At 34.9% G+C, this 60,911-nt stretch overlaps 1 protein-coding gene across 3 annotated transcripts; it reads left to right on the top strand.

The window, feature by feature from the left end:
* Positions 1-29,124: 29,124 nt before the first annotated feature.
* On the top strand, positions 29,125-42,658 carry LOC142350995 (aquaporin AQPAe.a-like). 3 transcript variants are annotated; one of them, XM_075403036.1, is made up of 4 exons: positions 29,125-29,451; positions 30,605-30,981; positions 33,432-33,625; positions 42,293-42,658. In XM_075403036.1, the coding sequence occupies exons 2-4, from the start codon at positions 30,633-30,635 to the stop codon at positions 42,611-42,613; spliced, it is 864 nt and encodes a 287-aa protein (XP_075259151.1). In that variant the 5' UTR covers positions 29,125-29,451; positions 30,605-30,632; the 3' UTR covers positions 42,614-42,658. The 3 variants fall into 3 exon arrangements, with proteins under 3 accessions (XP_075259151.1, XP_075259149.1, XP_075259150.1); XM_075403034.1 differs by having other exon boundaries at positions 29,126-29,696; XM_075403035.1 differs by lacking the exon at positions 29,125-29,451 and having other exon boundaries at positions 29,946-30,981.
* Positions 42,659-60,911: the final 18,253 nt, after the last annotated feature.

Here is a 60,911-nt window from a genome sequence, read left to right as displayed (position 1 = left end):
ACCCAGGCTATTCAGGTCTTGTGAGTAAAAATTGCTCAGAAAACGAGGTAAACACAAAAGTTTCCGAGTTGGAAAAAGTTAAAAATGTTTCTCAAAAACAGTCGGAAGAAATCGAAAACCTTAAGAAGGTAACAAAAAATTTGAATGACCGATTGCGCGCTCAAGAGCGTTATACATGGAAGGATTCCATTACTATCGTAAACCCCTATTCAATGCGAGAAAACTTAGCGATGTGACTGCTGAAGCACTGAAATTTTTTCAAAGTTTTTTTGAAAATTCACATTCCCTTTGAGAACATAAAGGCTCACCAGGTACTGCCCAACACTGGAAACGCGATGCAATTGCCGTCGGTAATATGTAAATTCTTATATTTTGATGACAAAAACAACGTCTATTCCAAAAGATGGCACCTCAAAAAGAAAAACAATCCCATCAATAGAAAAACATCTATATCAACGAACCCCTCCCCGAGATTGAAGCCGGTATAGCCAACGAGGCTAAATAACGCGACATGATTGTGTCAACACACAACTGTGTAGTGTCAGTGCTGGTTGAGAACGGCATAAACAAACCAAAGTTTATGAGAGTTAACGAACTGGAGGATCTTAATAGAGTAAATGCGATTATTAACAAAATTGCAACAATGAAAAGCCGGACAGGCGATCAGAGGATAACATAACGTCTCCGCCCAAGAAAAAACAATTTGTCGATAACAACAAATAAAAAAAAAACAATGAAAAACAACTTTGAGCTCAATTCTTTGTGTTTGCTTTGACTGCCATGTTTTAATATGTAATACTTTGTAATATTGTCACAACGATGGAAGAGATGTTCGATGGGCCCTTAGGGATTTGTGTGTGTTTTTGTTTTTAATTTTTTTTGTTTTTTCTTTTCTATTCTAAAACGTTCAAAAACCAAAAACTGTTTCTTTCTTTTTTTGATTTCCTATTTATTATGTTTTTCAGGATGAGTTTTTCTCTGCTTGCGATTTCCGCGGGCCGTTCTCTGCCTAGCGACGAAATACGCGACTGGCAAAAGCAATGAATATGAGCAATAACTCGGCTATTGCAGTGGCTATTTGCGGTATCGGCGAATAAATACTTGCCTTTCTTTTTCCAGAGGGAAACCTAATTTATAATTTTTTAAAAAAAGAAGGGGGAGTTGAGAAAAAAACAAAAAGGAAAAGTAGGACCTATCAGCAAACTGAAAAAATATTCTTACGCAAAACTACAGCAAACCAAAATCAAGGCCAGTTGCAGTAACTAATTAACTTAGTTGTTTCTTTTTTACATTCTCCAAATTTAGATGATTTTGAATAAGCAAACTATTCTTCTACAGAACATACGTTCCCTTCAGAAAAACTTTGATCTATTAAACATTCATTTAGAAACTTTAAAATCTAAACCTACAGCCCTTTGCCTGACAGAAACTTGGCTTAAGAACCACTACGAAACGTCACCAGTCTCACTAAAAGAATACCAAAAACTATGCATTTGTGAGAGAAAGAAAAGAGGGGTTGGCGAAGGAATTTTTGTAGTGAACAATTTGGATTTTGTTGAAGTGAAAAGATAATATCACAACAATCTGCAGGCTCTTACAATAAAGATCAAAGCAGATAAGCAGCTTTATCTGATGATTACTTGTATATATATTCCGCCTAGAACACAAAACATTGTGAATTTTTAAAATTACTTAGATACCTTACTAATTGATCTTGAAGATAAGCATATACTATGCGGAGACTTTAACATTAACTTTTTGGTTAACAGTACAAACTTCCGGAAAATAGTCACTTTGCTGGCAGGAAACAACCTCTCTATAGTTCAAAACATTAAACCAACTCGGGAAACCTCGAGCACGAACTCAACACTGGTTGCGTTTTTTTTCAAACACTTTGTCTTCTGGCCACACTACTGATTCCGGCATTTGAGACCATCAGACAGTAACACTAACATTTGAACAATTTCTGGCAAACTCGACCAACAGGCACAAAAAAATTACAAGAAAATAGGTCAAATTAGAGAACCGTAAAATTGTTGAAGACCTCAACAATATCTTGATGGTCAAATTGAAAGTAATTAACTGTAAGGGTAGTGAATGGTCCCCCGATAAGGCTTTTGAAAAACTACATGAAATTTTGGATAAGGCTCTAGACGAAAATCTACCAATATTATATTCAACTAAAACTGGAGTACAAAAAACTTGCATAGATAACCAGGTGAAAAATGCTGCGGCAAAAAAAGTTCCTGAGAAAATTGTGTCTCCAAAACCCAGATAATAATCTTCTGCAAACTGATTACAAGGCTCAACGCAAATTTGTCAGAAATCTAATCAAACAAAAATTAAGACATTTTTACCATAATAAGTTCGAAAAAGAAGCAGCCAATAGCAAAAGAAGTTTCTTCAATCTCTTCAATGAAACATCGGGCAAAACAGTACCGGCTCACCACAATAAACAAATAGTAGAAGTAGAAAACATAGAAACCTTTAACACTTTTTCGTAAACATTGGAGAGGAGCTAGCAAAAACGTTTGATACAAAGCAGAGATATTACATCGGAACTAATACAAATACTAATACAAGTCCAATAACCAGTTCCAAAATCACAGATGCACTGCTTCCATCAAAGTTTAGTTTAGACTGCCACAACATAAAGTACTTTTTTCAAAAAAATTTTCACGGGCAGTTAGTCCACTACTTGAAACATTATATAATGAGTGTCTGTTGCACAGCTTATTTCCACAGTGCCTAAAAAAAGCCAAAATTTATGCCTTTTTTCAAAAGCGGTGATCGCAGCGAGCCCAAAAAATACAGACCAATCTCACTTCTTCCAGAAATTGGCAAACTGTTTGAAAAATTATATAAAAGAATTTATACGTTTTTCAGAAAAAACAACACATTTTCAAAAACTCAATTTGGCTTTCGAAGCAAATTAAGTATCGCTGACGCTATGGCTTCAATAACTGAAGAAATCAGAGCAAACTAGTTTAAATCAAAAAACTTAACTAAATGCGCTTTTTTTATCTAAAAAAAGCTTTTGATGCAGTGAACCATGAGCTACTGCTGAAAAGGTGCGAACACTAGGAACTCAAAGGAACGGTACTGAAAATGCTTGAATCCTATCTGAAAGACCAACTCCAATACATTAAAATAGCAAAAGTTGAATCTGAAAAGAAAAGCGTTAAATGTGGAGTCCAACAGGGATCAATTCTTGGTCCACTGCTTTTCATTATCTATCTAAACGACGTTCCAACTCTAAAATCAAAAGAAAGCACAACTACACTTTACGCTGACGATACAGTTGTTTTTCTAATAATAGTAGTATTGAGACCGTAGGAAAAAAACACGATGCCGCACTAGCCGCAGTTGCTGGCTGGTTTCATAAAAACAAGTTGAAAATTAACAAAACAAAAACAAAACACAAGGTGTTTGGAAAAGGACGCAATTTAAACCAGCACAGAACGACAATTGATTGATCAGAAATTCAACAGACCATTTCTTTTAGGTATCTAGGATTAATATTAGACAACCAGTTGAAAATCGAAGACAATATTAACTACGTCAAAGAGAAGCTTTTAAAGTTTTGTTCCCTTTTTTTACCGACTACGCCTTATTTTCACAAGAACACAGCTTCTAGGAATTTTCGAAATACATGTAAAACCAACAGTACAATACGGAAATATGATCTACGGACCTACTAAAGAAAATTTTTTAAAACAAATTAACATGTTAATTAAAAGAATTTTAGAAATTTCGTTTTGGAAACGTAAATACGAGTCAATCGAGCAAATACGAGTTCAAAATTTGATAAGCAACACCTCAGAGTTACATGTTTTTAAAATATTTAAATTAATAGTAAAACTAATGAAAAAGCAAACGCTAAGTGAAGTTTTTTCAACTATAATAGCGGACTCGGCCCTTAATGAGATCATGAAAAAGAGAAATAGTGGACTCTATGTAAAAATTAGCAGACAAAGAGTCGATAGTAATTCATTGAAATGCAGAGTTTTCGGGATGCTAAAAATGGAATTGAATTATAACAATCGCTTTATTGAAGTTGTAAGAACAATGAAAGAAGCAAACATAAAAGAATTTTGCCATACATTTTTGAATCTGTGTATAATTGGTAACCAGGACTTGCTAGACAGACTCTTTCACGCTCATTAGACCCAAATTGTTGATTGCTTTAACATTTTTTATTCATTAATTCAAAAAAATTGCACAACTCTTCCGTGAGGCGCATGAAAACAAACCAGATAGGTTTAAGGGCGACCTTGTAGTGTCGCAAATTGTAATCGATGGTATTTGTACAATGTATGTTTTTTCTTGGTACTATTTTGTGATAACGGCACTAAGAACAATTTATTATATATATCAACGCTGGTATTCATTAAATCCTTTCTCAGTATAATAACGTTCTCGAAAAATATGACAAAGAAAAATTTGGCCTATTTGCAGAGGAGACAGCCAATTAATATGCAATGTGCCACCCGTTGGCCCTAGTCGTAAGTCCACAACTAAAAAGTAAACAATTGAGAAACCCCAACGAAAACGGAATAAACAATTGATATTTGACTTCATTTAAAATTCCGCTAAAAACGCTCATTTGATAAAATTGATAAAATAAAATAGTTTAGAATCCGCTTACAATCTACAATTTACAGTAACGTGTCCATGTCCCAATTTGACAATTTGAAAGCAACCTTTATCTGTCTTTTGTTAGATTAGATTACTAGAATTGTTAGTTGTTATATAAGTTGTTGCTATAGATTGCAAGTTGAGATTAAATTATCGTGTCTAAAGTGTTTCTACGCAGATGAGCACACAAATGGGTTTTATTAAAACTCAGATATCTTTTTTAGGGAAAGAGCTGGTACATATTTTATAAAGGCTACTTAAAGTCAGTATTAATTTAGCTTCTTCTCTAATTTAGCTTTGTCAGTTGAACCAATCGGAGTAAAACTAAGTAATAAACAAATGAGGCTTTTTTGGAATTGACAATTCTCAAATGGATAATTGACTCCCCGTAACTACGTACATATCTATTAGTACTGCTATAGTAAATCGCCATTTTAATTTCATGCAATTTTAAAGTCATGCTCGATTTTCGAAATTTTCGAAGTTGCTTCTATGCACTTTTTGCGACAATACTCACTGTATAGTCTGAGGCCATTGTTTCATAATAGCCAGACCAGATTCAGCAAAAAATGATTAATGCCAAGTTCCGCATCGGAATGTGCTTATCTATACCCACTAAAAGTTCAGTAAACTTAATACGCCATGCCAGTAGTAAAGGAAAATGACTAGAACCTCAACGGGGGGGGGGGGGGACGGACAATTTTTGCAACGCACATCTACAACGGGGTGAGACACTTCGAAAGTGACTAGAACCTCAACGGGGGGGGGGGACGGACAATTCTCGCAACGCACATCTACAACGGGGTGGGACACTTCGAAAAATTTTATCGATTGCAAAAATTGTCCCCCATGTTTTTTGACCATAAATGGAAACTTTTTGATATATATATATATATATATATATATATATATATATATATATTACACACACAAACATACATACATACAAATATACATACATACATACAAAAGTTCCGCATCGGAATGTGCTTATCTATACCCACTAAAAGTTCAGTAAACTTATTACGCCATGCCAGTAGTAAAGGAAAGTGACTAGAACCTCAACGGGGGGGGGACGGACAATTTTTGCAACGCACATCTACAACGGGGTGAGACACTTCGAAAGTGACTAGAACCTCAACGGGGGGGGGACGGACAATTCTCGCAACGCACAACTACAACGGGGTGGGACACTTCGAAAAATTTTATCGATTGCAAAAATTGTCCCCCATGTTTTTTGACCATAAATGGAAACTTTTTGATATATATATATATATATATATATATATATATATATATTACACACACAAACATACATACATACAAATATACATACATACATACATACATCCATACATACATACATACATACATACATACATACATACATACATACATACATACATACATACATACATACATACATACATACATACAGATTTCAAGAAAAACAAGTTTTTACCTAAGTATGTACACAATTATGGTCATAAACACCTGTGTCCATAAATGCATACATAAATTGGTGACAACAACAGTAAAACAACTAACCTGTTAGTAGATGTATAAAATCATTAATGATATATTAATTGGAGAGTCATCAAGATCATGCCCAAACATGTTCAGGGTCACAAAACTTTCCAAAATAAATTGACCAATCGCAGTGCTTGATTTATTATTCAAGTTGACAACCAATCAGAATTGAAAGATTTACAAACAAAAACTCTAAACGCTCACGTTCAGTAAACAGTAAATAATGAAAACAATAGGAACAAAAGACATCAAGCTCATTCATGAGAAAGTTTTATCACTGAGAGGTAACATAAATTAGATCCAAAGAACCTCAACGTGGGGGGACGGACAATTTTTGCAACGCACATCTACAACGGGGTGGGACACTTCGAAAGTGACTAGAACCTCAACGGGGGGGGACGGACAATTATTGCAACGCACATCTACAACGGGGTGGGACACTTCAAAAAATTTTATCGATTGCAAAAATTGTCCCCCATTTCATGAGAAAGTTTTATCACTGAGAGGTAACATAAATTATACACACATATCTTATCGACAATTATATTTCGTAGCTGCTTGTTCTTTGTTAGATCCAGAAGTTGACGGAGAAATAGCACTTAAATTTAGACCCTATGGTGGTTTCATTGGAATTGATAATTCAAGACTAGATCCTTTATTGAAACGGAGCAAAGTGCTACGACTTCATGCTGCATTACATGACGCCGCTGGATTTATAAAAGATTGCCGAAACAAAGGCCCTGGATATGTTTACGCTTTCCGTTACTCACCAGTTAACAATTGTCTGTTTGGACACCTGACAGGAATATTATTCATTCTATCAGTGAAAATTTTTCATTCACAGTTGTTTCGTGAATTGGATTGCTAGAAAATTTTGGCAGCAAAACCACAAATATTATTGTCCTCGATCTCGAAGGTTTCAAACTCAAGTCACTTGGATTCATTATAAAAGAACTCAGTTTGTGTTCCAGTTACAACGATACAATATTTTTCAAACCGCCGCTTAAATTCGCTGATTTACCCACACACGATAGACAAACTGTTATTTGGCTGACCAATAACCTACACGGTCTTGGTTGGGACGAAGGTGATATACCTTACTGTGATTTGAAAACAATCTGTCTGAGTTTCAGTTTCCGATTCACACGAGATAATATCAGAAGATTAAGTTCCTTCCTGTTATCATCATTCAAACTTTCGTTCAACAAACGATCAATTATCAAATCACTGCGCGGAACGTAAAGCAAGAATATTTTCACAGTGGACACAAAGTGATGCACAGAGAAGACACGGCCACCTTAACAATTTATCTGTCAGACAACTTGAAGATATTCATTTGCTTGACTCCACTTGACGATCAGCCGATTGTAATATTCAACAGAGTTCAGGATCCCTCTCCACCAATACGGAATAATTTTTCAAGTGATCAACAGAACCGAACGAACTATCTCAACAATAAGCCAAACACAGCACAACAACCGCGTTACAACCCGCTTTATAGCGCAGCAGCAAAACGTTATTTTGCAACCATTACTCTTTCTCCCGACAAGCTAGACAGCTTGAGGGCTTTCCTGCCCGTGATCGATAATTTCTATCACTTCCAACTGTACGTAAAAAATAAACAGAGAGCTCGAGAACATCGGAATCAGTTCAATTATGGCTATGAACAAATTAAACCCGAAGCCTATGCAGTCCCCCAAAGAGCAGCGAATCCCACGTTGGAAGCAATGGGCGGACAAAAAAGTTCCTCAATTTAGATTGAAAAAATCACCACCAGAACGTGAGCTATCACTTAATGAGTTGCCGAATGAGTTGCGGTTATATGTCTTGGAGCACCCCGAAGTTGAAAAAGTTTTCAATCAACCATTGTTCGAGGAAAATGACTCATCAACAGTTTGTTATAAACTAGAGATAAAAAGTCATATTAAAGGTTTCAATTTATTTGAGTTCTGGTACATGAAACAGTTGCCCAGTGAATAATTCAAAAAATTAACATTTTATATCATTCTTGTTTCAATTCACTTTTCAATTGGTTTTTTTTCTCCAATGAATCAAAGAGACCAGGCTGACGCCGGTATCAGTAATTTAGTATTTGATGTGAACAACAAAGAGAGGCCCCCATGGCGTTGTTGTTCAAATTCAACAGTACCAAGGTCCGAAGTAATATTTTTTGTTCAAATTAGTATCATTGTCTTAATGATCATTCTTTGCTTCTCTATGCTCTTTCTATTATCAGAAAGCTGTGAAGAGAAATCAATTTGGATTGCTCTCTTATCGAGTTTAGTTGGTTACATTTTACCTAATCCCAAACTATGAACAAAATTATTCTTACACATGACAGGGTATTCATGTCTATTGTACGACCAAGTGGTTGTGGTAATACAGAACTCTTATTTCGAATGCTAAAAGGTTCGATCTTTTATCCACCTTTGAAAAAAAATTATTATTTTTACAAAGAGTTCCAACCACTTTTCAAAGATATGCAACGAGTTATACCAGGGATTGAGTTTCTAAAATACTCAGGCTTTGATATAACAAAAAATCTATTGCATTGTCTACTTATCTATGACGATCCATGTGAAGAAATCTTCAACGATAGAGAATTTGTAAAAATAGCTACCTCAGGACGTCATCGCAAATTACATGTTATATACGTCAAGCATAATTTGTTCCATCAAAGCAAATGGTCCAGAACCATTGATCTGAATACAACACACATAATATTATTCAAGTCGCTTCGTTACATTCAACAAATTGAATATCCTGGAAAACAGTTGAATTGTCTCCAACTGATAAAAGAAGCATACAAACTAGCAACTGCAGATCCCTTTGGAGAATTGATGATTGATCTCGACCCAAAAACCAGTCAGGGTTTACGTTTTTTATCGCAACTAATTGGACCGGATCCTTCTATGTTTTACATTTCGTCCCCTGAAGCAGTCATTACAACAATTACAAATGAAAAAGAAACATTTGCTTATGCTCAAGCAATGGGCAAATAAGAGGAATGAGAACACGGCTCAAATAGAAATATTACATCAGGTCGATTTCATTTGGTTCTTGAGTGACTGTGTGATGAACGTACTCTCTGGAGTTGTACCAATCAATAAAGTTGAATTGAAAAAATTCGAGAAACCACAACGTAAACTTGCAGACAGGCGAGTTGAAAAAAGTGAGAGAATCAAAATTTTTCGATCAGATTCTGGAATTCGTCTAATTAAAATGATTGCGTTACCTTGTATTGCTTTTCTGGAGCAAAATGCACACTGAAGAGTTTGTGCTAATTCACCGTCAAATGTATGCGAATGAACAACCTCAAATTGTCCAACTTCTCAACAATAAAAATGTCCGAGAGAAAGCAAAACAAATATCACTGTTGCAAAGAAGCAAGTCTCCACCAGCACCTTCTACCACGCAACAAGACACGCAACAGCAGACCGATAATATTTTGGAGAATGTCAAAGATGAGTTGAATGAGACTAGAGATAACAAAATTGATACAAAAATTTCAACTGAAATCAGGGAGTGAGTTTTGAGAGATATTAAACACCTTGACAAAAAAAGTTTGAAAAAGCGAGCATAATATTGGAAAAAATAGAAGAGTCAGAATCTCTATCGCTTGATCAGACATCAAGACTAGTGGCTAATAAGTCAAGCACGGGAATTCTTGTCGCAGATTTTCTTTACGATCTACAACAAACATCATCTAAGCTTTCACTTGAACATTACGAAGTCCTGACCTTTCTAGATATCAGTTCACAATTAACCTGTAATACATACGCAAAAAAATTTCTTGCCTTATCACTAAACGAAAAGTTACAGTTGTTTGAGGATGAACCAGAAAACGAAGAATCAGGAGTCTCGAGAGCAGAAGAATCAAAAGCTTCTGGCGACGATGAAGGAAGCTTTGAAGATGCAAAAGACGAAAACCAACCGTCTAGCTCGTGGACAAATTACTTCCTCTCACGTTAAACAATTGAACAAATTATACACAAAAGGTAGTGCAGCGTTTGGTAGCATAGCTAATTTGATGAAAGCCAGTGGTTTACCAAGATCCAAAGTGGTTCAATACCCTCAGTCGAAAGCCTCATACACAAAATACAGACAACTCAGAAAAACTTTTCCGAGACTAAAAGCTGTTGCATACAGAATAAACGAAATCTGGTCTGTCGATGTGGCGTATATGGATAAAATTGCCCAACACAACAACGGAGTCAAATATTTACTGGTGGCTGTTGATGCTTTATCGCGATACCTTAGTGTGCAACCAATGAAGGCTTTATATGCAAAAGACGCTGTTGAAGCGTTCAAAAAAATGATCAAACAGAAAAAACCAGAAAGAGTTTGGACAGACAAGCGATCCGAGTTTAAAGGTGAATTCAAAAAATTTTGTGAAAAAAAGGAGATTCATTTATATACAACCGAAAACGAAACCAAGTCGGCATTTGCTGAGAGGAATATTCGATCGCTCAAAAACATTATTCACAAATACCTGGAGGAAAATTGGACTTGGACTTATATTAAGCAATTGCCCCAGTTTGTAAATACTATAAACAGTTGTGTTAATCGTGTTACCCAACTTGCGCCTAAAAAATTTTTCAAAAAACATGAACCGTTTCTAATATCCCTAGCAATTAGCACAAAAAAGTACAAGCCAAAATACGAAGATGGAGACCTGGTTCGGATTGCAAAGCCAGACGAAACATTTAGGAAAGGTTATAAACAAAATTATACAGACGAAGTCTTCACAGTATTCAAGGTTGTCACCCTTAGTCCACCAACATACAACCTTACAGACGCAAACAACGTTATAATTGAAGGTAAATTTTATGAACCAGAATTAGTCCAAGTGAACGTCCTTCCTGTCGAAGACTAAACATGAGTATTAATAAAGAATTTACTATTGATTTGATATCGAATGCATCAATGGGAATTTTTACCAATAATACTATGGCCAAGTTTCGAAATCAACTCGCCCAACCATTACAGTTAGATGGAGATTGGCAAGTTGCCCTTGCTTCAATATCATTTCCATCAGACATCAACAATATAAACTCAGCCGAAATAGTTGCATATGTCAGTTCTGGCGCTGAACTTGATGCTTCACATAACCGCACTGGACAACTTCGAAGAATTCGCAAAGGTATATACAACAGTTCAGAAGAGCTTCTGGAAGAAAATTTTCGAATCGCTCAATTGAAAAACTTTGACTATGATTTTGACACTGTAACACAAAAGTTAGTTTTGAAATTTGGGCCTAACGAAGGTTTGTCATTTGAAGATGAAGAAGTCCCCAGTATTCTTGGTTTTAAAGGAATAAGAGATATTTCGAATCCTGGTTTTATTCACATTGGTTACAAGTCACAAAAAGCAGGCAACACTTTGAACAGACATGTTGGAGATTTTCCAGTTGATATCACTTGCGGATCACAGCTAATATTTGTATACATTGATATAATTGAACATCAAAACGTTGGTGATGTGAGAGCTCCGGTAATAAAAATCATTGAGTCTGAAAGACGTTTGAGAAACGGTAGCATAAACACAGTGACACCCATACACCATAAGTCTTACACAAATTTGGATTACAAGCCAATATTATCAAACAATATTCAGAACATCCAGGTAGAGCTGAGAAACGAAACTGGAAAACTAATTCCTTTTACTGGTACCGGAAAAGTTATAGTCAGTTTAAAATTTCAAAAAGTTTTTTGAAATGGAGGCATACTACAGCAATCAAGCATCTCAATCAATGCTGCATTTTTGCGGACACTACAGACAAAGAGGCAGCGGTTTTGGAGCCCTTGCTGCAGGTATTGGAAGAGTTGCTCTGCCATTAGCACGCAAATTTCTCTGGCCCGCAGCAAAAAAGATTGGTCATGATTTATTGGTTCAGATGGCACCGGAGTTAGTAGAAGTTGCAACCAAAAGAAAGTCAGCAAAACAAGCACTGAAAAGTACAGTAGCAAAAACAGCTCGCAAACAAATAGGTGGATCTCTTCAATCACGTATTGCATCAGGCCGTAAAATAATTAGACGAAAAAGGCGACAATACACGAGACCTCGTTCAAACCAAAAACGAAAAATCACAACCAGAAGAATCATTTCTCGAAAACCCCGTCCGTAAAGGAGTCGTCTGGATTTTTTCTCGCGAGTGAAAAATACGAACTAATATTGTGATACCATCTGAAGCCACTCACAGTTCTTTAGACTTATTTGAAAAACCACCTTTGCTGGTAACATTTGATCAATCATTCGAGCAAAAAACAGGACCGCTTTATTCGCCTTCAGGATCATCATTGAAATTTGAAGTTGTTGGTGATCGCAACAATTTTATTGACTTGCAAAAAATTTACCTGGAGATCAAGTGTCGAATACTTCAAACAGATGGAACGGATTTGCGCTACACAGCTGGTGACGCTAATGCCAGTGGTCTTCCTTATTTTGCTAATAATATCCTTCATTCACTTTTCGCCGACTGTACTGTTTCTGCAAATGGTATCAAAATTTCAACAGCTAATGGACACTATGCACACAAAAGTTTCATAGAAACTGAATTCTTTCATGGGACAGACGCAAAGAAAACATGGCTGAAATGTCAGGGTTACGAGTATGAAGAAAACCCCGGCACTATTCCAGCAACAATATCAGATATACGAAAAAGAACAGTGCGACATTCCGCACGCATAACATTTTATGGAAAGTTGGCGGTTGATTTCTTTTCATGTGAGAAACATTTGGTTAGTGGAGTTACGTTACGCATTTCAATGAGAAGACCTCAAGATGACTTTGCCGTCATCAGCGAAGACGCAGCAAAACACTACAAGGTTAAAATAGATGAGGCTAATTTATTTATCAGGAAGATGACGGTGTCAGATAATGTTGTAGGTGCAATTGAGAAGACATTATTGAAAACTCCGGCAATTTAACGATACAATGAAGTAATTACCAAAGCATTCTTGTCTACAACAGGCCAACAAAGCTGGAAACATGAGGATATTTTCACTAAAGAGCCAATCAGAAGAGTCATTGTTGCATTATGCGTTGGTACAGCATTCATCGTTACCAACACCGCTAATCCATTCCATTATCAAAAATTTGGTTTAAGAGAGATAACCATTTATCGAAATGGTTTTGCAACGGCTGGAACTCCAATGTCAACAACTGACAACAAGAGGTTGTACTAAAATTCAATGAGTGCATTAGCTTATGTAGAAAATGGCCATGGAATACCTCTGAGTGAGTTCGCAAACCATTATATAATGGTATTTGATCTGACCAGCACTCAAGAGGCAACTCATAACTTTATTCATCCAGAGCTCACAAATTCATCATTTTCTGTCGATCTCAAGTTCGATGCAGTGTTAGCTCATAATGTTGAAATATTTTTTCTTGGGGAAAAAGCATCTACTATCTAAATTGACTCTGAAAGAAACGCATCTAAAAACGCTCTTCCCATGATCACATACTAATGGACGAAGACCAAATTCATCTTCAAGTGAAAAAGTGTAAACACCTCAAATTCAAAATTAGAGGGGTCTATGCCGCTGATAATTTTCCTCTGAACTTGCAAACCAACACATTTATTATTGTTAATGCATCATGATCCAACTCTATTGGAACCCAATGGGTAGTGCTAGCTAAACGATATGCATACCCAATAATATATTTTCCGGATCCATTGGCTCTACCCTTGACTACCTACAAGGATAATTTCAACCGTTTACAACAGTGTAAAGACTTGGAGATATTGATGGATATCATGGAACATAGAAGAGACATTCAGTCTCCATTGCAATCATCAGACTCCCAGCTTTGTGGTTTATTTTGCATATATATTGTTCATTGTTTTTATAGTGAGAAATTTCCATTCATACCTGATGTAAATGAATTAGAGTCGCTAGCTTTTGTAAAACATATGAAGTAAAAGTTAATTTAATTTTGAAACAACAACAAAATTTTTTTGAGTATCAATTTTTACAAAATTGAAAGGTTATGAAAGAGTTTGGGGATTCTCGCAAAAAACTCCCATGGCCACTAAGCAGAATATCCATTATCTGATAAAGAGTTGAGGAGTGTTCACCTAGCATAAGCTGGCAAAATCGTTTTATAGTTACATCAGGGACTGTAGAAGAACGTTTTTTGGCCGTAAAAGTACTAATAGATTTCGCTGTTGCCTCACTCAAAGGTGTTGGAAGTTGTTTCTGGTTCTTGGTAACTGAAGAAGAAGTTGATTTTGAAAGGTACTCAACAGCAACATGTAGTCGTGAAATTATTGCACCGCGTTTAACAAAGTCTTTTTGCGTAGGCTGAATAAGTAATTTGAAACAGTTAACGAGACACGGTATCACCGCAGGTACATAAAGAGAATCGAGTAAATTATCATCCTGCGAACCAAATTCATACATAACATGATAATGATTGGAGCCAAATGTACAACCTTCGATAACTGTAGCAGATGAATGATAACCATATGCATAATTTTCAAATGTTGTGTGTTCAAGTTTTGGTTCCGTCTCACAAATATTGTACTTGAAACGTTTTTGAAACTTCTTGAAATATTCGGGACAGTTCTCATACATTGCCTCAACCATAACGAACGAAAAAGAAAAAGCTAATGAACTAACTATGAAAGCATAAACAATGACAGGAAGCAAAAGTAATAAGAGAAATTATTCCAATTCCTCATTGACAGTTACAGATGTTTTCGGTATCTTCTTTTGGCGCTGAGTCGGTGTTTTGCCGGCCCGTTTTGCTGGACGTTTCGAGTCATCAGTTGAATCTCGTTTTAGAAGTGAGTCGATCAAGCCAACTGGTTGATCAAGCGTTTTTTCTAGTTTTTCAATGTTTTGACATAGCAACTTAAACTCTCGAGCCGAAAGTGTAATTTTTTGATTGAAATCCCAATCGACCTGTTCTCTGTCACGTTTGAACAATTTCAAGGATAAATAGGTGCCAGTGGTATGATAAGTCTTAACAGCAGCCCTAACAAGCCGTTTTTCATTGAGCGAGAGATCCAAATAAAAGTCGCTGTACTCAGCATCCTTAGACAAAACATTACCCATAATGTTGCATATATTGAGACAAACTGTATCAAAGTAATCTGAAATGATAAATGACATTACAAAAATACATTACTGTTTATTGGAATGTAAATAATTTCAAACCCCACGCCAACATATCTAGACAAGATAACAGCTGAACAAACAAATCCCCCCTCACTATGCGTGTAAACAAATTTATACTCCTCTACATCAGCTATGACGTTTATACGAAATATGAAATTCAAAAGATCGGAAAAAATATACCCTGCTGAATCAAGACCCATTCAATGTCACAATTGTCCAAGGCAATTTAAAAATTTTCATTCTCTAATGCAACATCGCCGGGCCAAGCATTATAAAGGCCATAGCAGAAAACAGTTTTACAAGTCCCGACCTTTAAATCTAAAAACTGACAAATTTTCATTAGCAATGGATAAATTAGCTCGCCTCCTCGAGTCTATTTATATTTCTCGAGAGCAACCCAATTCAACTTTGGTCAATTTGACATAATTCTATTTATAGACATGACGGAATAATGATGAAATGATTAAGTCAAATAAACAAATCGGTCTGCAACAATTTTTTCAATCTCTCCGCCATTGGTTCTTTCTCGTTGTTCAATATAAGTTTTGTGAAAACTCTTTAGTTCTTTGGCATCTTATTACAAAACTGCAAGTCTTTTGTTACTTAATCTTCTTCTTGAATTGGCTTTCATCCTGCTTTTCCTTTCAGTTCCATACGATATAAAAGCAATTTTCATTTCTCTTGTTACTAGAATTGGTTCTAGACTCGGTGCTGTTAAGTCTTTATAAAATTTTCCTTACAAAGAAAACTGTTTGCTTTGTTACCGCTTAAATCCATTGTTTATCCATCACCTGCAATATGGCTGCTGAATATTAAGAAATTGCAAAGACAAATGAGCGAGGCACCCGAACTCTTGTGCGAATGTGTCACAATTTTAAAAATATTGTCCTTGCAAACGAAAGCTATGATGACAAGACAGAACTGTGGCACACAAAAAACAGCTTCATCATTCCTGTGAATTACATTGAACCAATACTCGATTATACAAAACAAAACGATTTATTCCAACTCACGAAAACGCCAGAAAAATTGTCACGACAAGAGGAGTCTCCATATGCTCCCCGATATTATGGCTGCATTACTCCAATTCAAACAAGAAAGCAAAACGTGAAACAATTATCCAAAAGAACACGAAAACTGTTTGCAGACTACGATCATGACTGCATTGAAATTTGGGAAAATCAACTAGGACAGCTAGAAGAAGTTGAGCAGATATCAGATTTTTGGAGTTTCGATCAATCTCAATCGCCTAGTGACATGAAAATTCCGGAAAAAAAGTCTCCCTTTACTTTCCAATAACTTTTCGGATGACGTTAGCATCGAGGAAACTCCTCCGTTAAATCAGTGTTACGCTCCAGTCAAGAAGGTGATCAAGTTATCTCGGCTCTAAACAAAACAAACTTTCGTCAAACTCATTGTACATATTGAACTTTTTATTTTTGGCTGATTACTGTGTTTCAACGTATGAACTTTGTGTTTAATTCTTTAAACTAGTTCTTAATTTAATTTTCACTAATGATTCATCTCAGCATCAAACATAGCATGAATGTTTGGAAGAAGGAATTAAGCGTTGCAGAAAAATTCAGACATTGAACAAACAAGTGGATGAAAGATTGTATTAAACAAATAAACAAAAGTAAAAAGGGTAGAATTAAAACCAGCTGAAGTTTGGGTATTTTCATATCATGACAAAAAATCAGTAAACAATTTTCAGCAGATACTAGTACGCGATACTAGTGATAAAACAAAACTGGGGTAAACAAATAACCCCGCAGACTGACCTACCTGCACTGAGCAAACAAAAAGCAGGAAAGCAGGTAAAAAGTTGAACCTCTGTTATTGGCACAACGGTCTGCGAGACTAGAGGCCTACTGTTTGCTCAGAAGTAGCTTTCAGTTGCAAATGTAAACAAAACGTTTGCCGAGCAGTAGCTTTCAGTTGCAAAAGTAAATAAACAATACGCGCACTCTGATAGGGTTAGAGAGTTGTGAAAATGTGTGACAACCCAATTCTCGATTTTGTCATTTGTTTTTTGCCTTAACTTTACAAACACACGACAACTATTTTCTTTAGCTTCTGATTCAAATATCTAAAATTTTTTGAAAAGTCAGGCATTGTCCCAAAATTTTTAGCCTTTGGCTATTTTTCTTTCCTTGTTCCACAAACGTTTAAGTTTGAATTAACGAAAATGAATAGTGTCGATTGTAAAATCTGTCATCGAACGCTCTCGGATAAGCGCAGCCTAAGAAGACATATGATAACTGTACACAAACAGTACGTAGTAACAAATTCGTTCATTTGCGATGAATGCGGTTTCACAGATGAAAAAGTTGTCGAACTTGAAACCCACATGAGACAGCAACATGACTCAATCATGCCCCGGTATTGCTTGTACTGCAACAAATTTTTCGAAAACAATCTGAAGTACATGGAACATATGACCAAAACTCATGGATTTCCGGTGTGGGACGCAGAAATAGAAAACAACCAAAGTTCTGGTTTACTACCCTCAGAACAAGCACTCAGTGGAGTGAAAACTTACGATATTCCAGTCGGTGCGAACGAGATTGATCTCCTGAGCTTCATGCGTAGCAAGCGCACAGAAATAGACAACATCGTGGAATTAAATACTCAGAGTCACGCACAAAAAATTCAGTTTTGCGCCATGGTTCAACTCACTAAACCGTCGAGTGATGAAAACATAAATAGTCAACCAGATCGAATAAAAATTTACATAAACTCAAAAATGCAACGCGTAGATTTTGTCGGGTTGAACAACAACTCATTCGCAGAAATGGTTGAGCAAATGTTGATCTCACTCAACAACTTTGCATCACATGGGAGTGGATGGACCGTTGACAGCATTGAAAATGTTGAGATTCGTTTGGTGAGGTCAAAACCGATTAGTGCTTCTTCCTATTTAGCCTTGCCCACTGAGCTAGCTAGATGTCAATACCTGCTGAATATCCGCAACCAGTCAGATGAAAATTGTTTCCTGTACTGTTTCACTGCTCAGTACCACAAAACATTTGGACCACCAATCGTACCCGAGAATGCGTCATGGAGGCAAAAAACAAACCCCATCATGTACAGTCCCGACAACCCGGCAGCCAAACAACCAGTAGGCGAATTTCTAATGCCGATGTCTTTTCACCAATTCGAGAAGTTCGAGCAACTAAATCAGGTTCGTGTAAATATTTTCAGACATTCAAACGGCAAACTGATACCGTTCCGTATATCAAAAAATCAGAAATCAGACTTCAACCTTGACTTACTTATGCTAAGTGATGGATCGATGCATCACTATGTGCTAATTACCAACATCAAAGGATTAATACACAAAAATAAAAAGATAAATCTCCGCAGGGACAACCATTTGTGCCGCAACTGTTTTCACGTGAGCTCTTCTTTGAGCCGACTTGAGAAGCATGAGCAAATATGTCATGAAAATTCTCAAGCAATAATCAAAATGCCGAAAACCGAGCAGCAAAACTTTGAGTTTAAAAACTTGCAAGCTCGTTGGTTTGCGCCGATAGTAGGATTTTTGATCTGGAGTCAATAATTGAACCAGTTGCGGAAAACAGAACCATTACTCAGAACACGGTAACACGCGCAATCGAAGAACACAAACCCTGTAGCTATGCTTTGCTTTTTGTTGCACTCAATGAAGTCGAACCTTACTTCTTCGATATCAAAAGTGGGCCTAATGTGATGTCCGAGTTCGTCAAGTCGCTTGAGCAAATCGCAAAACAAATTTATGAAGGCAAGCAAAAACACCGAAACTTTGAAGGTGAGCCAACGATCCCCAAAGTCGAAGCAACTCATTGCTGGATCTGTGAGTCTGAATTAGATCAAAGCTTGCAAAACCCTACGGTGCTGGATCATTGCCACTTCACTGGAAAGTTTCATGGGTGGGCACATACTTTCTGCAATTTGAAGCGAAGAACAATAAATTTCACCCCCGTTTTCGCTCACAATTTAGCAAATTACGATCTTCATCATGTGGTGCTAGCACTGCAAAGTTTGGATGAGAAGAACACAATTTCATTTGTTCCCAACACTAGTGAGAAATTTATTTCATTGCAAATTGGTGTTTACATCAAGTCAACTCAGAACAAAAAAGGCGTGTGGCACAAACAGTACGAATATATACGACTCCTGGACTCATTCAAATTTATGAATACATCGCTCGATAACTTAGTCCAAAACTTCCCTCAGACCAATTCACATTACTCGAACAATATTTCCAAACTTGGCCCGAATCATCCAGTAAATTGTTAAAGCAGAAGGGATGCTTTCCTTACTGCTATATTGATAGCTTTGAAAAGTTGGAAGAGAAACAGCTCCCCCCTCGGGAGAAATGGACAAACAGCTTGCAACAGTTCGAAGTTACAGTTACCGACGCTGAATATGCGCGGGCGATTGAGGTATTCAATTTGTTTCGATGCCAAAATATAGGAGAGTATTACAACCTGTATCTAAAAACAGATGTTTTTCTCCTAGCTGCTGTTGTGCTATGTTTCCGCAATGTATGTTACGAGACATACGGACTGGATTGTTGTCAGTATTACACCGCATCGAATTTGTCTGGTGACGCAATGCTTAAAGTTTGTCAACCAGATCTGAAACTCTTGACTGATCGCGAGAATCTGGACATAGTGGAGAGTCTCATACGAGGTGGAGTAGGCTGTGTTTACAGCAAACGTCTTTGTCGAGCAAATTTTAAATTTCTTCCAGATTACAAACCAAAAGGAATTTCATCCTTCATAGTTATGATCGATGCTAATAATTTGTACGGTGGAATAATGGAAAAATTTCCCCTTCCACTCGGGGACTTTGAATTGTTCGACAAAAGTGAGTGGACAGATAACTATGCCCAGGAAACACTGCAACGCATATTAAAAACACCAGATGATGATGATGATACTGGCTTCATTGTAGAAGTAGACTTCAGCTATCCTGATCATCTACATGATTTGCATTCAGATTTTCCTTTGGCACCAACCAAGGAAGCAATCGATGAAAGCTGGTTGAGCCAATACCAAAGTGATTTGTTAGATGAAATGCAAATAAAGAAGCCTCCAAAAGTCAGGAAACTAATTCAGACACTTTTCGACAAAAACAACTACACGCTGCATTACCAGACTCTGAAGCTCTATGTAGAATTGGGACTAGTCGTGACAAATCTGCACCGAGTGCTATCATTCAAACAAGACAAGTGGTTGGCTCCCTATGTACGACTCAACACAGACAAAAGAAAGCAGGCAAAAACCAAATTTGAGGAAGATTTTTTCAAATTAATGGTCAATTCTTCTTTCGGAGAAACTTGCGAGGGAAAGCGAAACCGGATAAAAATGAAATTGGCGCGCACTGAAGAAGAAACTCTTAAATGGACAGACAGACCGGAGTATAAGTCATCGATAAAAATCAGCGAAGATCTAGTAACAGTGAGCCTCGAACAACTTGAAATTTTATGGGACAAGCCAACCATAGTAAGTGCATGCATATTGGATCTGGCTAAGAAATATATGTTTGAATTCCATTACAAAGTAATGAAGAGAAACTTCGACTGCAATTTGTTGTACTCGGACACAGAGTCGTTTGTATATGAAGTTCGATCAAGAGATTTCTTCGCTGACTTACAGCAGAAAAAAGCCATAGCTGACCACTTTGATTTTTCCAACTTCCCTCCCGAACATCCACTGCACAATAGGGACAATGCACGTGTTACTCTCAAATTCAAGGACGAGATGGGAAGCAGGCTTATATCAGAGTTCTGTGGACTGAAACCCAAACTGTACTCAATAAAGCTTGCTGAAGGTAGTTATAAGTTTTTCACTCAAGTTCTTGTTAAACACAATCATTCATTTTTTTTTTAATTTTTTTTTTTTGAAATTTTTTTTTTGAAAACTTTTTTTTTTGAAAAAATTTTTTTTATATTTTTTTTTGAAAAATTTCTTAAATTTTTTTTTGAAAAAATTTTTTATTTTTTTGAAATTTTATTTTTTGAAATTTTTTTGAAAAATTTTTTTATTGAAAAAACAATTTTTCAATTTTTTTGAAAATTTATGAAAAATTTTTTTTAATTTTTTTGAAAATTTTTAAATTTTTTTTGAAAATTTTTTTTTATTTTTCTGATTTTTTTTTTAAATTTTTTGAAAAATTTAAAACAATTTGAAGTTATAAGTTTTTCACTCAAGTTCTTGTTACACACAATCATTCAACTTTTTTTTTTAATTTTTTTTTTTGAATTTTTTTTTTTGAAAATTTTTTTTTTGAAAAAAATTTTATTTTGAATTTTTTTTTTTGAAAAAATTTTTTAATATTTTTTTTTGAAAAATTTTTTTAAATTTTTTTTTTGAAATTACTATTTTTTTGAAATTTTTTTTTTGAAATTTTTTTCGAAAAATTTTTTTATTGAAAAAACAATTTTTCAATTTTTTTGAAAATTTTTTTTGAAAAATTTTTTTTTAAATTTTTTTGAAAATTTTTAAATTTTTTTTTGAAAAATTTTTTTTATTTTTCTGAAATTTTTTTAAAAATTTTTTGAAAAATTTAAAACAATTTGAAGTTATAAGTTTTTCACTCAAGTTCTTGTTACACACAATCATTCAACTTTTTTTAAATTTTTTTTTTGAATTTTTTTTTTTGAAAATTTTTTTTTTTAAAATTTTATTTTGAATTTTTTTTTTGAAAAAATTTTTTAATATTTTTTTTTTGAAAATTTTTTTTAAATTTTTTTTTTGAAATTTTTATTTTGAAATTTTTTTTTTGAAATTTTTTTTTTGAAAAATTTTTTTATTGAAAAAACAATTTTTCAATTTTTTTGAATTTTTTTTGAAAAATTTTAAATTTTTTTTTTTGAAAATTTTTAAATTTTTTTTGAAAAATTTTTTTTATTTTTCTGAAATTTTTTTTAAAATTTTTTGAAAAATTTGAAACAATTTGAAGTTATAAGTTTTTCACTCAAGTTCTTGTTACACACAATCATTCAACTTTTTTTTAATTTTTTTTTTTGAATTTTTTTTTTTGAAAATTTTTTTTTTTTTGAAAAAAATTTTATTTTGAATTTTTTTTTTTGAAAAAATTTTTTAATATTTTTTTTTGAAAAATTTCTTACATTTTTTTTTGAAAAAATTTTTTTTTTTTTGAAATTTTATTTTTTTTTGAAATTTTTTTGAAAAATTTTTTTATTGAAAAAACAATTCAATTTTTTTGAAAATTTTTTTTGAAAAATTTTTTTAAATTTTTTTTGAAAATTTTTAAATTTTTTTTGAAAAATTTTTATTTTTTTGAAATTTTTTAAATTTTTTGAAAAATTTAAAACAATTTGAAATTTTTTTTTTGAAAAATTTTAAATTTTTTTTTTTGAAAATTTTTAAATTTTTTTTGAAAAATTTTTTTTATTTTTCTGAAATTTTTTTTAAAATTTTTTGAAAAATTTGAAACAATTTGAAGTTATAAGTTTTTCACTCAAGTTCTTGTTACACACAATCATTCAACTTTTTTTTAATTTTTTTTTTTTGAATTTTTTTTTTTGAAAATTTTTTTTTTTTTGAAAAAAATTTTATTTTGAATTTTTTTTTTTGAAAAAATTTTTTAATATTTTTTTTGAAAAATTTCTTACATTTTTTTTTTTGAAAAAATTTTTTTTTTTTTGAAATTTTATTTTTTTTTGAAATTTTTTTGAAAAATTTTTTTATTGAAAAAACAATTTTTCAATTTTTTTGAAAATTTTTTTTGAAAAATTTTTTTAAATTTTTTTTGAAAAATTTTTTTTATTTTTCTGAAATTTTTTTTAAAATTTTTTGAAAAATTTGAAACAATTTGAAGTTATAAGTTTTTCACTCAAGTTCTTGTTACACACAATCATTCAACTTTTTTTTAATTTTTTTTTTTTGAATTTTTTTTTTTGAAAATTTTTTTTTTTTTGAAAAAAATTTTATTTTGAATTTTTTTTTTTGAAAAAATTTTTTAATATTTTTTTTTGAAAAATTTCTTACATTTTTTTTTTGAAAAAATTTTTTTTTTTTTGAAATTTTATTTTTTTTTTGAAATTTTTTTGAAAAATTTTTTTATTGAAAAAACAATTTTTCAATTTTTTTGAAAATTTTTTTTGAAAAATTTTTTTAAATTTTTTTTGAAAATTTTTAAATTTTTTTTGAAAAATTTTTATTTTTTTGAAATTTTTTAAATTTTTTGAAAAATTTAAAACAATTTGAAATTTTTTTTTTGAAAAATTTTAAATTTTTTTTTTGAAAATTTTTAAATTTTTTTTGAAAAATTTTTTTTATTTTTCTGAAATTTTTTTTAAAATTTTTTGAAAAATTTGAAACAATTTGAAGTTATAAGTTTTTCACTCAAGTTCTTGTTACACACAATCATTCAACTTTTTTTTAATTTTTTTTTTTTGAATTTTTTTTTTTGAAAATTTTTTTTTTTTTGAAAAAAATTTTATTTTGAATTTTTTTTTTTGAAAAAATTTTTTAATATTTTTTTTTGAAAAATTTCTTACATTTTTTTTTTGAAAAAAATTTTTTTTTTTTGAAATTTTATTTTTTTTTGAAATTTTTTTGAAAAATTTTTTTATTGAAAAAACAATTTTTCAATTTTGAAAATTTTTTTTGAAAAATTTTTTTAAATTTTTTTTGAAAAATTTTTTTTATTTTTCTGAAATTTTTTTTAAAATTTTTTGAAAAATTTGAAACAATTTGAAGTTATAAGTTTTTCACTCAAGTTCTTGTTACACACAATCATTCAACTTTTTTTTAATTTTTTTTTTTTGAATTTTTTTTTTTGAAAATTTTTTTTTTTTTGAAAAAAATTTTATTTTGAATTTTTTTTTTTGAAAAAATTTTTTAATATTTTTTTTTGAAAAATTTCTTACATTTTTTTTTTGAAAAAATTTTTTTTTTTTGAAATTTTATTTTTTTTTGAAATTTTTTTGAAAAATTTTTTTATTGAAAAAACAATTTTTCAATTTTTTTGAAAATTTTTTTTGAAAAATTTTTTTAAATTTTTTTTGAAAATTTTTAAATTTTTTTTGAAAAATTTTTATTTTTTTGAAATTTTTTAAATTTTTTGAAAAATTTAAAACAATTTGAAATTTTTTTTTTGAAAAAACAAATTTTCATTTCAGGCCCTGCTAAGCAATCAGCGAAAAGAGTAACAAAAGATGCACGGCGCAGCATGACCCACGAATTATACAAAAGAACTCTTCTTGGTGGTGAGGTAGTCCTCAACACCCGAATAGCTTCGAGCAACCACAGGCTCCACACAATTGTTGTGAATAAAAAGTCGTTGTCGGGTTATGATGATAAGCGATTCATCATGAATGACCAAGTATCAACTCTGCCCTATGGACATCAATCTTTGAGAGATGACATGTTCTTCCGCACAATAGTCAACGACCCTGATTGGGGCTCCGAGGATGAAGAAAGCGAAAAAGAACAGCAGCAAAAAACTCAGCAGAAAAAAAAAGCACCAGCCGCAAGACAGCACAACTCAACAGCACAAAAACAAGCAGCAGAAACAACAACAGCAGCAAACAAGCATTCCACAACCCAGCAGCATACACAACACAAGTTTCAATTCTATTCCCGACCCAGGTTTTCATCAGCGAGAATATAGCGAGGACGAATTGAATGAAAACCTTGTTGATTTTGACAAATTGTCAGATTTCTCAGACAGTGGATCGTCGACAGACCCGGCTTGCGATGGCTTTATATTGGACCAAGCAGTCGAATCGGATAACGCTACTGTTTCAAGTGACAATCAAGTCACTTTGGTAGCACCGGAAAATAAAAAGAGAAAAAAGAAAGCAGAAAAAGGAGCTGCAAATAAACCACGAGCTCGCATTATAGACTATTCATCAACTGATGAAGATTGAACTCAGTGATTGGCGTATGCATACTTACAGACTAACTAAGTTTTTTACTGTTAAAAAGCCCGCGAACAGAAGTATGAAATAAGTAAGCACCAATTAAGATGAAATTTTTTGAGTTTTTGTTGAAGTGCGGAACGCTCGGTCCCTCCTCTTCTTGTATTCCACAAGTTGTTGTTCAAAACTATTGCTAGTAACAACTCTCTCAGTAAAAAGTTCCTCTCAGGAAACCAGTCGCAGCTATTTCAAGTCTCAATCAAAAATCCTCCACCCCGAAACAAAACTCCCCCATTGTGCGCTGCGAAATGCTAGCTGGATTGCTAGCAGCTGCTTGATCTCCACTTCGGTATCTTGCAAGACCAATCTCAAAAGTTCACGGCCGGAACTTCTACGGCGTGCTCAACCTCCCGAGTTCACAGTCTATCATCGGAATATTGGATTTTTGAAATTGACTTAAAATTACCAACTAACCGATTAAGTGAGAGAAACTTTGGCCTTTGCTTGAACTCATTATCAAGTTTAAGAACCACTAGTTGAAGATTAATTGAATAGACAGGTTAAATTTTTGTATAAACAAGACACATCAAAAGGCAAATGTTTGTACAAATCATTTTAAAAAGTATAAATTGAAAAAAAAATTCGCGGGCTTGAATGCCGAATCAGTGTTTTTTAAACCACGATTACAGAAGCAATGAAAAAGTCTATTCCAATTCCACTTTTCTTTCGTATATGAATGTAGATAACAGCCACGTAATTTCAAAACAAACCACTTACTAGAGAAACCTGACAAGATCTGATGAACCAATACTGTTGATGAAGAATCATACTGAATGACAAATGTGGTGGTGTTGCCAGAAAAAATTGACGAATTTTAGATACAAAACAATAAAAACAAGCCATTGAAAATCTCAGGAAACCTTTTCTGTTTAATTCCTTCCCTAATTGAGATCCATCAAGTTGCTTTGTTTCTCAATTGTACCAGTCTTTGGTTTTTAAATTTTTTTTTCAATGAGATCCTATAGATAAATTCGCCAATTTTTGATTGATTTATGTTTTCTGTCGTCAGAGACAGATTGCGTTGAGAAGAAAGTGAAGAAAAAGAAGTCAAAATTTTGTTAGAATAAAAACCAAAAAATAAAGCTACCGAATAGTAGAACAATTTGCTGGAGAATGAAACTCAAATATTTCAACCAAATTTTAACCAGACGAAGTTTTTATATCATCATAGCCCATGTTTTTTAAGCCAAAACTCAAAGAAATTTGTTTCCTTTGAACCCCGATAATAATTGTTAGATATGTTGACAAGTCACAGTTTTATCTTGCCGCAATTAATTAGCAGCGGCCCATATTTCACATAAAAAAACCTAGAATTTTGACATTTTTACAAAAAAAATGGTCTGATAAACGAAAGTATGTTAAAGTAGCATCTATGTTATTTGCCATAGCTCCAAAGTAGCGTTGGTTGAGAGAGAAAGCAGTAAATATACACTGTCTGGTTACACAAATAGTAGTCAACTATTACTACGCTGGGTTGAGATGAAAGAGAATGCGGCAAAAACTGGGTCACTCTGTGAAACAAAAGTAGTAAAGATCCATATGGCCGAATCGGCGTATAAGCCCCTAGGTGCCGATGCACAAGTTAATTTTCATCAATACCTAATAACTGGAATCTTTGCAATTCGAGTCGAGTTGTTAAAGATGGCATGTTAATATTCTTAGTGATAATATTCCTCAAGCTATTCATCTGTCTCGATCTCTAACTGGTCAAAAATAAATTTAAACGTATAAAGAATAGGTTAAATTGGACAACAATCAGAAAGTTGAATCTCTGTCTATTGAGTCTTTGTCCTTCACTGGATTAGTTTTTGCTATACCAGTCTTTGTCTTTTCAGATTTTTTATATTTTTTTTCGGCTTCTTCGGCTGCTCTTCGTTGTTCCACAATTGGATAAGAAGGAGGCGCACGTTGGACTGCTGGTTCGAGTGATCCTTCTACCCGAGAGTTCTGCAGCTCGACGCGTAACCGAGCAACTGTGTCCCATGCTCGATTTCTTTCTCGCTGCACATTTTCAAGGAGACGATCACTGTGGTCCCGCTCGCTTACTGTCCTTCGGTGTCGATAGGACAGAACTTCTATATCGCGCTGGGACTGGTATAGCATTCGCTCGACGTTTGCTCTTTCACAAATAGCGTTATTTCGTTCACGAGTAACGGTGTTAAGCTGCCGGTTGAGTGCATCAACAAGTACCATACAACTTCGAAAGTTGTTCATCGCACGGTCTCTATGCTCGCGGGCTACATCCCGTTGCTGCTCTGTCTTTTTGCGTTCTTTTATAAGCGACTGAATCATTTGTATAAGATTGAAAGTACAGGATATTAAACAAAATAAAGGATGGAAAAAACTAATAACGCAAGAAGCTATTAGAATGAACAACTTATCTGTTTTACACTAGTCAACAGAATTTTATCGCCCCTCACCCACGCGAAACTGTCTGAGATCTTCTAAGATGAACTCCCCGCCTAGATATCTCAAGTTTACACATCATTCACAAAACATGTAATCGCAATGCTAGCAATAGCAGTGCTTAATTTATATCACTGTTCTAAACAAACAAACAGACCCCGCAGCAAACAGTTAGTCGTAACAAAAACTGGGTCAAGCTTGTAAACAAATTGAACAAAGTTAAAATCAATCGAAAAGTTTTCCATTTTTGGTCAAAAAAAGAGGGGGACAACTTTTGCAACCTATAAAGTGTCCCACCCCGTTGTAGATGTGCATTGCAAAAATTGTCCGTCCCCCCCCCCCCCCCCCCGTTGAGGTTCTAGTCACTTTCCTTTACTACTCATGCCAAACTGACGTTAATCTTCACAGACTGAGTTTGTGATTTACACGGGTTTTATCATGTGCCAGCACTGTTTTTAATTGTTTTTCAATGTTTCAGGAATGAGATACTCTGTGACGTTAGTATGGGTCCGCTCAATTAATAATCAGCAAGTACAAGTTATTCAAAATGTTTGAATTTTGTGTGGGATATTTTGTTGCTAACTCGCTCTACAACTGTCAAACAGTTGACGCAAAAATTTGTCGAAATAGTTGCAGTTGACGCACTCGAATTACGATTGAAGGCATTTTGAAAAGTAAGTGTCTCCCTAAGAAAAATTGAAGCAAATTTGTTTACAAAGTTAACTTACGCTTGATTACATTTTTTTTCAGGAAACAATTTAATAAATTACAATTTCTGAATTAAACCAAAGAAGGTTTTCAAATTTCAAATTTTTGAAAAAAAAAGTTCCAATCGACTTCAATTTTTTTAGAATCTCTTTGGAATGTATTAATCCCAAATTTGTTTTTGTTAATGCTTGTCTCACGATCATCAGTTTAGATATTTTAGGACAAAATGCTATCTTTTCGGACTCCTTAAGACGGAGAATGGCTATATTGATAGATTCTTGTGAGACGAATGTCTTTTTTGAAAGATTTTGTCAGAAAATTTTTTATAGCCAGACATTTATTTCTAAGATTCTGTCAGAATCTTGTAATATCTTACAAAACAACCATTCGGAATTGTCCCGAGCAAACAGTGGTAAAAAAATGTGACTCTAGAATTGTTCAGTTTGCTTACTTATTACTTTTTAGCATATTTTTCGCCTTATATAGATAGCAGCAATGTAAAGGACACGTTTCTTCTACCTTTTTGCTTCAAGAGCAAAAGATCAATTATTTGCATTACTTTTTGCAAATTCAATTTCGCGAGTTCATAGACCTGCCCATATAAGACTTAAGTAGATAACAAATTATATAATCGTGAATAAAAAATCTTCGTGCCAGAACGTGTCGTGTATAAACGCGATATTGAAAAAAAAACAGTTTGTTCACGCATTTTGAACAATTAAAGAAAGCTCTTTATTTAATCATCACTTTAGACGCAAATCAGTCTGAAAATATTCTGTACATGTAATAACTCAGTAGCCGGTGACAAAAATCATAACCAAACTTTTGTTTTACCTTTACTAATTACTTGGCTATCTCAATTGTTTATTTTGATTTGACTTCATGCTGCTCAGACTAAATTGATTCAGAGAGCAACGATATCAATTTGCAAATCAGCAACTCTGATAGTTATCAAATATTTATAACTATTGAAGCATATCTAACCATTACGGCATAAAAGTCGCATTCGTGAATCCATTTCACTTTCATTCACATTTTTATGTAGTCTCATCGAATTCTTCACTAAACACGAACAAAACAAAAAAAAACAAAAAAATAAAGGTAAAAAATTCGCGGTCAATTGCTTAATTTTTATTTGATTTTATACCGCTCTTGATAAATTGAATCAGAGAGCAACGACTTCATTTTGCAAATCAGCGATTATTTACTAACTCAGATATACATGAGTATTCGAAGCATATTTAACCAGTACCAGGCGTAAAATTCGCTTTCATTTATCCTTTAACCTTTATATATATTTCTTCAGAATTTTTGTGTGGATTTTAATTTTTCAGCACGCGGGCAAGGTACAAATTTTTAGGATTTCTCTATAACCAACTGTGGGACTTATTTCAGCAAGAAAGGGAAAAAGGGAAAAATGCTGAACTGATTTAGAGATTTAGACAGGAAAGAGCCAACGGTATACATGTATCAACATAATAGTATTATATATGCATGCTAAAATTTACCATGATACAATTCGACGCTGGATATTCAACTTATAAGCCATTGAACGAATTCAATAGTATTTGGCTTGAAATACAATTATTATAAAGACTTGAAAATAGAAGTAGAAGAATGAGCGTTAATACGTCGACTTCAATTATGTTCATCTGAAATTTTCTAATTCTTCGTAATTTCGCATTCGTCGAGTTCACGCTTAAATTTTGTCAAAAAAAGTTCCCGTTTATTCATCATTGAACAACTTTTCGTTCCAATAGACTGACGTGAACGAACGCTTAAATACGCCATGTCATTTTTTTATATTCGTCCTTATAATCTAAAAAGCATGTACAAATTTTCTTTGCAGTTCAATTTGTTTAGCATTTAAAATCAGAAGTGTCTAAAATTGCTCTTTTTTAAATTAAATTTAGTTAAATTTTCTGCAACTTCGGTGAAAATACAAATTCAGAATCATTCTTAACAGCATGATAAATTCGGTTTTGTCTAAAATATTAATTCACAATATAAAATAGTTGCAGCCTATTAATATATTAAAGCGTTCAACTTGATTTCGCATTCCATAGTTTATTGACATTCTCCAATATTCAATGACATTTCTCCTATTTTCTATGTCGTTCCAGATTAATCCATATTTCAGTTTATAGCAAATTTGGAGTAAAACGCGCAATATTTTCCTCATAAAGAAGGGTGATTGACACACAATTCCATGTAATATTATTTAGCGCGGCTTATTTCATTCTTTTGCTTGTAGGTAAACTCGGACTTAAAGAAACAGCAACATGGGTTTTCACCGAAAACATGCAGTTGAAGGGCTCTTACACATAGCCCACGACTTCACAGATTTACGACTGTGGCGAGCCGTATTCGCCGAACTTTTCGGAACATTCATCATGATCTATGTCGGACTGTCGAACATTGTCGCGAGTGAATACGACGAAGGTGGTGGAAAACATATCGACAATTTGATAACTCCAGGGTTGACCTTCGCAGCTATTATCATGACCTTGATTCACATAATTGGGCCAACATCAGGGTGTCATATAAACCCTGCAGTAACAATTTCCATGATGGTCGTCAAGCGGTGTCATTTTGTCAAAGGAGTGATGTACATAATTGTACAACTCATAGGTTAGTCATTTTTTGTTTGATATTTTTAGAAACTGCGGTCAGAATTTCCTGCGCTCGAGTTAGCTTGTGCACAAAAAACCACCCGGGTTGAGACAAGATGAGCATGATTAACTTGTAATAACTTGCAAGTTTCTTACAAGTTCTTATAAGTTTATGCGTCGCCATATAAGTTTTTCTTACAAGTTCTAATAATTTTACCAACAAACTTATAAGTTCTTACAAGTTCTTACAAGTTTACTAACAAAACTTTACAAGTTCTGAGGAGTCAACTATCCAACTTATAAGTTCTTAGAAGTCTACCATTCGATCTTACAAGGCTCTTACACGTTATACCGTTGTCTTGCCTAATCTCTGGAAAAACATGAGAACTTCGAACACGAATGTGCACACATTTGTGCATTGACACATATTATTTGCAAAAAACAGAGAAATTTGAAGAAAATTTCTGAAAAGCAAACATCAGAAAAAAACAATTATCAGAAATTTGACGAAAGTTCCTCGAGCGTTCCTTGAGGGTTTTTTGTGGATTCTTTCCTCCTGAATAGTTCCTTGACAGAAATATTTTGTTTACGCGCACACACACACACGCACCACACACACACACACACACACACACACACACACACACACACACACACACACACACACACACACACACACACGCCCCCACGCACACACACAGGCACACACACAAACACACACACAAGCACACACACACACACACACACACACGCACTCACACACACATACACACACACACACGCACACACACACACACATACACACACACACACACACACACACACACACACGCACACACACGTTTCATGAATAAATTTTCGTGTGTTCTTGAAGTTTTTATCTGACGAATCATGACATAATACGATTCGAATTTGTAAATGAAGTAAAAGCACATATCTAATTCTACACTTATAGTGAAGTTTTGAAGAAACTTACAAGACAACCATCAGACTTGTAAGTTTTTACAAGTTAAAAATCTGATTTGTAAGTTCTTACAAGTTAAACATCTGACTTGTAAGTTCTTTCTAGATAACTATCCTTCATTGGAAACTTGTGAGTTCTTTTAAGTCAGCCATCGAACCGGGGCAGCTCTGAAGAAATCGTCCTAGACCAAGTTTTACTCTGATTATATAGAGGTCACACTGTTTTAGACATTTGGGCACCTTTTAAACCCAGCGTGGCCCAGTTGGCGCTCGCAGGTGGCATCCTTTGCTGTATTAATAATTTTTACGCACACCGATCAAATCCTGAAAATTGCATCGATTTTGAAAAATTGTCCAAAATGTTTTTTCAGTGCCAAAATGGACAATTGTGCCAAATTGGAAGGTCATATTGCAATTTTTACAACTTTGTGCACCTACTAAATTCTTGTTCAAAATAGCTGCAAAGTTTTATCAATTATTTTCAACCTCTTGATTTGTTTATCACTTTTTAAGAAGTTCTCGGACAAAAATAATAAATCCCACTTAGTTTTTTTTAATCTTGAAATTGTAAATTCAGAATTTTATAACCAAAACAAAAATTTGGTTAAACATTTACATTTAACAAGCACTTTAAAAGCATATGAAAAGTTTGGTCCTTAAAATCCTATTAAAAATAATTTTTAAAACTTTATACTTGGTCTATCTATTGGAACGCGTTCATGCAATTTGATTATCTCTCTAGTTAATTTCTCCTTAATTTTTTTTTGGTTTTTTCTTTCCGGATTTTTATTGACAAGTTGTTCCACTTTCTCGAGAAATTTTTTACTATTGACCGGTCACTCCATGTAGATTGACAACTATTTTTCGGAAAAAATAGTTGAGCAGGTATTTCATAATACGCAATTTATACGATAAAAATGTGGGCAAGCAAGCCGAATTTTGGAGAAGGAGGTGGTTGTTAGGATGGGTACATTATTTTACACCGATTTGGTACCATTATAACCTGTGGACTGGTCAGGCTAGAATATGCTATGAACAGAGTACTAGTCATCCTAAATAATATTGTCTTCTGAGACTGGCTTGTGTTTACTCCGGCATCAACTTTAGATTTAGCTTTTTTTAAATAAGCATGCAGTTTCGCTCGAGGTTTTTTGTGGAAAAAAATTAAATTAAATGTAGAATCAATTGTTTTGTTGCGACCGCCAGAATTTTGGGAAGAGTGGTTTATCCTGACAGAAAAGTGTCAAAGTGAATTTTTTCAGTCATGAAAGAATTCAAATGAACTTTTTATATGAATGTGGCAGGTCATCACAACTCTATTGTTAAGCACACACATTCAGCAATAGTTGTATAGTCATATAAACTTAATACGCTGTTAAAACTGCTCTTTTTGTGCTGTTCATGGATAGTTCAGTCTTTTCTGTGCTTTTCATGAGGAGGTTCAGGCTAGGGTCTTTTATACAAAAAATTGCACTGATGTCTGTTAAGAAATCGCTTCTATTTCAGGAGCAGTTGCTGGCGCAGCTTTAGTGTACTGGATTGCCCCCGAAGAGTGGATTGACGCTACTCATCTGGGTATGAACAGATTGAAGCCGGAGCTGAACATGGGCCAGGGTCTGGTAGTAGAAATCATTGGCACTATGATTCTGGTACTACTTGTGCTTGTCATCTCAGATCCAGACCCCAAAAAGGATTTCGAGGTGCGCATGTAATAGGAAACATTGTTAGAGTATTGTTGCCGAACTCACTTCTAGTTTTGAGAAATCAACATTAAAAAATGATGTTTGACATCACAGCAGTAGTATTTAAATGAGATTTTTCCATTTTTAATTCCATAAAGTTTTGAGTCGTGTAAAGATTTTTCAGAGGGTCAACCAGATCCTGCAACAACATACCGATTACTGTGAAATCTGAAAATCTCTGAACATTAATGTCTTCTCAACATTGATGGAAAACCTTTGAAATGATTGTAGGAACACAACTGTTTTGTTAAAGAGCTCAAACCTAACTCCAAGTTGGGCTGAACTGGCAACAACCTCTGTCCCTTATGTTGAGGCCATTTTGGCCAAACTACCTAAATAATTTTCCAGTCGTGCTCAAATAAGCAACCCTTCAAAGCTTCAGCATCCTGCTATCAGAAGTTGTTGATATATGTCATTCTCAATTTGGCCTTAACATCAAAATTTTCAACCTCACTTTGGCCCCTTTGGACACTTGGCATTACTTGGACACTTGGCATTTATTGTTCCGGCTCACATAAAAGGGGGTGGAACTAAATGCTCAGCTGGTTCTTTGTTCAGAAAATTTCTGCTGATTGATACATTCGACGTAGCGCAAGACATGACTGGTGTCACTAAAGCCAGCCGAACGTAGATATTTAAGTTTGAATATGTTTCCATTTTCGTCTTCTTCGAGGAGTTTGCAAAATGGGGTTTGAAAGTTTGTGACCAATAACGCATCACACTAAATATATAAACCTTTATGCTAGTTTCGTTATAAATTTGATAATTTCAGTATTTTTGTTTATATTGCATCATTTAAATCACTGCCGAGCTATTATTTCAGTTTTAGAGATGTGTGAAAACTCGGCTGATTTTCCCTCCCGTACCTAACGGCAAGTCAATATCAGTACTGCGCACGTCTAATTGCAAGTCCTATATCAGTACTGATTCAGAGCTATGATCATGTCACTTTTTTCACTGTCAGTCTAAATAAAAGTCTTGACCAAGACAAGCAGGTCTAAATGCAAGTCTTGACCACGACGCTTAAGTCTAAATGCAAGTCTTCGCCAAGATTTGGCACGTCTAAAAACGTCACAAATAGTAACAAAAGACATCATATGTAGCCGGGACAACATTAAAAATAGCCAAAAAACCCGTCAAAAATAGCCAAACAAAACGTCAAACACAACTGTTTTTTTTTTTAAAAAAAGCAACCTAACTCTGGTGGATTTGCGAGGTTGTTACCAAGTTGGGCTGGCAACAACCTCTCAGTCGCGTGTGTTCAGGCCATTTTAGCCAAACTACCAATTTTAATCTTCCAGTCGGGCTCAAATAAACAACCCTTCAAAGCTTCAGCATCCTGTTAGCCGAAGTTGTTGAAAATGTCAACCTCAATTTGGTTTTAACGTCAAAATTTTTAACCTCACTTTATCCCCTTAATTACTTTGACAGTTGGCAATTATTGTTCCTGCTCACATAAAAGGGGGTCGAACTAAATGTGATTGTATTTGTAAAGGTAATTGTGAAGCTATTTATTGACTGATGGAGACAATTTATTAATTTATTATTATTAAAAGGGGGTGGAAATAAATGCTCCGCTGGTTTTTGTTCAGAAAAATTTGGCTGATCGATACATTCGACGTAGCAAGCCAAAAGTGGTGTTACTATAGCCCACCAAACGTAGATTTTTAAGTTTCAGTATGTTTCGACTTTCGTCTTTTTCGAGGAGTTTGCAAAATGGGGTTTAAAAAATTGTGATCAATAACGCATCACACTAAATTCATAAACTTTTGTGCTAGTTATAGCTGCGAAGCTGTAAGCTGAGCGAAGCTATATTGGGGTGCTCTTGGTTGTTTTTACAATTCAAAGAATTTGAATTGTATTGGGGCGCTGTCTTTTTACGACTCGAAGAGGAGTATTGGAGAAGTCCTTTTTTTAATCAATTTTTGGAGTGAATTTTCAAGCAGGAAATGAAACGCGTGAAAAAATTTGGAGTGATTTTGGTTCTGAACAAAAGTGAAGAGCGGAGCGAAAAGAGAGTGGTTTTTGTTCACACCGCTGTTTTTGAGAGAGCGAGAAATTGATGTGTGAAAAAATTTTCTCTAAGCGAGCGAAATTTTTTTTGTTCACGTGCGGCTTTTAAAAGCAGTTTTTTTGCAACTTTTGATCGTCATGAGTCTTGATTATGATATTGTATTGGTTATAGGCTTGTTTTTGTTTCGATAGGAATTGAAGGTTTCAAGTAGTTAATTTGAGTTTAATGCTATTTTCGAGGTTTTTGATCAGTTTTGCTGATTTTTAGACGAAATTTTTTTTGCCTGTTTTATTGTTTTAATGCTTTAAGTGGGATTTGAATAGAAGCTGGTTACTTAAAGAATATTCAGATAGCAATTGGTTGAAGTTTTCTTGGCATATATCATTTTTTTCTTAAGAAAATTGACAGAAAAATTGAGAAATTTTATACCATTTTTCTTGATTTTTTTCAGTTTTTCCTTTATTAGCCAGTTACTTAGCAGATTTCTTAGCCTATTATGACTTGCCCATTGGTTTTTGAGCTTTTCATTGCTCTAATTGCAAAGGAACCTTATTCGGCATTATGTTTCCTTGTACTATTAAAAAAACTAATTAAGTTTTTATTTTTTTTGTTGAATTTGTTTTTGAATGCCTTTTCTATTCCTTAATTTTTTTTGGCGTTTGTGGAGATTTAGGGTTCATAGTAGTTGTTCTAGTTGTTTAGTAAAAAGTATGGGCAATTGTGGATATGAATCATTTTTTTGTTGAGAAATATGACAAAAAAGGCGAAAATTGGAACTATTTTTCTTAATTTTTTCTTTGCAGTTTTTCGGGTTTTTCTCCTTTTTTTGAGACAAGTTTCTTAGACTGTTATGACTTATCTTTTTTTGCGAGCATCTGGATGCCCTATTTGCTGAAAAGAATTTTTCTTTGGATTTATATGCTTTTGTAATATTACGAAATTTACTAACTTTTCCAGTTTTTTGTGCAAGTTGTTTTAAGAGCTTTTTTTCATAATTTGGCCTCAAGTATTCTAAAACATTCACTTGAGTCGTTTTAGTAAGTACTAGTTGTTTTGATGAGGTAATTTTGGCAGGGATAGTTATTTCGGGATCTCAGGTTATGACAAAATTTGATCAGATCTTTTATCATATTTTAACAGATTTGATTTTTTTTAATTTTTACTTTGTTTTATGGTTTAGTTTCGAGAAAATCATAAATTAGTGGAGGCAAGTTTTTTCTGATGAGTATTTGGATGGCGTTTAAACAGATTTTAACTTCGAGTCGTTTCCGGAATTCTTCCGGCTATGTTTTTTTTTAACATCTCTTCACACATTCTCATGATTTTTGAAGTCAAATTGGAGTAGCGATTTTGGTCACGCCGAGTCAGGAAGTGGAGCGAAAAAGCGAGTGATTTTGCGGCGTGGAATTTATTCGCTCGAAATTTAAAGTAGAGTGAGAAAACGGTGTGTGAACAAAAATTCGGTTTCTCGGTAGTGGTTTTTTGTTCACATGCGGCAATTTCACTCTGACTTTTACTGTTTTTTTTCGATTTTTTGGATCGGATTTTTTTCTAAATGGTTTTGCCAATCCGTTCACAGCTCATTCTAGGCCTAGTTTTTTGTTTGAATTGAATTTTCATTTCTCGCTATTGGTTTTTTTGTTCACATGCGGCATTTTGACATTGATTTTCTGTTTTTTTCTTAATTTTTGTGCTGATTTTTAATTGGTTTTCTCAATTCACTCATAGTCCATTCTAGGTCTAGTTTTCTGTTTAGTCAAGGAAAATTCTTTGAATTGTGCGTCAAGACTTGTCCTGCTATGTTTTTTTGTTTTGTCGTCTGACGCTCTTTTTTCGTTTTACATTTGTTCACACAACAAAGCTGAAAAAGTCAAATTTTCTGATTGACTTTTTCCTCTCACTAACGGCATTTGCGCGCGTGACGTCATTTCTCACTCGCTTTAGCGAAAGTTTTTAGGTTATTTGCGTGATTAGATTTTGATCATACGTGACTTACCTCACTCAATAAAAGGACTTTTGCACTTTAAAACTTATTTGTTTAAGGTCAAAGGAACGCATTTGTGCAGTAAAGGTCCCTAATAAGAGGCTTCTGAGGAATGAATTTTGACGAGCTTTATTAATTTATCGCTGAATGTTTCTTACCTATTTTATTTGAGCGGCGTCGATTTTTTTTTCAATTTAGATCTGTATCTGTTTCTATCTCTATTATATGTCACGCAGGTTCATTTTTTCGCAGCTATTCCGGCATTCTGCCGGCTACGTTTTTGTTATAAATTTGATAATTTCACAATTTTTGTTTATATTGTATCATTTAAATCACTGCCGAGCTATTATTTCAGTTCTAGAGATGTGTGAAAACTTGGCTGATTTTCCCTCCCGTACCTAACGGCAAGTCAATATCAGTACTGCGCACGTCTAATTGCATGTCTTATATCAGTACTGATTCAGAGTTATGATCATGTCACTTTTTACACTGTCAGTCTAAATACAAGTCTTGGCCAAGACAAGCAGTTCTAAATGCAAGTCTTGGCCAAGACGTTTAAGTCTAAATGCAAGTCTTCGCCAAGACTTGGCACGTCTAAAAACATCGAAAATAGTAACAAAAGACATCAAATGTAGCCGGGGCAACGTCAAAAATAGTCAAAAAACCCGTCAAAATAGCCAAACAAAACATCAAAAATAGCCGAAAGAACGTCAAAAATTGCAAAAAAACGACAGAAGTAGCCGGATAAATGTCCAAAAGAGCCGAAAAAACAGTCAAAAATAGCCAAACAGAATTTCAAAAATAGCCCAAAAGGACGTCAACAAATTAGCAAAAAAATCCGTCAAAATTAGCCTAACAAAACGTCAAAAACATCCAAAAAAAACGTCAAAAAAGCCAAAAAAAAACGTCAAAAGTAGCCGGGAGAATGTCAAAAATAGCCAAAAAAAATCCATTAAAATAGCCAAAGAAATTGTCAAAAATAGCCCAAAAGAAAGTCCAAAATAGCAAAAAAAAGTCAGATTTAGCCAGGAGAATGTCAAAAATTGCCAAACAAATATGTCGAAATTAGCCAAACAAAACGTCCAAAATAGGCGAAATATTATCAAAAATACCAAAAAAACGTCAAAAGTAGGAGGTAGAAAAAAAAGAAAAAATCCACAAAAAATAGCCAAACAAAGTGTCAGAAATAGCCGAAAGAACACCAAAAATAGCCGCGAAGAACATCAAAAACATTCAAGAAAACGCCTGAAAAAATCGTCAAGAATTACCGAATAAAAACGTCAGAAAAGGCAATATCGATTATAATTCATAAACTTGATTATATAAACTCATACGGGCTATTATCGTTAATTACCCGTGCAAGTCTAAATTCAAGTCTCGGCCAAGACTTGGCACGTCTAAAAAATGTCAAAATTAGCAAAAAAATTTGTCAAAAGTAGCCGAACAAAACGTCAGAAATAGCCGAAAGAACGTAAAAAATAGCCGAAAAAAGTGAACAGAAACCAAAAAAAACGCCAAAGATAGTAAACAAAATTGTCAAAAATAGTAAAAAAAAAAAGAAAGCCAGAAGTAGCCAGGAGAATGTCAAAAATAGCCAAAACAAAAATCTATCGAAAATAACAAATCTATCGAAATTAAAACGTCAAAAATAGCAAAAAAAAACTTCAGAAATAGCCAAACGAACACCGAAATCAGTCGCAAGAAAATCGAGAATATCCAAGAAAACGCCTGAAAAATCTGAAAAATTGGCATTTTTCAAAGATTTTGGTTAGAGCCATATTCTGGCTGATTTGGTACATTTTGGGTCAAAATTGGCTACATTGGCGCTTGGTGGCGGCTAACAGGGGGCCTCGCGCCAGCAAGGGGACCCTAACTGCATTACCCCCATTCGCAATAATTCATCTGATAGGAAAACGGACATCTGATAAATCTGAAATAGCAAGAAATGCCAATTTTTGCCTAAAATTTGTCTCCAAACGCCTGAAAAACTGTTGAAAACGGCTGAAACGCCTGAAAACTGTCCAATTTTAGCCATTTGACCTCCCCGAGTCCCCTGCTGTCACTTGATATCTGTTGGTATCAGTTTCCAGGGTCCCTGAGAAAGTGCATAAAATTAATGCACAAATTGTGGCACGTTACAAAATTTTCACACAAAACTTTTTGAAAAGTTGGTTTTGATTTGTGAACCAATTGCAAGTGTAATCCAAGCCTTGGCAAAAACTTGTCACACTTGTTTTTAGACGTGCACAGTAATGAGATGTGAATGAACACTTGCATTCAGACTGGCTCAGTACTGATATTGACTTGCAGTTCTATTTCTATTCATTTTTCTTGTATTCCTTGAAAAATTTTTTTCGTTTTTTCACATTAAGTTTATACAAATTAGAATGATGCCATTGATTTCACATTTAAAGCTGAACGATGATCGCTGACATTTTGCTGAATTGGTATTTGTTGCCAAATTACATAGATTTTTTAAATTTTCAAAGGTTTTCAACCAATTTTTTGCTTTCTGCAAACTTCTCTTCCTTGTAACTTTTTTCCTCGTGACCCTACATTTCTGCGCATTCGCGGACAATCAAGTTTTCAGCTGATTAGTTCCTTGATTTTTTTGCTATACTTGAAGAAAAATTATTATATTCAGAAATGTCAGCCAATGTTCTCTTCTGTCGAGATAAAATTTACTAGCCTTTTGGATCACTTATATAAATGAGCAATGTGTGTTTCATTCGAAGATTTTGAGGAGTCAATTTTTTTGACTAATTTGCTTCTCTGGCACCGAGATAGATATTTTAGGCAGATTTTGCCATTCCTTACTGCAACTTCTACTTCTCTTTAAAATAAACCTTGTAGTTTTTTCAATAGAAAACTTAACTTCAACGTTTGTCTTCAATATAAATTCTCCTGAGTAAAATTACCTAATTATGTATTTGTTAATGGTTTATTCCTACTTATTGCAAACTTCTTTCAAGTTTCTGCACTCATTCTCTGTTTTTTCAACTGTTTCTCAGTTTTGACAGGTACTCGCTTAGATATGGAATAAATTTAGTTAGGAATTATGAACACCGTTTCGAAGAACACAGGAACGAATTTGGAAAAAAGTTAACATGCTCGGGAGTAATCGGTTTCGTCCAGTCGGTGATTTTTATAGGATCAAACCTTTATTTTAATTGCACTTATATTAGCTCAGATTGCCTAAATTGGCTGTTTGCTAAATTATCAGTGAATGTTTGGTATTCTGAAACTTTGAGGCGCTTTTGAACGGTTATTTTCTCGACGATTTTCCATAACTAGTTTCTGGCTTCACGACATCTGTAGGATCACTATTTTTTTGTTGAGTCTGCGTTTTTAACTGAACAAACTGTTTAATTTTTTTTACAGAATATCTTCACTTTTTGCAATATCTTTTAATTAAACTGATAACTTTTGGTGAATTTTTTACAGTTTTTAACAAGTTTTGTGGTTTTGTTGGTCTTTCAGAGCACTCATTTAACCCTTTTTATCAAACTCGGGCGCCATTCAAAGAAACGACACGTGGATGTTGGCTCAAAACATTAGATTTTGATGTCGAATTTTTAATCATTGTTTCGTCGAAATAGTTTATTTTTAAATTTTTTTGGAGGTTTTAATTTTTTTCCTTCACCCTTCTGAGTTTTACTTATTATTATAACAAGACGTTGTTTTGCGCAATTTCTTTTTAATTTTCACCCTCTGTCTTTTAATTGACAAATAATGAGCGAAATGTATGTATAAGAGGAGTCGGAACATTATGTTAGTCAACAAAATACCGACCTTCCACGTTAGACAAAATTATGTTTTAAAAACGAAGGTTTATGAAGGTTCTCTTCTATGATAATATTAAAGCTGAACTTCTGACTTTTGTTTCTCTGGTCTTTTCTTCCGAAAGGTTAAGGAAAATTGACAAATTCATACTGTTCTGCAATCGTTCTCATCCCATTCTAGGAATATTACTAGTCAAAATAATTTTAATGTAATTTATTTTTTTCAATATTTGGAAAAAAAATTGAGAACTTTCTGAGCACATGATTACATTAAGTTCCAATTCAAGTACGTTCTCATTCAATAATCATCTGATGAAGCAATTTAGCATCAAAGAACAATTTAGCATAAAAAAACCAAATCTGTGGTCAATATTGCCCACTTTCTAAAAAGTTTTAAAGATTTCACTTTCAAGTCACCGTGCGTTTTAATAATAGTAATGTTTTCACAAGCCAGATTGTGTTTGTTCCAGTTTTTTTTTCAAAGTTTTTTTGAAATTATTACTTCATTTTTATCTGTTCCAGATTTGCAAATTATTCTGAAGATAATTGTTGTCGATTTACAGCTATCATATAATCATCTCACAACCTTCAAAGTTTGGCAAATCTTTGAAAAAAATTGCAAACTGATACCACTATTGTATGAATCCACTATTCTATCAACCAAGACTACTGATTCGGTGGAAAAAAACAATAGTTACATTTAATGGAAAAGTTTTTTTTACAAATGCTCGCATTAAAACACAAAAATATCTTGTACGCATCTTAGCTAATTTTTAGACGTTTTGTGCTCAGGAAAACCATTTGAAGTCTGGACTTGCTTAATGATTTAGGTTGTTTGATTTCAGGGCTTCCCCGCAACTTCTGCGGGCTTCATGGTACTAGCATGTGTCTTCTTTATGGCTCCATACACCGGCTGCAGTCTTAATCCAGCCAGATCATTCGGACCCGCACTTATAATGATGGACTTTGCGGACTATCACTGGATCTACTGGGTAGGACCCATTTCTGGAGGCCTCCTAGCCGTTGTGATCTATTACGGGGCTCTAATCCAGGGTATCCACAAATTCGACGACCCTCCCGAGCCCCATTTTGTACCCGGAAGTGGCGCCGGGAGTACTGGCGATGACAATGAACTGCATGAAGTAAAAAACGAAGAGAAATTTTGATTATTAGCCCAATTTGACTTTTACAATTCAATCAAATGATTTCGATATACTTCATATACAGTTCAGATCTATTCTGCCCCCCCCCCCCCCAAGGTTTTTTATAATCCCCACTTAAAAATATATGAGCTGTTATTTAGTACGTTACTAAGTAAAAATATAGTGCAACTGGGGCTGGTGTGAAAATATTTACTCACTAAGATGGGAGTGGGGAGGGGGGGCAGAGAGTAGACTCAAACGTTTTTGTATATAAATTTCTTCAATGTTTGTACCAACAATGTTTGTACCAACAATGTTTGTACCAACAATTTCTTCAATGTTTGTACCAATGGTTCAATCAACGTCTTTCACATCTTTCTTATTTTTTCCCTCCGATGAGAAGGTTCCAGATTTTACGATCTGATCAGCTCACTCAAGATCCAAAACAGCTCTGATCAAACAAATTTACGAAAACTAATTAGAGTTTACCCCAAATATTACCCCCCGTTTTATGTATATAAATTTCTTCAATGTTTGTACCAATTAAAATGAAAAATTCTTTGAGTCACATTTACGCCGTAAACTGAGACCTATCTAAGATGTTTTTGCGTCTAACTTTGAATGACTCAGTTTCGCCCCTCCCTCATAATCCTGAATGCGTCCCAGGTGAAGATCGCATTCGGAAGCAAGTATGGCCATGCCGAAGATGAACGCACGGGGGGGGGGCGTCATGCGTTCAGTATTACATAGTCTGGAAACATCGAAAATCTGAACATGAATGGACGAAAGTCTGGACATGAACGCACGAAAGTTGCAAAATGAAACTACGAACGTCTGAATATAGAACTTGAATAAAGAACCTTCCCTCTGGTATGGTCTAGATCCAGACACTTCGTCTGAGAAGGTCTGGATATAGACACTTTTCGTCTGAGGCGGTCTGGATATAGACACTTTTCGTCTGATAGGGTCTGGATATAGACACGTTTTGTCAGAGACGGTCTGGATATAGACACTTTTCGTCTGAGACGGTCTGGATATAGACATTTTTCCTCTGAGACTGTCTGGATATAGACACTTTTCATCGGAGACGGTCTGGATATAGACACTTTTCATCGGAGACGGTCTGGATATAGACACTTGTCGTCTGAGAGGGTCTGGATATAGACACTTTTTGTCTGAGACGGTCTGGGTATAGACACTTTTCATCTGAGACGGTCTGGATATGGACACTTTTCGTCTGAGAGGGTCTGGATATATGAACTTCAGGATATGCCGGTTGCTATATCAATCCAATTGGGATTTTAATTTGAAATATTTCTCTCCCAAATTTTTTTTGACAAAATTTGAATTGGCTCAACTACCTGTTCTGTTATCTGTCTCGCTCTGCGAAAAATATCCAGCAAAAGCTGCCCACATGATATTCCAGGTTCAGTCAACTTTTTTCACATCTTTCTTACTTTTTCCCTCCGATGAGAAGGCTCCAGATTTTACGATCTGATCAGCTCACTCCTGATCCAAAACAGCTCTGATCAAACAAATTTACGAAAACTAATTAGAATTTACCCCAAATATTATCCCCCAAAGAGATATAAGATTAGGGGGTAATTTTATGTAAGAGAGGTGGTAAAATGCTGATTTCATATAAATGGGACGGTTTGTATTGGACAAGCATCGGTCGTCTGAGGGCTGAGGCGAACTACCTCAGGGGGCAGAAGTTGTGGGTTCAACGCTGTCACTCTGCAACTATGGAGGTAAAACGGTGTAGGAGTGGGGGTAATGGATGGTAAAACGACGCAAGAGAAGGAGGGGTATTGGGGGGTAAAAGGACGCAAGGGAAGGGAGTAGTAGGGGTAAAATGAGGCAAGAGAGGGGGTAATGGAACTCTTACTCCCTCTCTTGCGTCGTTTTACCCCTCATTACCCACTACTGCGTTTTTTACCCCCTTTACCCCATACTTTTGCGTTGTTGTACCCCCCACTACCCCCTTACTCTTGCATCAATTAACCCTCCCCCCCCTCCAAAAAATAAACCCCTACTCTTAGAAACTGTTAACAACCACCCCACCTCCTCAAAAAAAAATTATCCCCATTGACCCCCACTCTTGCTTGGAATTTCAAAGCATTGTCTCTAATGGACTCAAAGGGAAACAATGCGATTGGCTACGATCGGATGAACTCTGTCAGCGATTTGAACAACGCAATTAGGAGAAAGGAGTCAAGAAAAAGCCGAAATATGAGAGCTAATTTGATATGAAAAAAAAATAAACCCATTGATTAATGCTGACGGTTCTTGGCATAAACTCTGAATTGAAAAAAAATTATATAAAAAGTAACTTTTTTATTCGTAAATGATTTGATAACAAAATTGTGCTATCCGTCGCCTAAATGTGCATAAGATTCTTCTTAACGGTATTTAACGTATTCAGCTTAGAAAAGAGTCTCTTGTGAATTTAAAAACCTCCTTTTTCTTTCTTTAAGCTGTTGCTCGCCTGTTCCTGTTTTTCCTTTTTTTCTGTCTGGAGACGGAGAAGGGACGAGAGGGGAGGGGAAAAACAAAAAAAAAGAACAAAAAGGAGAAAAAAAAAGAAAACGAGAGGAGAGGGAGAGAGGGAAGACCTTCAAATGTTCTTCATCCGCAGAAAAATACACAGTGACATTCGGTGTTTTGACTTCTTTTGTTCAAAATCAAACAGAAGAGAAAAAACGGAATGTTGAAAGATGGGAGGAAGAAAAGGAACAGAAGTCTGTACAAAAAGTGATAGACTGACGTTCGCTGTTTCATTTTGAGAGGAATAAAACTTTCCTAATCTTCCATTATGACAAAAGCAGGGACGTTTTGAGAGTTTCTCTCACTCCAACGTACAGATGTTTGGATGTGTTCGAGAGTGACATTTGCTCTCGTTGGCTCCAGATACTTTTTTAAAAAAATACGCAGGTAATAACAGACAGAATTAGGAACATTTTTGGTACTCTCGAACTTTAAAATAATAATAGTATTAGAAGTATATACGTATACAATTAAAGTAATTGAATATGGGTAAAACCAACAGGTTTTTGTTCTTCAGATCATTAGTTTTTTCTTTAGAAACTGCGATGAACCGGACTTTTCTTAAATCCTAATTTTCCGCAATCTATTTTGTTTGTGACTGAAACCTTGCTCTCAGATGACCAAGACTTTATTACTTTGAAAACGAACGGCTATCAAACACTTTTGGCTGAAATTAAGGAGAAGTTGCTGTTTTTGTGGGTTTCATATTGAAGGATATTTGATTTCTAATCGAATGAATGTAATTTGTAGAGATTGCAATATTGACAATTTGAAAAAAAGTGTAAGCTAAGATTTGAAAACTGCTTAAGTAAAAATGCGTTAAAAGGGCTCATTAATACGCAGCCTACAAGATAAAAAATACAACCATACTCTAATAGATGTTAATTAGAGTAACTGCAACTTAAATTTAAAACCGATAACAATTTAAAATAAAAATATATTACCAATGATACAAAATATACCCAAGAGAGTTAGACTATATTTTCAACGAAGCAGTGCACAAAAGCGGAGGTTAATTTTGATTATATCTCTTTTTGAACCTAAAAGACGGAAACAATTCTTTCTGATAATGATATTAGTAAGATTTCTGGAGTCTATTCAAAGTATATCGATGAAACTCATCCAAGAGCAATTGAGAAGAACTAACAAAAGTTGAGTGGATAAACAAAATAATAATCTGTCTTTTGAAAAGCACAGACTAAACAAAATTATTTCAGAGTCAACACAACACGAAATTCCTAACAATACAGTACTTCTGGGAGGGGACAGGGGCAGATTGTGACGAAAAAGAACATTTTTATATCAAAATACATGGATACCTTATCATTAAAGAGGCTGCTTGCAAGACAAACCTGAAAACAATGCAATGAGTTTCAAGATAGTTTTACCTCGATTGTCAACAAAAAACAAAAAAAATAAAAAGGAAAAATGAAACACATGAGAAGCAAATAAATTCTACTGTTCCCTAAAAATTGGCAAGTGTAATAAAAATCAAAATTGATTTTTAAAGAAACAGCCTCGTTATTGGCCCTCAACTATGTATTATCAGTTGAAAACAGATTAGATTTCGGCCTAAAACAAACAAAACAATTTGATCGACTCAAATAAGAATAACCTTGAATATGGACAAAACATAGCATATCAGGTTCCAAAAGAATAGATTAAAAACAGGTAATGAAAAAATCCTATTCACTTTAAATACAGTGAAATAAAAAAAGCAAAATTACTGTAATTTTTTGGTAGTTCTTTTTGACAATAAATTGAACTTCAAGAAAGAATTCCAGCTTCTGCTGAAAAAAGCAAACGCTTTCTATTCAACCTCTTGTAACTGAAAAAGATTTTAAACAGAAGTCAGATGATATATGCATACCAAAAATGTTTTCAACCTAATTGTCAGGCAGGCGCTTTGATAATTGTGTTGGCCCAGGAAAGTTATTTTGATAAAACCTGAAAAAAAGAAGTCACACATTTATGCATATCACACGTACATTTGATTCTGCAATTAATTTAGGGGTCACTGAAGTTTATAAACTACAAAAGAACCACTAATTTATAAACTGTTTACAGTTAAAACTTTGGACCATAAATTTTTCCAAGAAGGGATCCACTCAGCAGTTAGGCTTAGACAACGAAGTTATCAATAGAGTACAAATTCGAAGAACTTGTTTTCAGAGAACCCCAAACTTCAACAAGGTCATTTCAAATGGCGCGTAACAACACCTCTTTACAAGTTTGAAATTTCAAACAAAATTCATTGAACAGTGACAAAACAATGAAAAACAATGACTGAACAAAAGTTCACAAACTTTGGACATCAATGTTGTGACAACCACAACATATGAACTCAGAAAATGATTGAAAAACTTTACAAAGATTAGAACGGTAAGTGATTAAAAGTTAGGTTTTTCGTATTGTTCATCGAGAACACTCACTAATTTCAAAATTTAATCATGGCAAAAATTTTCTGCTTAAAGACACCTCGTGGCGAAGCAGAACTGTTTCTTGTTAATCTTACGAACGTACAAAATTTGACGTAGGGTGTGGAAAACTACATGCCGCTGATTTCCTAATTAATTAAAACGAATAACTTTTTTAAAAATTAAAATTGAGTGACTAGGCTACAAATTCACACAAACCGCAATTTTGCGTCTACTATCCAAAACAGCAGCAATTGTAATGTTAAAATTTTCGACCAAAATGTACACTTGTACTTTCAGGATCTGTATTTTATAAACTTTTCATCACTCAAATAAAATTCTTACTTAAGTGAGCACAATTTTTCAGTCATTTCGACTGTTGATGAAGAAACAAACTAAAATCGTATCAACGGTGACGTCTTAACAGATAGACGTACCTAGATATAGAAATTTTATTGCTGGCCAATCACAATTTAGAAAATGGGAATATTGCTTTCTGATTTGCTGATTGGTCAACAAATTCTCCATGTTTTAAAATAGAATATGAATGTTTACGTAAAATTACTCAGAAATCGCGATGAGCCGAAAGATGAAAATTATATTTTTGGGGGAAAACTGGTCTCATGTTCGGTTGTGATAGATTCGTATCAAGTCCCCCGGGCCGGTGAGGCATGGCCGTGGCCCGCGAGGCATGGCCAGATGAAGTAAAAAATCTAATAATCCGGCATTAGGCTATGTTAAATTTGGGCTAATTAAACGCATAAAAGTACAGTGTTTTAAATTTCTCAAACCATCACATCCGTTGAAATTTCTACATTTTGGTACGTCTGCCATTTTCACTAGCGTCCGTATGAACACCAGAGCGTGACACAAAGACTTCTAATATATAAAACAGTCGGATCGTTTCAAAAATTGCCCCTCCCCCTTTGGTACCTAGTAGAGAATCGGCACCCCTTCTGTGCTGTAGTCTACCACGATATTACTTGGCCTACAGTTCAGATAGCCGAATAATAGTTTAAGCGCAATTGCGGTACGCTGTTCATGACCATGCCTCTCATGCGCTGTGGGACGTAATCCAAAAATGGCAGGTCGGTTACCGCGGCGAAGAATCAATTTCCGACTGGCAGGTCCCACCGACCTGCCAGTTGGAAGTTCTTTTCGCTTTGTATCCCAGTGCGGCTAGTTACCATACTAGGGCGTATTTTATTCTATTGGATTTAACATAGTGCGTGCATGCCTGGAAAGTTAATAGTCGTCTCTGATTGGTTAAAAAATGACTCGCTTAAATTCTATTCAAGAATAGCTCCCCTTTTGCAAAAGGGTGAAATTGTTGAAAAGATCCAAACAGTCTGTTAATGCCACTAAAAACACACATCACAAATCTAATTCAGAAACAAGGAGGCTCGGTAATGTGCGTTCGCATATGATGTTCCGACCCCGTCCATCCACGTTTTGATTTGTTAGTCTACCAAATGAGGAAGAGAAATAAGAGGTTCAAAAACTCCTTTAGCAAACAATTAAAGCTGGATTACAGAGCCGATGAGAGTTGCCCTCAATGAGAATACTGGACGAGATACACCCCAAAAACAAATACTAGCAAACATTAATTACGACCAAAACTCAATGAAAATATTAAAAAAAAAACAGAAAATAACAAAATGAAGAAAGAATCCTATGAAACCCGATCTAAACAAATCAAGCTTTACTTCATTAGATGTCCATTGGATACGATATAGGACCTCTCAATAATGTGACTCGGTAACAGGGGAAAATAAAGAGCAAAAGACAGAGTTAAAAAACAAAATTCTCATTTCTTGAAAACAACCAATTTTAAATTGATTGAAACGAAAGCACTTCGTATCAACTCTGCTCATTAGGAAGGCTAATTTATACGTGAAGCAATTGAGACTCGTCGTTATCCGCAATTTGTTGGACGACTGCAAAACTAACACCGCCAATTGCGCCAACCCAATAATGTGATAATGTGGAAAGGAAACAGAAAACTAAGAATGAGCGGATATCCAAAAATCACACATTTTTCAAATAAAAATTCGTAGCACTAAACTCAAGAAACCATTGGTTGAAAACGAATTGATTGCATCTTGGTCTACTGGAAAGAGGATGCGACCCATCGTTACAGAGACCAAGCTACAAAATTGAAAGAAATAATCTTTAAGTGACATCAACTGACTTTTTAAAAGAAAATTTTTCAAAATTTTCAACAATTCATAAGCTTTGAACTTTCATCAAAACAGATCAATTTGCAACTGCTCGGGAATCCAGTACTGCTTGTTGTTGTTGAAGCCAAATCATAGGACGGCAAAAAAACAGCAAATACGGATAAACTAGAAATTCTACAATCAGTTTATTGAAGCCACATTGTTGCAGCCATTATATCTATAATAGAATTTAAAAAATCATTACAAACTTTAAACTGACGAAAGCCTTTAATTGATTTATTTTAGTCCCTTTTGATTTTAACTGGGTAAAGCGTCTTTGTGGAAAAGACAACAAAATGAAACACAAAGACTGACCAGCATCGAAAACTCACACAATTCATATCAAAACACTTTTCTATGGTCTACAGACATCTGCCAAAACATAACCAACAGCACAAATGTTAGGAGCAACAGAAAATTGATGAGTTCTGTCAAAAATAAGACCTAATTACTTGTAGACGACAAAGATAACAAAATTGGGAATAAAAAAAATGTTTTCTATAAAGAAAATAACTGAAAGTCTTGAAAACCGTTACCTATGAACTGAAGTCAGGAAACATCTTTAGCTAAAAAGGGTCTTGGAAGCGTTCAATGCCTTTGATTTTCATAAAAATGTCGAACGACAATCGTTAAGCTTTCTGCAGGATTCTAACAGAAAGCTATTCAAGGAAGTCATTAAATACTATTATTTTGCGCATTTTTTCAATGCTAATTGGAACTATAATTAATATGATTAGTTGAAAAGGGAATATATAGCTACCTCAAACACAGGAAAACCTGCAAGAATTCACAAAACCTTCATCAAATTTCGTACTAAGAAAGCCAAAAAACATTACTTGAAAATAATACCAAAGTTAAGAGTATTTTTTCTCCGCTTGGAAAAAGTTTTGCCCTGTGTAAATTGAGACTAAACTACATGGGGACAGAAATGAGGTTAAAAATCGACAAATTTCAAAACTTCACAAACATTCTCTTAAAAAAAATACATTTGAATCCAAAGTGATAAGAGGCATTAGATAATAACTGAAGACATTGTATAGGCTCACCTGCAGCTCGTTAAGAACACATTTGAATCATTAATTAAAAAACGTTGTCATGCGCTTGAAAAAGTTTTACAAATGAATCCAAAATAAAGAAAATCTTTTGAAGTTTTCGAAATTACATTTTCAAAGCCATCTAAACTATGAGTTTTTCTCTGAAGAAAAACTATGTTTTCATACGACCTTATTATGTTGTAGATAGGATTGATAGTCATTGATTGGGCCGCCATTTGAAATAATTCATGTCAGTATTCAACATAAAATGACAAAATGGCAAAAAAAAATTTTGAAAAAGACCGCCCTAATATAATCCGAATAATTTTTGATTGTAAGAATCCATGATGAGTTGACCCCTAGCCCTGATTCTTCTCAGCGTTTAACAAAAAAACAAGTAAATAGTCCATATATTGGTCAAATAGATCATTAAATGAAATATTTCAATAAACCACAAATAAATCATGCCCTTTTTGTAATTTCCTATTTTTCGAAAACCGGCAATAATTTAATTTCAGAAAACTCCTACAGGAAGCAAATGTACAACTATCCTTTTAAGGAATTTTCAAAGATTGTGGCAGCAGACGTTAGGCTTCTACTTCCTGCAAATTTAAACGAAGTAGTAAACAAAAGCTTATTTGGAACCCTTTTTGAGTTAAAAAAAGGTATCAAATGCGAAAAATTTAGCAGAAATATTAACCAAAACGCTCGATTGAATCGAGTTTGCGAGCCTTCTCTATCCTTAACCGTAAAGCAATAACATTGTTATTAACAATTTTCGTAAAAGGTTAAAAAAATCAAAATTTCATTAAAAATTACGAAAACTCAGAATAGAAGCCAAAAGAAAACAGGAGCGACTACTTGAGAACGGATTTTTCGTTCATAAATTCATTTGACTGTATGTGAGGTTTGTCAATAACGGAATCTCGATATGAAAAGTGACTAGTCTTTAAGTGATTTAAAAAAAACAAAAAAAAAATGCGAAAAGTTTTCTAAAAAAAAACAGCTCTAAAAGTAGAATTCGAGTTTTTTAAAGTAAACCTACCCATTATACCAAAAATAGCTTTTTAATTGCCTTTCGTCTATTAGGAAGGCAAAATTGTTTCATTTAGCAGCATGAAATGTAATCTTTAATCGATAGTTTTACAGAAAAAAATCCTAATTTGAACGAAAATTATGCCAAAAGTGAACAAAATGTCCTGTGTTCACACAAAATTTTAAACCTCGATAACTCCTCGAAAAAAAAACAAAATTCAGAGAAATCTTTTTAATTTCGATTTCTACGCTAGACGAGCTTTTTAATGATACTACGCACATTTCTCTACGATGTATATATCAATCGGCCAAAAATGACTGAACAAAAAGAACCCATTTGAGTATATAGTTCCTCCCCCCACATGTGGGTCGGAACAACTAGTGTTGAATGTGGTGCTCCTCGAGCGAAATTAGGCGCTGCGTTAGATTAACATGCACCGCAGTGTGAGAAACGAATTACATTCGCTTTGTGCTTCCTAAACTCAAAAAAGGCTACAATATTAATGAAAGTAAACTGTTAGGAGTACTGTAATCATCAGTGTTCGTCAAATATTTTTTTTGTTTGGAAAATTTGTTACTGTAAATACTCATCATCGAGCCCTTCTCTCGATCATGAAGCAACATCATTCTAATGAGTCCTACAATGATAGATTGACAAGTTGGATTCACAGAATTTTGCCCTCTTTGACTTCAACATCCATCACATTCACTATGAAAAGATGACAACCCAGGTTTTGGTCCAGACCCAAATTGAGCTATGATCAGACTATCCAGACTGAAATGACCTCTGATCAGACTTTCCAGACCAAAGTTACCTCTGATCAGACTTTCCGAACCAAAATGATCTCTGATCAGACTTTCCAGACCAAAATGTCCTCTGATCAGACCGAAACCAGACCTTTGTCCAGACTATAGTGCGCTTATGATCAGACCCAAATTCAGACCATTGTCCAGACTATAAACAGACTATGATCAGACTTTCCAGACCAAAGTGACCGCTTTTCAGACCAAACCCAGACCTTTGTCCAGACTATAGTGCGCCTATGATCAGACCCAAATTCAGACCACTGTCCAGATTATAAAAAGACTATGATCAGATTTTTTTTTTGTTTTTCCAATACTTTCTTGAAAATTTGATGCAAAGTTTTCTGTGGTAACTGAAGTATACAAAAAAGTACACGATACGTTGTCAAATTTCGCGCTCAAAACTCGCTATTATGATGTTTCAAAATAAATCGCTTTTCAACCTAGTCAAGAACTTAGTCAAATGAGTTGAGGCTATAGGCAGGAGTGTCACTACCCAAGTACAGTCTGAGGGGGAAAGAATTTTTGACCTAGTTGGTATACACAAAAAGTACTCGATACGTTGTCAAATTTCGCGCTCAAAAAATCGCTATGTAGTGCTTCAACATAAATTGCTTTTCCACCTAGTCAAGGACTTATTCAAATGAATTGGGGGTCTAGGGAGGAGTGTCCCTGTCTGAGTACAGTCTGAGAGGGAAAGAAATGTTGACCTAGGTGGTATACGAAAAAAGTACTCTATACGTTGTCAAAATTCGCGCTCCAATATCGCTATATAGTGTTTCAACACAAATTGCTTTTCAACCTAGTCAAGGACCTATTCAAATGAACTGAGGCTCTAGAGTGGAGTGTTACTGTCTGAGTACAGTCTGAGAGAGAAAGAAATGTTGACCTAGGTGGTATACGAAAAAGTACTCTATACGTTGTCAAAATTCGCGCTCTAATATCGCTATATAGTGTTTCAACACAAATTGCTTTTCAACCTAGTCAAGGACTTATTCAAATGAACTGAGGGTCTACAGTGGAGTCTTAGTGTCTGAGTACAGCCTGAGAGCGGAAGAATGAGCTATGGCTCGTTTCGATTTGTTTAGTATTGCAGAAGTTTTTAACAATTTTCGAACTCGAACCTTCGGAAATGACCACATGCTCACTGCTCGATCTTCAATTTTCCTTCAATCAGAGTGTTTATGTTAATAACTGGTTAATATAGTTTACAATATCATCGTATCAAATTGTTAAGACTATGTTGAACGTTTTCGGTTTGCTCTTCGGGAAACTATAACAGAACGAGCGTTCAGTACCAATTGAAAAAAGGGCATGGAGCCTGAATGCTCGGTGGCTTTGGTTTCCTTAGTATTTAGCAGGTTTTAATCAAATCACTTGAGGGTCTAGGGAGGAGTGTCGCTGTCCGAGTACAGTCTGAGAGGGAAAAAAATTGACCTAGGTGGTATACGAAAAAAGTACTCGATACGTTGTCAAAATTTGCGCTCTAATATCGCTTTATAGTGTTTCAACATAAATTGCTTTTCAACCTAGTCAAGGACTTATTCAAGTGAACTGAGGCTCTAGAGTGGAGTGTTACTGTCTGAGTACAGTCTGAGAGGGAACGAATTTTTGATCTAGGTGGTATACCAAAAAAGTACCCGATACGTTGTCAAATTTCGCGCTCAAAAAATCGCTATGTAGTGCTTCAACATAAATTGCTTATCAACTAAGTCAAGGACTTATTCAAATGAATTGAGAGTCTAGTGAGGAGTGTCACTGTCTGAGTTAAGTCTGATAGAGAAAGATTTTTTGACTTAGGTGGTATACAAAAAATGTACTCGATAAGTTGTCAAATTTCGCGCTCAAAAAATCGCTATATGGTGTTTCAAAATAAATTGCTTTTCAACCTAGTCAAGGACTTTTCAAATGAACTGAGGCTCTAGAGTGGAGTGTTACTGTTTGAGTACAGTCTGAGGGGGAAAGAATTTTTGACCTAGTTGGTATACACAAAAAGTACTCGATACGTTGTCAAAGTTCGCGCTCAAAAAACGGCTATATAGTGTTTCAACATAAATTGCTTTTCAACCTAGTCAAGGACTCGTTCAAATGAACTGAGGGTCTAGTGAGGAGTTTCACTGTCCAAGTACAGTCCGATAGAGAAAGAATTTTTGACCTAGGTGGTAAACAAAAAAAGTACTCGACACGTTGTTAAACTTCGCGCTAAAAAACTTGCTATATAGTGTTTCAACATAAATTGGTTTTCAACCTAGTCAAGGACTTATTCAATTGAATTGATGGTCTAAGGAGGAGTTTCATTGTCCAAGTACAGTCTGATAGAGAAAAAATTTTTGACCTAGGGGTTATCCGAAAAAAGTACTCGATACGTTGTCAAAGTTCGCGCTCAAAAAACGGCTATATAGTGTTTCAACATAAATTGCTTCTCAACCTAGTCAAGGACTCGTTCAATTGAACTGAGGGTCTAGTGAGGAGTTTAACTGTCCGAGTACAGTCTGATAGAGAAAGATTTTTTGACCTAGGTGGTAAACAAAAAAAGTACTCGACACGTTGTCAAACTTCGCGCTAAAAAACTCGCTAAATAGTGTTTCAACATAAATTGGTTTTCAACCTAGTCAAGGACTTATTCAATTGAATTGATGGTCTAAGGAGGAGTGTCACGGTCCGAGTACAGTCTGGGATTGAAAGAATGAGCTATGTTTCGTTTTGATTGGTTTAGTATTGCAGAACTTATCAACATTTTTCGACCTCGAACCTCCGGAATTGACCACATGATCACTGCTCGATCTTCAATTTTTCTTCAATCAGAGTGTTTATGTTAAAAACCAATTTATATGAGTTACAACATTACCGTATCAAACTTTTAAGACTATGTTGAACGTTTTCGGTGAGCTCTTCGGGAAACTATAACTGAACGACCGTTAGGTACCAATTGAAAAAGGGCATGGTGACTGAATGCTCGGTGGCTTTGATTTCCTAAGTACTTAATTGAAACAGGTTGTGATATATATATTATTTTAAAGCTCGTTTTATGTTCAATGTAATGCGCTACCTTTGGTTTTGATGAGTTTAGTATTGCAGAAGTTATTAACAGTTTCCGACCTCAAACCTCCGAAAATGACCACATGCTCACTGCTTTAACTTAAATTTTTCTTTAATCAGAGTGTTTATGTAGATAATCGGTGAATATGAGTCACCATTTGATTGTACCAAACTCTTTGAACTATGGTGAACGGTTGCAATTAAACAGTTGTAAGGCATGATCAGGCAGATTTTTAATTTAGTGACTAAAAGTTTAAACGATCGCAAATAAACAGGATCTGAATGTTTTGCAGTTTTTCACTATTTTCTTTCAATTGGGAACCAAAATTAGTCACCAATAGCGCATTCTCTCTCGTGCATGCCAGTCTTCAATCAAAAGGTTATATGTAAGTCCTCAAAACTTTTTTTGGAACGTTTTTCAAGATTGAATGCTGAAAATCTTAGCTTTTCTCAAATATTAATGGCTGAGTGGTGTTTTGAGCAAAAGAACAAGTCTTTCGGCAATTGTTTTGTGTTTTCTAGACACTATTTAGGTTTTTGAAGCTAATTGTATCAAACAATGGGATTAATTCAACTATTTTACTTTTTTCACGATTTCATCAAATTTCTGTGGATGTTGTTTTATGTCAAAACACACAAAACACCATAACCTTCATGGTGAGGTGGGAAATTTTTTCCCACCTCACCATGAAGGTTCGCCGTGACCTAGAACGCTGAAGTGGACCAGAATTACACCCACAAATACGCCGCGAACGCTGTTTCACGTTGTTTTACGTCGGAGCCGGAGATCTTGGGCTTCCATTTTAGCCCAAAAAATGGAGTACAGAACAGTATTTTGTTAATTTCTCCTAAACTACCAAACCAAATTAAACGGGAGTGGTCGCATTTTGTTAGCACTGAACTCCTCTTGCTTGCAGTGTTTGGTTGGTTTCCCAAATCGGCCTAATCAAAAAGTTATTAATGTTCAAACTTGAAATAGTTCGAATTTTCGGGCTATTCGGGATGACCCAAATTTCGGTACAACAAAACAGCTGATTTGCGGAATAAATGTTAGTGTTTTAGAATCCTCAGTTAGTGGGGAGTATCCCCATATATATTTTCCATAGCATTTTACTGAATTGAGACGGTCAAATTTGGCTCTGAAAGTCAGGTCACCATGCTTTTTGGTCATTTGGTACGGTACCTTATTTTTGCTATAACTCCTCAAAGAATGAACCGATTGGGTTCATTTTTTAATATGATGCGTATCTCAAGCAGTGCTACAACTGGTACCAAGGGCGTTTGTTTTTGTCCGGCCGTTTTCGAGAAATTGGCCAGGGAACTTGGCCCCGGTTTGACCTCCTGAAGCGGTTGACCCCATCCGGTTGACACCTTTGACACCTTTAACCTTTGAACTGACTTACAAAAATTAGTGTTTTGAATAGCCCGTCTAATGTAGATTCCGAATATGTATACTTTGTATAGCGTTTTCTGAGATTTAGGTGTTCAATTTTAGCTCTGTAGCCAGGTCACCTCGCTTTTTGGTCATTTGGTACGGTACCTTATAATTGCTATAACTCCTCGAAGAATGCACCGATTGGGTTCATTTTTTAATATGATGCGTATCTCAAGCAGTGCTACAAACTGTACTAAGGGGGTTTATTTTGGTTCAGCCGTTTCAGAGAAATTGGCCAGTAAACTTGCCCTCGATTTTAGCCTCAGAAGCGGTTGACACCAGTGGGTGACACCAGTGACACCTTGAAGCTTTGAACTATATTATGAAAGTTGTGTGTTTTGAAATCCTCAGTTAGTGGGGAGTCTCCCCATATATATTTTGTATGTAGTTTTACGTAGTCCAGGTGGTCAATTTTAGCTCTGAAAGTGGTGTATCTCTCCTCTAGGGTCAGTTGGTACGGTACCTTATTTTCGCTATAACTCCTCGAAGACTGCACCGATTGTGCTCATTTTTTAATATGATGCGTATCTCAAGCAGTGCTACAAACTGTACCAAGGGCGTTTTTTTTTGTTCAGCCGTTTTGGAGAAATTGGCCAAGAAACTTGGCCCCATTTTGACCTCCTGAGGAGATGAACACCAAATTGACCGACAGTAAAGACAGCATTTCTTCTTCTTTCAGATTGTTGTTTGTTCAAAAACTGTTTGTATACTTTCTTTGGGACATCTGGAGCGTGACTGGATTGATTAATGTAAGTTTCTTAATGAAGTGTAGAGTTGTAAATTAGAGATCAAGCACATGAGTCCTTGAAAAATTGGTCATACTGAGCGAATGCTCATCGGCTTTGATTTCCCGAGTACTTAACAGAAACACGTTGTAGTATATTTAGTTTTAAAGCCTATTTTAGCACCGATCTAATGAGCTATGTCTCGTTTCGTTTCGTTCAGTACTTTAAAAGTTATTAACGATTTCCGACCTCGAACTCCCAGAATTGACCACATGCTCACTGCTCGATCTCTAATTCTTTCATCAGACGTTTAATGTTGATAACCGGTTAATATGAGTTACAATATCATCGTATCAGATTTTTAAGACTATGTAGAACGTTTTCGGTCTGGTCTTCGGGAAACTATAACTGAACGAGCTCTCGGTACTAATTGAAAAAAGGGCATGACTGAATGCTCGGTGGCTTTGATTTCCTAAGTACTTAGCAGGACTTAATCAAATCAATTGAGGGTCTAGAGAGGAGTGTCAAGGTCCGAGTACAGTCTGGGAGTGAAAGAATTTTTGACCTAGGTGGTATACAAAAAAGGTACTCGGTACGTTGTCAAATTTCGCGCTGAAAAACTCACTATTTAGTGTTCAAACATAAATTGCTTTTCAACCTAGTCAAGGACTTATTCAAATGAATTGATGGTCTAGAGAGGAGTGTCAAGGTCCGAGTACAGTCTGGGAGAGAAAGAATTTTTGACCTAGGTGGTATACGAAAAAAGTACTCGGTACGTTGTCAAATTTCGCGCTGAAAAACTCACTATATAGTGTTCAAACATAAATTGCTTTTCAACCTAGTCAAGGACTTGTTCAAATGAATTGAGGGTCTAGGGAGGAGTGTCACTGTCCGAGTACAGACTGATAGAGAAAGAATTTTTGACCTAGTTGGTATACACAAAAAGTACTCGATACGTTGTCAAATTTCGCGCTAAAAAACTCGCTATTTAGTGTTTCAACATAAATTGCTTTTCAACCTAGTCAAGGACTTATTCAAACGAATAGAGGGTCTAGGGAGGAGTGTCACTGTCCGAGTACAGTCTGATAGAGAAAGAATTTTTGACCTAGTTGGTATACAAAAAAAGTATTCGATACGTTGTCAAATTTCGCGCTAAAAAACTCGCTATTTAGTGTTTCAACATAAATTGCTTTTCAACCTAGTCAAGGACTTATTCAAATGAATTGAGGGTCTAGAGAGGAGTGTCAGGGTCCGAGTACAGTCTGGGAGTGAAAGATTTTTTGACCTAGGTGGTATACGAAAAAAGTACTCGGTACGTTGTCAAATTTCGCGCTGAAAAACTCACTATATTATGTTCCAACATAAATTGCTTTTCAACCTAGTCAAGGACTTATTCAAATGAATTGAGGGTCTAGAGAGGAGTGTCAAGGTCCGAGTACAGTCCGGGAGTGAAAGAATTTTTGACCTAGGTGGTATACCAAAAAAGTACCCGATACGTTGTCAAATTTCGCGCTCAAAAATCGCTATGTAGTGTTTCAACATAAATTGCTTAACAACTTAGTCAAAGACTTATTCAAATGAACTGAGGGTCTAGGGAGGAGTGTCACCAGGGAGGGATTAGTTGTTTATCACTAGAAAATTTATTATCTCAGACAACCACTAGTATGTGAACTCTCAAATACCAAAAGTTTTGTTTATGTTTTTAAAAAAGTTTGTGTTTAGCTGTTATGGAACCAATGCGACTTGGCGTTCCTTTCGCCACTGATACTGAAGCTACACCCCGGAAGAAATTCAAACCGGCGTTCTCACCCGCACAAGTCCAGGGACGAATTATCAAGCAACCAACAACTGGACGACAACTTGAATTTCTCTGTTCCAATTTTGCCAACGAAGAAAAAGTTCATACAGCAATTATTGGTGACTCTATTGTTGACAACTTGTGCGTCAACAATTGCGTTGTTTATTCTCTTTCCGGTGGAGTGGTCTCAGAATTTCATGCACTTCTGGACACTCTAACAAGCTATCAGAATGTCATTCTCCTATTAGGCGGCAATAATTTGTCCAAATTCGATGCAGCCGGACAAGAGCCTGAAGAAGTCTTCAAAGAAATTCAACAACTATTCTTTGCAATCCGCAATTTGTATCAAAAGCCAAAGGTTGTTGTATGTACAGTCCTGAAGAGACTAAATGCAAAACATACAAACATAGATCGGTTCAATGCCATTCTGACGAACTCTTCGCTGCCGTCTTTCAAAATGCATCAAGAGGTCCACAAAAAGAAGTGTTTTCTTGAATCTGATGGCTTTCATCTTACTATGCAAGGTCGCCAAAATTTAGCGTGCGGCATGAACAAAGTCCTGCGCGAAAAATTGTTTATGTGATGTTTGATGTGCTTGTTGCTCAATTGTCTTGGGCTTGCGATTGATTGTTTTAATGCTGTTTCATAGTATTTGTGTACTACATGTTGAAATTTCCATGGAACGAATTGAATCCAAGTTACTTTTATCCGAGTTTTATCTGCTTCGGCTAAAAAAAATTGCGTGGTTCTAGCAGGTGCTTTACCTGCTTCGGCAAAATATTTCGCGTGTTTTTAGCAGGTGCGTTAACTGCTTGGAGTAAAAATAAGTTTGCGTGTTTTTAGCGGGTGCTTTACCCGCTTCGGCTAAAATTTTTGCGTGTTTCGAGCAGGTGCTTTATCTGCTTCGGCCAGAATCAAAATGATGTGTTCCTAAAACGTGCTTTAACTGCTTCGGCTAAATTTTTTGCGTGTTTCTAGCAGGTGCTTTACCTGCTTCGGCTAAAATTTTTGCGTGATTTTAGCGGGTGCTTTACCTGCTTCGGCTTAATTTTTCGCGTGTTTCTAGCAGGTGCTTTACCTGCTTCGGCCAGAATGAAAAATAGATGTTCCTGAAACGTGCTTTACCTGCTTCGGTTTAAAAAATGCGTGATTCTAGCAGGTGCTTTATCTGCTTCGGCTAAATATTATGCGTGATTTCAGCAGGTGCTTTACCTGCTTCGGCTTAAAAAAATTGCGTGATTCTAGCAGGTGTTTTATCTGCTTCGGCTA

Source organism: Convolutriloba macropyga, chromosome 12, assembly GCF_964194025.1.
Source record: "Convolutriloba macropyga chromosome 12, txConMacr16.3, whole genome shotgun sequence".
NCBI lineage: Eukaryota > Metazoa > Xenacoelomorpha > Acoela > Convolutidae > Convolutriloba > Convolutriloba macropyga.
Note: the sequence above shows the minus strand (reverse complement) of the source record. Positions and strands in the feature narration are given on the sequence as shown.

Bases quoted from the DNA above. Each gene is read 5' to 3' on its own strand.
- LOC142350995 (XM_075403036.1), top strand. From the start codon at position 30,633: ATGGGTTTTCACCGAAAACATGCAGTTGAAGGGCTCTTACACATAGCC. The intron at 30,982-33,431 runs GTTAGTCATTTT...CTTCTATTTCAG, and splicing joins CATAATTGTACAACTCATAG to GAGCAGTTGCTGGCGCAGCT. The intron at 33,626-42,292 runs GTGCGCATGTAA...GTTTGATTTCAG, and splicing joins ACCCCAAAAAGGATTTCGAG to GGCTTCCCCGCAACTTCTGC.